This window comes from Myotis nattereri (genome assembly GCF_964212035.1).
Source record: "Myotis nattereri genome assembly, chromosome: 15".
Classification (NCBI taxonomy): Eukaryota; Metazoa; Chordata; class Mammalia; order Chiroptera; family Vespertilionidae; genus Myotis; species Myotis nattereri.
The window spans coordinates 31,179,798-31,249,388 of NC_138090.1; the positions used below are offsets into that span (position 1 = coordinate 31,179,798).

General features: G+C 57.5%; 2 protein-coding genes across 8 annotated transcripts; one reads left to right on the forward strand and one right to left on the reverse strand.

Moving 5' to 3' along the window:
- Positions 1 to 391: 391 nt before the first annotated feature.
- Positions 392 to 12,499, forward strand: LRP3 (LDL receptor related protein 3; the record flags this gene model as incomplete). Of its 4 annotated transcripts, none has more annotated exons than XM_081107651.1 (7): positions 392 to 488; positions 2,220 to 2,267; positions 7,694 to 7,832; positions 9,380 to 9,594; positions 10,077 to 11,193; positions 11,496 to 11,628; positions 11,830 to 12,499. In XM_081107651.1, 7 exons carry the CDS (start codon positions 416 to 418, stop codon positions 12,031 to 12,033), a joined length of 1,929 nt encoding a protein of 642 aa, XP_080963777.1. In that variant the 3' UTR covers positions 12,034 to 12,499. The 4 variants fall into 4 exon arrangements, with proteins under 4 accessions (XP_080963777.1, XP_080963774.1, XP_080963775.1 ...); XM_081107648.1 differs by having other exon boundaries at positions 401 to 488; positions 7,661 to 7,832; positions 11,849 to 12,499; XM_081107649.1 differs by having other exon boundaries at positions 401 to 488; positions 11,849 to 12,499.
- A 981-nt stretch (positions 12,500 to 13,480) lies between these two features.
- Positions 13,481 to 29,355, reverse strand: SLC7A10 (solute carrier family 7 member 10; the record flags this gene model as incomplete). 4 transcript variants are annotated; one of them, XM_081107652.1, is made up of 11 exons in its annotated part: positions 29,118 to 29,347; positions 20,537 to 20,741; positions 17,248 to 17,399; positions 16,919 to 17,044; positions 16,696 to 16,849; positions 15,818 to 15,941; positions 15,632 to 15,735; positions 15,191 to 15,287; positions 14,823 to 14,972; positions 14,092 to 14,210; positions 13,481 to 13,856 (listed from the first exon to the last, which is right to left on the reverse strand). In XM_081107652.1, the coding sequence occupies exons 1-11, from the start codon at positions 29,266 to 29,268 to the stop codon at positions 13,481 to 13,483; spliced, it is 1,758 nt and encodes a 585-aa protein (XP_080963778.1). In that variant the 5' UTR covers positions 29,269 to 29,347. The 4 variants fall into 4 exon arrangements, with proteins under 4 accessions (XP_080963778.1, XP_080963779.1, XP_080963780.1 ...); XM_081107654.1 differs by having other exon boundaries at positions 13,506 to 13,856; positions 14,092 to 14,269; positions 29,118 to 29,348; XM_081107653.1 differs by lacking the exon at positions 15,632 to 15,735 and having other exon boundaries at positions 14,092 to 14,269.
- Positions 29,356 to 69,591: the final 40,236 nt, after the last annotated feature.

Consider the following 69,591-nt stretch of genomic DNA (forward strand, 5'->3'; position numbering starts at 1 on the left):
TGGCTGGCGCGGCGCGGCCTCGGAGCTCCGGGCGGGCGAGGGCCGGGCGGGAGGACCCAGACCTGCGGACCCACCACCGGTGGCACCGGCCGGGCGGGCTGCGCGGCGCGGCGCGGCGCGGGGCATGGGCGCGCCGGCGGCCCCCGGGCACAGGCCGGCCGCGGCTGGGCGCCCGGGGCGTGGGGGCAGCGGCGGGCGGGGGTCCTCCCTGGTGACCGCCGCTGAGCCCTCGCGGGGCCCGTGACGCCGCGGCCGATGTGGCCCCGCGCGCCGCCGGCCTGCACCGCCGCCTCGCCAAGACGCCGCCACCCGCGCCGGACCCGCAGCCGCTGCGGGAGTCGGAGCCCGAGCCCGAGCCGGAGCCCTAGCGGGACCCGGGGGGCAGGAGGCGGGCCTGCCGGCGGCCGGGGCGGGCATGGAGCTGCGGGCGGTCGCGGGGCCGGAGGGGGCGCCGGGCGCCCGGGCGCAGCTGGCGGTCGTCTGCTTGGGTGAGTGGGCCGCGCAGGCCGCGTGGTCCGGGCCCGGGTCTCGCAGACCCCGCCGCGCCCGGACGGGACCCTCCGCCCCGCCCTCTCCCTGCGGCCGGGCTTCCGGAGCCGGCGCCGGGGAGCTCGGGGCCTGCTGGGTCGCGGGCCTGGTGGGCGACCCCGGCCCCTCGCGGCTCCGAGCGGGCGATGCGCGGGGAGGCTGTGCGTGCTGGCGGCGGCGGGCGCCGGGGCCCCCGGAGCTGCGGACAAAGGCGAGGCCGGCTGCCCCTTCGCCCCCCCCCCCACCCCCCCAGGAAGTCTCCTTTTTCTGCCCGCAGTCAGGGTGGGGGCGGTGCTGACCGGAGCCTGGATGGACTCCGGATGCCCGGCGGAGGCCGCTCCGAGAATGCCCCAGGCCCCCTTTTGTGTCTTCTCGGGACCAGGGCCGGCCCCTTCAGTTCAGTGGTGCCTGGGGAGGCCCAGGGGCCCGTCCAGGCCAGGCGCCTGCCAGGAGGGCTCCTGCCCTACCCAGGAGTTTGTCCGCCCACGTTTCCAGGATCCTATGTCAGGGAGAGAAGGAAAGAGTTAATTAGACCCTCAGTGCACATGGCCCCTTATTTACCAGGTTAAAGGGGGGAGGCCCTTCTCAGAGCCCTTCTCTGAGTCCTGGACACCCTGTGGTGTCATTGAGGAAGGCACTGGAACCCCATAGGTTTGCTGAAGCTCCTGAAATGACAGTTAAAAAGAAACCTGAAGGTTTGAAGCTACATGATCCCCTGTCCCTGCAAGAATCAGGGTGCCCTGTGTGTGTGTGTGGGGGGGGGGGGGGCGGGTGAGGGAAGACACCTGCCTCTTGTGTGAGCTTCGAAGTGCTCCCTCCCCAGCCTCTTGGTGGTCTGTGCTCTGGACTCTGAGTGCTGGGTGGGCTCCCCGGCGAGCAGGGCAGGCGGACAGCCCTTTGGCTTCCCACGGCCCTCCCTGCCCAGATGTGGCCCAGAGCCTGGGTGTCCCGAGAGGGGGCAGTTGCCCCTGCTTCCTCGCCAGGTGGGGTTAACCCCTCCAGAGACACCCTCTGCCTTCCTTGGCTCACAATGTTGGGTGGAGGGGGCGCCCTGAACCACCTCGAAGTTGGGTTTGCCCATATCCTCCTCCTGGTTCCCCTGCAGGAAAGCAGTGCAGACAAGCAGAGGACAAACCCCGGGGGGGGGGGGGGGGGGGCGGTACTTGAGGGGGTGGGTTTCAGGAGAGTTCCTTGCCTCCCTTCTCGAGGTTAGTGTGGCACAGTAAAGACGCCCCTGACCTCTGCTAGGCGTGCACCCCTGTAAAATGGGGGATCAGAACGTCTTTCCTACCTCCTGGCTGGCAGTGGCTGAGGTGGCAGGAACCTCTTGAACAGCCAGGCCTCTCTCTGATGGGTGGTCCAGGCCTGAGCTTCTCAAACCCAACAGGAGACAGGAACATACCCAAGTGAGTTAGAGTTCCCAGGCGTGGGGAGTGGCAGGAGTGGTCAGGTGCAGCCCGGCTTGCGCACTGCGCTCTTCTGCTGTGGTGTGCAGTGGGTTCTGAGACCCTCTGGGGTCCCTGCAGGCCCGGCTGGGAGCAGCAGCCTCTGTAGCAGCGCTCGGGGCTTTTGCTCTGTGAGAGGAAGCCAACCAGCCTGGAGTTCTGGCTATGTTGTCTTGTGCCCCTGGACGGCAGGTGCCTAGGTCCCAGGAGCCACCCTCCCCTGGACCCTCTTTATGTTTTTCGCAGTGAACATCGTTCTCACTGGCCGGCTCAGCAGCGCAGTTCCTGCTTTAGGTGAGTAAGACACTTCCCTTCCATTCCCTTCTTCCCTGCCTTCCGGTTTAGTAACCTCTGAGGACAGGCCTTCAAGGTCCGGGTTCTACCTCTGAGGTCAGTCCTAGTGTATCTTTTCTGCATCCCAAAGAGGCTGTTTGACTTTAGGCAAGCTTAAACTTCCCTGAATGTCAGTTTCCACGTCTATAAAATGGGTGCAATAATAAGACTTACTTCAAAGCCTGTTATTAGGGTTGACAGATTGTACTTCCTGTAGGCTGTGGGGTTCCCCAAGGGCCACGAGCTGCCAGAGATGCTGTCTGTTTTTGAATTATACCTGGGATTTAATTTATAAAGGCATGACTGAGTGATGGCATGGAGAGGTCAATGCCGTTGACGGAAGTTGTTACGTATGTGTCTTGAGAGAAAGGGATACTGGCCACACCACGCAGGGCCACAGATTCGATCAGGTTTGATGCAGGGCGGCCAAGGCCAGAGCATCAATTGGAGTTTCTGTGGGAACGTCAAGGCAGGGCAAGGCAAACCGTTTAGAATTGGCTAGGATGGTTTAAGGCAGGGGAAATATTGGCTTGCTGTGTGAATCAGGTAAGAAGGCGGGTGGGGGCTCAGCCTTGGAGCAGCCGGCCTGGGAAAAGGCAGGCTCCAGACAAACCGGCATGCAGGAGAGAGGTGAACACGCTGACCGGTAGTTTGGCCCTGCAATGAATGGATGCCAAATAGACATATAATATCCGAGAAAACACAGTTGGAGCTCTGCCCCTGCCTTTGCCTGTCAGACCGGGTCTGTCCATCCACTGGCCATCTTTGTGCTTGTGCCTTGTGCCTAGTGCAGCAAAGACTGTCAGGAGTGGGAAGGGAGGATGAGCCCATGAGGGCATTTGCTCTTTGCTGAGGGGGTTGCCAGGGTTTGGCAAATGGGTAAGTCTAGAGACTCTCATGGCACTTGGTGCCACCAGGAGACATCTAAGAAGGGCCTCAGGAAGCTGGGAGAATGTGCGGTCCCCAATCTGGGTACTTGCTGATTTGTTTGCTATCTGCTGTGCTGCATGGAGGGGCAGGAGATAGGGGACTTCTAGTTCTGCCCAGGGCTCAACTTTAGCAGAAACTCAGAGGTTGGTTCAAAGAGAGGTGTCTCTGCTAGCCAAGGTCACGGATGGGAGGCCCAGAGTCCACAGAGCGCTCTCATGGGCCCGCCTCTCAGACCCGGCCTGTCAGTCTCCTTCCGATTCTCCTTGCACACTAGCTCTGGCTCCCTGCAGCCCGCCTCCTCTGCTGACTCTGCTGGCCTAGGGCCCTGCCTTGCTCAGCACGGAGTCAGCCCAGCCCTGCCTGGCGTCCTGGCTCCCTCACCATTTCCAGGAGAAGACTGGCTGGCTGTGAGGGAGCGGGACGGCGTGCAGGTCTTACAGATGCGAGCCCCAGGCCAGCCACATGCCTGTGCCCCAGTGTTGATGCTACAGGCATGAGGTTCACCCACAGAGCCAGGGAGGGAAAGACAGCCACCGAGCGCCGCACATTTTGTTCTTAGTTATCAAGCCCTCAGTCCCAGGAGGTCCACATTGTCCAGCTCCAGGGGCCTCTGTCCACATCATGGTGCCTGTGTTCAGTGTCCCCATGTCTTGAGCTGCAGACAGTCTGTGTGGTCACAGGTGGTGGTCTGAGTCCTACCTTTTCTGGAGTCCAGCCCTGACCCCTCTAGCATTGCTAAGAGACAGCTTAGAAGCTGAGGCCCCCTCCCCCTCTGACCCAGGGCTCCATGGTTGCATTTTCAGGATTTTCCCTGTGACTCCTACTGTGAGGATCCTGGATCAGGACTGTCCCCTTGCCCCTTCCCTGTCTTCACTGGGTTCCTGAGGGCCTGGCTGGGCTGTCCTGGGGATCTCAGCCCCGGGACTAATGCCTCCTGCACCTTGGACTCTGGGCTCCGCCATGTGGCTACTATGACCTGGGGTGGCTTGGGTAGGTCTTCAGGCTGTTCTGCACTCACCTGGCAGCTTCTCTGAGCTTCTGGGGTGGGGTCCCAGCTTCCTGTGGTCTGGTGACAGCAGGCAGGTTGTCTGGGGTATTGGTGGCCTTTAGAAACCGGGCCTGCAGCTGTGCTTCCTCAGGCTCAGGCCCTCTCAGGAGTATGTGATGAAGGAAAGGCGCTCGCTGCTCTAAAAAATGCCCCATCATCCCTTGCCCACTTGAGCAGGCCACTTTGCCACAAGGGCCAAGGGAATTTTCTGCCCGAGTGAACACAGGTCCCTTCCAGCTAAAGCTCTGCTAGATCTCTCTGAGTGTCTCCTAAGCACCCCCCAAATCTTCTATTCTGCTCCAGTATCTCCCCAAACACACAGTCCTCCCAGCTCCCCATACTGCTGGCCCATCCCATACCCTGTCACAACCCTCAGCTCCCACGGGGCGTAGCCTCCCACTCACCCGTCCCATGAATGTCTGCCTGCCACATTCTCCAGATTTCCCAACCACCCTCAGAGAAGTGCACCCACTGACCACATTTTAATGATGGACAAGCAGAGGCCCCAAGATTGGGTTCCTGAGCCACGTTCTCCTGCCTGTGCCTGGATCCTGTGTTGGGTGGGCTTCCTGCTACCACAAAGAGGGCCGGGGCTGGTTGTCTGCGCTGGTGGTACCCTCCAAGCCCATCGCCAAGAGGTGTCCAGTCAAGAGGCCCTGACCAGAGCTCCCAGCTTCCTGCACTGACCCCGGCTTCCCTCCTGCTCCACATTCACTCTGCGTGGCTGGGCTGACACAACTGTGTTCTCTGTGGCCCGCTTTGGAGAAGAGCAGACAGTAACTGAATGACATTGCTGCCCCGGATGTGAGAATTTCTGGGGCAGCTCTGGGGGCCCCTCAGGAGCGAGGCTGTTTGGGGGATGCCTTGTCGGAGGCTTTGTTGAGAGGCAGAGCTGGCCTGGCAGCTGTCCAGTCATCTGTTCCTGACGTGGCTGGTGGTCTGAGACAGGCCTCCTGACCCCTGCAAGAGAATACTTCTCCCTCCAGACATAAGTCCCGGAGGGAGAAGTATTCTGGCCAGAGGGACGGCACGCAGGCATGGCTTTCCCGCCGGTGTGGGTGAGAGAGCTGGCCTCTGAGTGTTTTGTCTCTGGGGAGGGCTTCCAGGCCATAGCAGGTATTGACTGGGCCCTGCTCTGCCCAGATCCTGTCCTGGGGCTGAGGATACGGTGGTTCCCAGCTTGCCTGACCTGGGCCCCCTGCCTCAGAGGCCAGTGCTTCAGAGACTCCGTGTGGGGGAAGATGCGCTCTAGCAGCCTAGGCCCCCCTGCCTGTGACCCTCCCACCCAGCCCCTTCCAGAGGAGAAGGTCTCTTCTGGTTGGCATAACCCCTCACCTCTCAGGGTGTCTCCAGGCCAACAGCCAGGGTCCCTGTGAGGTCCACAAAGCTGGTGGCCGCACCTGTCAGAGGGAATGGCCAGGCCATTCTGTTTGTTTAGTCCTTCCTCTGCTGGCCTGTGACCAGCGTGCGTCGCTCCCATTTATGGGTGAGAAATCTGAAGTTCAGGAGGGCTAGCCTCCGAGGGTGAGTGCCAAGTGGAGAGTCTTGGCTAGCGTCTCTCTGACCTGGTACCATCGAGGCTCTGAGGGCGAACTGAGCGAGGTCAGCCTTGTTTTAGGGTCACGTGGTGGTGTTTCTCTTCTAGTCCTTTGACTTTCTTGTGAGCTGTGGAATGGGGGTTTTGGCTCCCTGGCAGTCACAGTATTGGGTCACCGGACCTCCATGGTCATGGCGGCCCCAGTGGAAGGAGTTTCATGCCTCCGAATGCTAAGCAGGTGCTCTGGCTGGCCAGTTCTCGTTGACCCATATTTATTGAGCACTTGCCGGGTGTCAAGCCCTGTGTGGGATCCTGGGGACACAGGGTTGAGCCAGAGCCAGCACAGGGAAATTGCTGCTATGGCAGGTGCTGTGGAGGAGAGAAGCGGGGGGGACTGGAGCCCTAGTGGAGGGTCCCCTGGGGAAGGGGCCACTGGGCTGAAGCCCATAGGAGTGGATGGGCTAATGGGTGGGGAGAGCATCCTGCCAGGGGCCACAGGACAAAGTTTCCCTCCCATGGAAGGTACTACAGGAGGTGTGAGTGGAAAGATGGGTTATAGGGGGAGATGAGGCAGAAGAGGTGAGGGGCTGGTGCCACTGTGATGAATTTTGTCCTTGTCCTATGAGCATGAGGACAAAATTTTGTGCAGCTGTGTTGAGAGCCAGCAGAGACCCCTGCTTCCGGGGAGACAGTGGAAGGTGCCAGGCAGTGGGAGAGTGAGGAGGTGATGGCACTGGACTCAGGTCATCATTTGTCTTCCTGAGCCTCAGGTTTCCTGTCTATATTAGGGCCCGCCTTTGCCACAGGCTTTGGGGAGGATTCAGTGAAGCAGTGTGGTGAAGGGTTGAAGGGGCAGTGCCGGGTGGGGGCAGCCAAGGGCAGGGGCCTTGCTGGTCCTGGGAAGGCTGGGAGTGGAGGGCATGTATAATGAAGAGGGTATAGTGAGCCTGTGGCGAGGAGAGCCACGGGGGAGGGGCATGGTGGCCCCTCACGCACGCTGGCAGGTGTGACCTCTGCACTGTCCCTAGTACAGCGCACGGTGACACTTCATACACGCGTCGGCGTAGGCACGGCCGTACCAGGGGAACAGGGTGGACTCTGGCTGCCGCTTACTGGCTGTGTGGCCGTGGGCGGGCCACTTGTTCTCTCTCAGCCTCAGTGTTTTCATCTGGTTACGAGATCTACCTCCAGTGGCTTCCCTCTTATGCTCCGGATAAAACCCAGATCCTGTGTAATCACACCCAGCCTGTGTTTCCAGCCCCGTCTGGACATTTGCCCCTCCCTTCAGGCCTGTTTTGTTATTTTCGTTCCACGCAGGGGATCTGCATAAAGTCAGCCTGATCCCCTCCGCCCTCCGCAGCCTGTGAGTTCCACAGAGCCTGTCTTACCCAGCATGCCTCGCACTGTGTGTGGCACATAGTAGGTACTCACATCTGTGCTGGGTGAACAGAGCTTCTTTCCTCTCAGACTGAGGGCTGTATTTGTCAAGTCCCAGGGAGGTCAGGCAGGTCTAGGGGTGCAGAATTCTTAACTGAACTGAGGTGCCAAGGCCAAGAGGCTGCACCTCAGCGGTGCCGAGGGGAGTTGTTGTTGGGCACGCTTCCAGCCCTTCCCGGGAGGGGAGATAAGGCCTAGGCTCTGTGCACAGATGGGGTTGGGGGCTACGGCTGCCCTTAGTCCATGTGGGTGCTCCTTGTCCCTCCATATACACCACTTCCATGAAGTCTCAATAGTGGCCTTGCCCTTGGCTATGCCCACCCTTGGCTGGCCTTCATCACACCTTGGAGAGGCCTGTGCTCCAGCTAAGAGTCCCCACCTCCCCCCACTTCCTACCCAAAGGTGAGGCCAGCACTTCGCCTCCTCTCCTGACAGCTGCCTGCAGTGGGAAACTGGAGCAGCACACAGAACGGCGTGGCGTCATCTATAGCCCGGCCTGGCCCCTCAACTACCCGCCGGGCACCAACTGCAGCTGGTACATCCAGGGTGACCGTGGCGACATGATCACCATCAGGTATGGGAGTCCCCGGGGGTGTCCAAGGGAACCTATATGGGTCTGCAAGTGCTAAGTGTGTGTGTGTGTGTGAGAGAGAGAGAGAAAGAAAGAGGGAGGGGGAGAGAGAGAGAGGGAGGGAGGAAGAGAATGTATGTGATGGTGCATGTGACTGAGCGCATATGTGGGCAGGCATGGAGTGCATGTGCGAGCATGTATGTGAGCATGTATGTGAGCATGTGTGAGTGTATATGTATGAGCACATGTGTGAGCAGGTGTGGAGGGCACATGTGAGTGTATGTGTTTGAGCACGTGTGTGCTTGTGTATGTGTATGAGCTCAATCAGCAGGTATAAATGACATGTGTGAGTCTAAGCACATGCATGTACATGAGCACATGTCTGAGCAAGTTAGGAGGACAAATGTGAGCAGGTGAGTGTGCAAGTGTACATGTGAGAGTCAGGTGTGAACATGAGTGCGCTGTAAGCAAATGAGTGCTGTGAGCATGTGAGTGTGCCCAGCTCCCAGGTCTCTGTGGGCCTCTGTGGCTGGCTACATGGAGCTGGGCCTCGTCTTGCCCTGAGCCTCTCTCAGTGGCTGTGGGGGCTGTGAGTCACCTCAGGCCTGCCAGGAATGGGAGCCCTGGGGGCTGGTAGGCATGGTCTAGCTCTCTGAGGTGGCAGAGGTATCTTCTCTGTCCTGCAGGGGCGGCTAGCAGCTGGGCTGGCACGGATCCCAGAGCAGGGTTTCTCCAGGGTCCTCAGGGCAGTCTCAGCAGGAGCCCAGGTGCTCCAGCTGCAGGACATGCAGAGGGAAATGGGTTGAGGTGAACAGATGCTGGAACTCCTGGCCTGGGTGGCCATGGGGATATTTGGCTGGGGAGTCACTCTCCTAAATGCTAGTGCTCAGAAGGCCCCCAGTTACTCCATAGCTCCAAAGCATGGGATGTGCTGGCACAATCAGGGTGTCCTAGTGTCTGTGCCTGCTTTCCCGTGGTCACAGGGCTGTGGCTCTCAGGCACATTCTCTTCAAAGACTTCACCCTCCTCCAAAGACTCCGGACTCTATGATCTGCTCGTCCCACAGCCTGGGCCAGAGGTCCAGGGCTGATATATTTCTTCCCAGGTGACAAGCTGTCACCTAGCCCCAGCCTAGCCCCGCCCTGGGGGCATGCCCCTCCCCCACAGTGCACAGGCCTGTGAGTTTGTGCAGGGTCTGTCCCAGCACCCCCAGTGTGGGTGGGATCTGGGGCCTTGGGTCTCCCCACTTGGGAAGGTATCAGGGGAGGGAATTGCCCAAGATGGGGCCCCTCACTGGGCCTCCACTTTGGCTTTGGGATGGGGATGCTATGTGTGTGCTGACAAGGCCTTCCCAGAGCTGCAGGGTCTGATGTGAAGGATACTATTCAGAGTTTTTTATTCTTCTTGGACCTGCCCTCAGATCCCTGGTGTCTGGGAGTGGAGGAGCAGAGGTGCAGGGTCAGGTTGGCCATCCTTGTTCTAAGCTCAGCCTGATCGTTCTCTGCTGGTCCTTGGCCACATGGGCCCTGCCTGCCTACCCACCCTTGCAGCTTCCGCAACTTTGACGTGGAGGAGTCCCACCAGTGTTCCCTGGACTGGCTCATGCTGGGCCCAGCGGCCCCACCCCGCCAGGAGGCCTTCCGGCTCTGTGGCTCTGCCATCCCGCCTGCCTTCATCTCCGCCCGGGACCATGTCTGGATCTTCTTCCACTCTGATGCCTCCAGTTCCGGCCAGGCCCAGGGCTTCCGTCTCTCATACATCCGAGGTGACACCAGCAACGGCATCACAGGGCACCACAGAGCACTCAGTGCACCACGTGGGCGCCTGGGGCCAGAGCAGCACCCCCCATCTGCCTGCTCCCCGCTGGGTCTCCTCCAGGAACCCCATCAGGCTGAGCACAGTGGTGGGACGGGGACTAGTCATGTTGCTGCCTCAGCGTACCTTGGAGTCCCTCAAGGTCACTGATCCCACTCCAGAATTGGTTAGAGTGGGGGCTCACCCCTTCACCCAGATCACCCTGCACCTCAGGTCAGGGACTTAGTTTACCTGACATTCGAGGGGTCTTTATGCCTCAGGTGGCCATGTGAGGCCAGGGGCTCTCCTCTATGTCTCCTGCCTCTTCCTTGGCCCTGCAGAGGCCCCGCTGGAATGGGGGAGCCACCCTGCCCGTTCCTGGCCCTCAGGCCCCATGCTGGAGGAGGCCCTGCCCTCCCCTGACTATCTTCCTCTGCTCTCTTCATTCCACAGGGAAACTAGGCCAGGCGTCCTGCCAGGCAGACGAGTTCCGCTGTGATAATGGCAAGTGCCTGCCGGGCCCATGGCAGTGCAACACTGTGGATGAGTGTGGCGATGGCTCTGATGAGGGCAACTGCTCAGCGCCTGCCTCCGAGCCACCCGGAAGCCTGTGCCCTGGGGGCACCTTCCCCTGCAGTGGGGCACGCTCCACGCGCTGCCTGCCTGTAGAGCGGCGCTGCGACGGCACGCAGGACTGCGGCGATGGCTCCGATGAGGCTGGCTGCCCTGACCTGGCATGTGGCCGGCGGCTGGGCAGCTTCTATGGCTCCTTTGCTTCCCCAGACCTGTTTGGTGCAGCCCGAGGGCCCTCGGACCTTCACTGCACATGGCTGGTGGACACACAAGACACGCGGCGTGTGCTGCTGCAGCTGGAGCTGCGGCTGGGTTATGACGACTACGTGCAGGTGTACGAGGGCCTGGGTGAGCGTGGGGACCGCCTGCTGCAGACGCTGTCCTACCGCAGCAACCACCGGCCCGTGAGCCTTGAGGCTGCTCAGGGCCGCCTCACTGTGGCTTACCATGCCCGCGCCCGCAGCGCTGGCCACGGCTTCAACGCCACCTACCAGGTGAAGGGCTACTGCCTCCCGTGGGAGCAGCCGTGTGGGAGCAGCATCGAGGGCGACATGGGTGACACAGGGGAACAGGGCTGTTTCTCGGAGCCACAGCGCTGCGATGGCTGGTGGCACTGTGCTAGCGGCCGAGATGAACAGGGCTGCCCCGCCTGCCCTCTGGACCAGTACCCCTGCGAGGGTGGCAGCGGCCTGTGCTACACACCTGCTGACCGCTGCAACAACCAGAAAAGCTGCCCTGATGGCGCTGACGAGAAGAACTGTTTCTCCTGCCAGCCTGGCACCTTCCACTGTGGCACCAACCTGTGCATCTTTGAGACGTGGCGCTGCGATGGCCAGGAGGACTGCCAGGATGGCAGCGATGAGCACGGCTGCCTGGCGGCCGTGCCCCGGAAGGTCATCACCGCCGCCCTCATCGGCAGCCTGGTCTGTGGCCTGCTGCTCGTCATCGCCTTGGGCTGCGCCTTCAAGCTCTACTCACTGCGCACGCAGGAGTACAGGTGGGCGGGCGGTGCCTCACTGCTGCCCGGTGCCTGGGGTCACAGGCCATGAGCCTCAGCTTCTTCATTTCTTTGGAGAGAGGCTCTGAGCTCACTGTTTCTACAGCTGTGGGTAAATTGGGGCTCGGGCCACCCATGTGGGGCTTCTCTTGTGCATCCAGGGTCCAGGCGTCTCAGGATGTCTGGAGGGTGTGGCAGGGCCCACATCCTGCTGTGAGCCCTTGCACAGTGCCCCGTGGGAGGCGGGAAGTGTGGGGTCCTGGCCAGCCCTGCTATGCTGCCCTTCTGCCCCTTGCTTTCAGGGCCTTTGAGACGCAGATGACACGCCTCGAGGCTGAGTTTGTGCGGCGGGAGGCACCCCCGTCCTATGGGCAGCTCATTGCCCAGGGCCTCATTCCACCCGTGGAGGACTTCCCTGTCTACAGTGCATCCCAGGTGAGCTCCAGAGGGCATGAGACCCTACAGTCCTCAGATCCCGGCTGGACCTGCGGGAATGCTGAGACAAAGTGGGGTAGATGGAGGCGGGAAGGGAGGCCGGGGGAGGGTGACATGGGGGCCGCGGCCAGATGGGGAGGACAAATTGGTCTCTTGGGGTCTCGGGTCCCTTGGGGGTCGTGCTGACCTCTGCCCCCTCAGCCGCCGACCCACCCTCCAGGCGTCCGTGCTACAGAACCTGCGCACAGCCATGCGGCGACAGATGCGCAGGCATGCCTCCCGCAGAGGACCCTCCCGCCGCCGGCTCGGTCGCCTGTGGAACCGGCTCTTTCACCGGCCGCGGGCACCGCGAGGACAGATCCCACTGCTGACTGCTGCGCGCACCTCACAGACAGTGTTGGGTGACGGGCTCCTCCAGCCTGCACCAGGGGCCGCCCTGGACCCCCCAGCACCCCTTACGGACACAGGCAGCGCTGGGGCAGCTGGAGATGGGTCCCCCAGTGCCCCCGTCCATACACCAGAGGTGGGACCTTCTGTGCTGCCCCCCTTGAGCCTGCAGGACCCAGAGTACAGGCCAGTGGACAAGGACAGAAAGGCCTGCAGGGACCCTCTGATGGACAGCCCAGCTTCTGTGGACACGCCTCGGGAGCCCTGCTCGGCCCAGGACCCTCACTCCTTAGCCCCCACTGCCGGCAGCACCCTAGGCCCCCACCCACCAGAGCCACTGGGTGTCTGCAGGAGCCCCCCACCCCCCTGCTCCCCAACGTTGGAGGCCAGTGACGATGAGGCCCTGCTGGTCTGTTGACCCACCAGACGCGCTGGTGACTGCCACAGCCCCGCTTTGTAACCAGGGAATATACAGTTGTTTCTACCCTGCCTCTGCGTCCTTCTTTCTTGCAGTGTGGCCCACCCAGAATCCCGCCAGCTTGCCGCATCAGCATCCCTTCTGGTGGGCAAGGCGGGTGGGGCTGTGGGGGTTCAGCAGGGGGAGAGTGGAATGATGAGCCCCTCGGTGTGGTCCCGTGCCCACACAGACACCTGGGGTCTCACTTCTATCTCCCCCCTCCATTCTGGGAACCCATTTCCAGAGAAGCAGGAGGACCAGGGGAGAGCTCTCTGGGGTGTTGTCTGTGGCTTCTCACTTCATCCACCCCAGAGGGCGCCAAGCTGTGCCTGAACTGAACGTAGCTGCTGGGCACATGGAACCCGTCCACGTCCACGGTAGGTCGGCTCTGTTGGCACTGAGCTCTCCATCCTCCCAGCAGGACCTGGAGGAGCTGGGCCAGGAGGCTTCTGCCCCCAAACTCATGCCTGTGGTATAAGCCTGGGCCTGGCCAGGCTGGTGACCCTTGCCCTCTAGCTGGAAGGGTCAATCTCCTGGGCACTGGGACACTGAGAATGTGGGCGGGGGGGAGAGGAAGGCCCTGGGAGATGCTGCTCGATGTTTCTCAGGGGACAGAGGCTGAGGCACAAGCTGACAGTGGCCAAATCCATCCCCTCCTGTCTTAGGGCCTCCGTTTCCTTACCTGTAAACCAGGGTGAGGCATGAGCTCCGGAGTCCTGACACTCACCCGTGGGGATTTATGGGAACAAAGGCCGCTCTGGAGGGAATCCGTGGACTCTCCCAGGGGGAGGGAGAGGCTGAGCCGTAGCCAGGTCTTGCTGGGCCTGGGGAGGGCACACCCGCTGCTTCCCAATCCTCGATGTCCCTTTGGGGCAGAGGTGGCGCTGGACCTGACTGCCAGTCCCAGAGAGGAAGTGCCCGGCTCAAGTGGCAGAGCCCTCAGTGCAGCAGGGGCCTCCTCCAGAGCCTGCGGCACCTTCCCCACCTGCTCCACAGGTGCCCGCAGAGTTATGCGCACTTGGGACTCACCTGAGACAAGTGCACCACCAGCCCTGTTTTATTCATAGATCTGTTCAGGAAAAGCCTGCAGGGCCGTGCTGGCTGGGGACCTAGTCCACATCTTAGGGCTTCCTTATTACAGGCCGCTAAGAGTGGGAACTCTTTTTTTCCAGGAAAAACAACTTTTTTTCCGAAACACCTCCTCAATAAACAACATGTAAACAGAAATAGCTGCTTCAGGCTCCATAAGTGTCTCATTGTGTCTTCAAGGGCTTGTCCACGGAGGGCAGTGGGGAGGGCTGGCAGGGGCCGTTCTCCTCCTCCTCGGGGGTGCCCTGGGGGTAGACCACGAAACACAGCTCCTGCCCCCAGCGTGTCATTGACTCTGAGGACAGACAGACAGACAGATGGACCTTGGGATCTGCCCCGTGGGACGGGGGTTCTCAGGGAGCTGCTCCATTTGTGGTGGGTCCCGGACACTTGGCCCTCATCGTGGGGAGACAGTTGGGGTGGTTGGCCCTGTGTTGCCAGCACAGCTGCTGGTAGACCCTGCTCAAGGGCGAACCCCCTAAAGGGTCCCATCTGTAGGCCCAGCACTTGGAGGAGGCTGCCCAGCTCACCCGTGAGTCTGTGCACACACTTTGGTTTGCTTCTCCAGAACACTCCCAGGAAGAAGATGGGCACCCCGGTGAGGATGATGATGACGCCGATCCCACACACCATGGGCTCTGAGATGAAGCTGAAGATCAGCAGGAACGCCCAGAAGACCAAGTACGCAGCAGGGACAAGGAGGTTCACCTGTGGTGAGCGAGCGGAGCACCCATGGTGCGGGCCCCTCCCCTTGCCCCACCACCCTGGGGGCCCTGGTGCTTTCCACCCTTTCCTGAGAGCTGACCGCTGAGGGGCTGGTCCCCTTCTGGCAGCAGCCCAGCATGCTGAGAGCCCATTCACGGATGGCCAGTTGGCCAGATTGTTAAGGATTTGTCAGGGTCAGCAGGTCCAAGCTCTACAGTGACTGTATGTGGACTTGAGGCTTGCACTTGGTTGCAGGTCAAATCTTTTTTGGCCTCTTACATTTCAGGCACTGAACCCTTCTCCAGCTCAAGGATTTATTTGCAAACAGGGGGACTTTTCTTTTAGCTCAGTTTAGGGTCTTTTGTTTTGCTGTGGGCTCATGAACTCTTGTGCAACCATGTGCGAGTATTCAAGTCACCCACCTCATGGGGTTGTTCTGAGGACTAAATAGGCCAGGGCACACAAAACCCCGAGCAGGGCCTAGCACAGGGCAAAAGCTGGAAGCCCCATTGCCGTCATCACCCGCCACGGATGCCCAAGTGGGTGAAGCTCTCACCTTGATGGGCCTGTGGAGCGCCGGCCGTCTCCAGCGCAGCACGAGCAGGCCCAGGATGGTGACGCCGTAGCAGAGGTAGTTGATGAAGGACACGTAGTTGATGAGCGTGTACGTGTCTCCCACAAGCAAGATAACCGCCGTGGCCCCGTACTGGGAGAGGACCGAGCTGAGGGCTGGCCTCCCACCTGCCTCCTGTCAGCCCTGCAGGCTGGCCTGGGGCTGCGGGCTCAGGTCAGGAGGTCGGTGAGCCCTGGCCCTCCCCACTCCCTCCGTGGGCTGCCCACCAGGGCCAGAGCTCATCCCTGCTACTGCCCACATTGCTGGTGGCTTGGGCTTCCTGCCCTACCAGCCTGGGTCAACCAACTTACGCAGACGAGGAGGGCGGGTATAGGGGTGCAGCGTCTGACGTGGATCATGGCCAGTAGGCTGGGCAGGTGCCCTTCTCGGGCTCCAGAGAAGCACAGCCTGGGGGATAGCGATGGGTGGGGGCTGTGAGCCGGCCTTGGGCCTTCCCTCCGGCCAGATCCTGGATCTCCGCTCTAGACCTGATATCCCTCTTGTTGTCACCTCTGACCCCTTGCTCTAGGCCCCAACAGCCCACCGGGCAGTTCTTCCCCGCCTCTTGCCTGCCTTCCTCTTGCTTTTTGTTCCTGAGTTGGGATCAGACATTTGTTCATGGGGAGTTCATTGTCCCAGCTTCAGGAGGGCCCCACCTGGCAGGGTTTCTTGTCTTTTGGCCCCCAGCACTGCTTGCATGCCAGGGCACCTACCTTGCCTCACCGGGGCCACCCTTTCCCCAGTCCAGTCACCTGGAGGAGGTGAACAGGTAGCCATTGATCCCTCCGAAAGTGGAAAGTGCCACGGAGACGGGCATGACCCAAGAAAAATAGCCCAGCAGCTTCTCCCCGAAGGTCTGAGTGAGCACAGGAGAGAGGCAGTGCATGAGGCTGGGTGGGGGCAGGGCAGGGCTGGGGACCGAGTGGGGCCCCACTCACCACAGCCACTGCGTTAGAGGCCAGCAGCTCCTGGGGGGACATGGCGGTGAAGTAGGCGATGTTGGTGAAGGTGTACACAAAGGTGACCAGCGGGATGGAGATGAAGATGGCTCGAGGTAGGTTCCTGGGGCAGTGGTGAGGGTACATCAGTGCCTGCCCTCTAGGGGCTGGGGTGGGTTCCAGGGGTGAGGAGGGGGACCAGGCGATCCAGCAACAGGAGCAGCTTTGTGTCCATCACCTGCGTCTACTGGGGGCCTTGAGGGCAGGGAAGGGGGCAGCACTGCTATCTGTCTCACATCCCCTCAACTCCCTAAACCCAGCTTGGGCACAGGCTGGTGGGAGGAAGGCAGATGGGGGAGGGACCACAGCATATCCTAGGACCTAAGGGTAATGTCCGCACATAAAGAGAAAATTGCATACAGCCAAAATCAGCCTTGAAAATCCCAGCAATGCCCTGAGAGCTCAGTCCACGGGCCCGGGTGCCCCTGGGACTCCCTATCAGCCCAGCCCCTGCTGGGACTGCTCACTATGGGGTCCCTGGCTGAGCATCAGATGGAGCCACTGGCTTCATCTGCAGGGACCATGTTGTGTGCACATGTATAATTTTTGGCCAAATGCAAATAGCTGGATCCATTTAGAGCGGAACGATGATTTTCAGTGTTTCTGAGGCCCAGCAAAGGGCTGTGACTTGCCCACAGCCATTACAGGGCCAGGCTGGAACACAAGCGCCCCGGCTATCTAGAGCCATTCCTGTGGGGCAGTGGCATGGGCAGGCAGATAACCAGACCACATCACAGGTGGCAGCAGGTCTGTCAGGGAGGCTGCCTCTCCCGTCGCCGGGCCGCACCCCTTCCCAAGGCCCAGCCGGGTGCACTCACTTTCGAGGGTCAACTAGCTCCTCGGTGACATAATTGAGGAAGTTCCAGCCGCTGAAGGCAAAGGAGCCCTGCAGGAAGGCCAGGGCCAGGTGACCCACGGAGGGCGTCATCCAGAAGTCGAAGGCATTGCTGGGCCTCAGCTCCTCGAAGTGTCCTGGGGGTCCAGAGGTCAAGGGTCAGTTTCCTCTCTCCAGCCCTGGGCACAGGCCCACCCTGGCCCTACCTTGGAAGATCTGGACAAAGCCCATGCCAATGATGAGCGACAGGGCCAGCAGCTTCCCGCCAGTGAAGATGTCCTGGATGCGCGTGGCCCAGCGCACGCTGGAGCTGTTCACCCACGTCAGGAGCACTGGGGAGGAAAGGCAAGGGGGCGGGTGGGCGCCTGAGGCCGAGACCCTTGTTGTGGGCCACAGCCAAGTCCAGCCTGAGCTGCAGAGGGTGGCATACCCTGCAGCAACCAAAGTACCTCTCCCTCTCCAGGGGTCTGGCAGCTGGAGGAGTCCTCCCCTCCTCCCCAGCAGAGGCCCCACCCCCCTCATGGTGGGCACTCACTCAGGCAGGCCATGGAGAGCACACGGGAGGCTGCGGCGGGGGGGATGCAGTTGGGGAACACGGGCTGCAATATGTAGTTGGAGAAGGTCATGGAGATGACGGCCAGGCTGGTGGGGTACATGATAAGGACTGCGCTCCAGAGCAGCAGGAAGCTGAAATGAGTGAGGACCCAAGTGGCATAGGCATCCCATCACCTTCCCAGTAGAGCAGACCGAGGTGTGGAGCAGGGCTGCACCCTGGGTCCTGGAACCCAAGGGCAGGTGCCAGTGCAGGAGGCTGGCTTCAGTCCAAGGAGGCAGCTTTCAATAGAGACTGCATTTAGCACAGTTAAAAAGCTACACGCTGCCCTTGGGCAGGTGTCAAGAACCGACTGGGGAACCAACCACCTTTCTTTTTATTTACTTTTTAATATATTTTTATTAATTTTAGAGAGGAAGGGGAGAGAGAGCGAGAGCGAGAGAGAGAGCGAGAGAGAGAGAGAGAGAGAGAGACATCAATGATGAGAGAGAACCATTGACCAACTGCCTTCTGCATGCCCCCCACTGGAGATTGAGCCTGCAAACCAGGCATGTGTCCTGACTTGGAATGGAACTGTGATCTCCTGGTTCATAGATTGACACTTAACCACTGAGTCATGCTAGCTGGGGCCAACCACCTCTCTAATGGCCACACAGCCCCTGGCCGCAGGCTGCTTCCTGCTCTGCGGATGGGGTTGGGGCAGATCAGCAGTCTCGGTTCCAGCAGCAGCTCTCAGCAGAGCCCCATGGCTGCAGATGACTTGAGCAGTGGTGCCCTGAGGGACCAGCCTTTGCAGAACCCTGGCTGGGGTGGGGAGTAATTTATGTCCCCTCTTCTCCAATTTCGCTCTGTAGGGTGCCCATGTAGGAGTGGGGGCCCTGCTCAAGGCTGTGAGGCCCTACTTGTTCCGGGAGCTCTGCCTGCGCCCAGGGAGGACCTGTCAGTGGGGGTGGTCCTAGCCCCTTGTCCAGCTCTCAAGAGTGGGAATTACCTCATCCAGGGACACCATTGATCTCTCCAGGCACCAAGTTTGGTGTCTTCCTCTTGGTGCTCACCCTTGCTCTGTAGCCCTGCTTCCTACCCCTTGCTTTGCACCCTGCCCCAACACCTTGGCTTCTGGGCAACCTAACTCCACGACCCGCGCCCCCCCTTGCTGGGTGCTCCCCTCTGAAAACCCTTGATGCTGGATGCCCCCAAGCTGAGTCAGGAGGTAGGGTCTTGGGCCCTCCCCACCCCCCACCTTCCCTATATGCTTGCTAGTTGCGCAGCACAATTGTTCAGCTTTCCCAGGCCCCAGGCCCCTGCGAGGACCCTGTCCCCAGAGGAGAGCAGCCAGTGGTGTGCGTGCCCCGCCAGGGCCACATCAACAGCTGCCCCATTAAAGTCCTCTGGTCCAAACTTTTTATACTTAGCCCAGATTTTTTCCCTGAGCTCAACCCAACCCCCTGCCAAGACCTGACTGTGCATTTCCCCAGATATGCCACAGACCCCACCAATGTAACAAGCTCCACCCAAAACCTCCCCCTCCCCCTCCCATTGCCATCTATGGAGGCTTGCCAGTGGGAAAGCAAGGGTCACTCCCGCGGCACCCACCTCTCCCTCAGGCCACGCTGGCTACCACGTCCTCTGGAACCAGGCTCCTAAATGCTTATGGAATCTCTTTGTACCTTTATTGAGGCCTCAGCATGGCTCAGCTGGACAACTGCAATAGCTTTGATCTCCTGGCTGCCCCCCCTCCCCCCCTCCCCACCAAGCCCTATTGCCTACCATGGATCTGACAAGCTGGCCAGGCCACCACCCTCTGCACATGCTCCAACTGCTCCACAGAGAAAACGCCACTCTTCCTCCAAGCTTTGGTGTCAACGTAGTTTTTCCTGGGAGCCTTCTCTAGGTGGTTGGCACCCCATCCTCTTGGCTGCTGGGCCACTGCCTCTCCCACACACCCTCAAAGCTGGGACCCTTTAGGTTTTAAGCACCTCAGAGGGGTGGTTTCCCTGCTGCTCCGTGAGGACAGGGGCACATCTTTTTATTCACACGGTGGGTGCTCAGTGAATGTTCACTGGTGAACAAAGGAGTGTTGGGAGCTACTTAAAGAGGAGCTTCTGCAGGGCACTGACAGGAGCACCATGCCCCTCCTCACACACATGTGGCTCACTAAACTCAAGGCCATCTTTGCCCGGTGCTAGCATTACCTAGAGCAGTGATGGTGAACCTATGACACGCGAACTCATTTTTTTTGGTTGATTTTTCTTTGTTAAATGGCATATAAAAGCCTATCTAATAATAGACAAAAATGGCAATTGACCGTACCTTCGCTACGCCTCCCATTGGCTAATCAGTGCGATATGCAAATTAACCGCCAACAAAGAGGGCAGCTAATTTGCATATTGCAGGCAGGGCGAGTCACCACCATCCCGCCTGCCCCGCCGCCATCTGGGCCTGCTATCTGTGACCTGGGGCAGCGGGCGTCCCGTGTGTGACCCGACCCGGGGCGGCCGGGCGGGGCAGCAGCGATCGGGTGGCTCGCCTGGGTGTCCTGTGTGTGACCTGATCCAGGTGGCGGGGCAGGACAGCGTGGCTCCTCTGTCACCCCAGCTTCCTCATCACAGCTCCCTTGGGGGCCTAAGCCTTTAGTTGGACATCTCTGGCTGCCAGAAGGATGTCTGACTGCAAGCTTAGGCCTGATCCCCCAGGGAGTGGGCCTAAGTCGACTGGTGGACATTCCCCAAGGGGTCCTGGACTGCAAATGGGTGCAGGCTGGGCTGAGGGACCCCCCAACCCCAAGTGCACAAATTTTTGTGCACCGGGCCTCTAGTATAAAATAAATATCAAAAATATAAATCTTTGTTTTACTATGGTTGCAAATATCAAAAAATTTCTATATGTGACACAGCACCCGAGTTAAGTTAGGGTTTTTCAAAATGCTGACATGCCGAGCTCAAAAGGTTCGCCATCACTGACCAAGAGGTTTCAGATAGTAAGGGCCTCCCCATCCACAAGCACTGGGTGGGGAGTGGGGCTTAGATACAGCTTTATTTAAAAGGAAACAGAGAGTTCAAGGGGCCAGCTGCAGTGTCCAGCTTGAGTGGGGTGGGCACTGCTCTCACCCACCCTGGCCTTGGAAGGTGCCCCACCCCCTTCCCTCCGCCCATCCCCGTGAACTTCCTGTGATGTGAGAAGCAGAAGAGGAAACCCAGGTCCAGGCTCGGCTGGCCATCCATTCTGGAGAGGCTCCCCACCCACCACCGAGCCGCTGGCGCCCCACACTTACCCAGCCAGGCCCCCGAAGATCTCCGTGACATAGGCATAGTCCCCGCCAGACTTAGGGATGGCGACTCCCAGCTCCGCATAGCAGAGGGAGCCCAGGGCGGTGATGCCCCCGCCCAGGACCCAGATGAAGAGGGCCAGACCCACAGAGCCAGAGTGCTCCAGGACTCCCTTGGGGGAGATGAAGATGCCGGAGCCTATGATGTTCCCTGTGGGGGAGATGGAGAGCATCAGCCTTCCCTGTGGGGCTCTGGGTGCTCCAGTGAGGACGAGAACCCAGGCTGCTCCCTGGAGTAGGGGAGAGGAGGGCTTGGAGGCATGGATGTCCTGGGCCCCTCAAACCCTGCAACTCCACTCTGGGCTGATCATCTCCCCTCCCTAGTCCCTGGCATGGGAGTGGCACCTTGTCCACAGGCTCCCCTGCCAGAGATGGGTCTTGTTCCTCTTCCCCCCCCTCCCCCCGCCCCACACTTATTCCCATGAGGTGGGGCAAGCAAGGAGGCTTGGCCACCTGAGTGATGGCAGAGTGGCGGCCACCCCTGTGCATCCCCACAGGGCCCAGGTCAGCCCTTTGCCCCCGGCTGAGGCCTCCAGTTTTTTCAAGCCTCCAGTCACCTGTCCTATGTCCAATATGCTGGTCAAAGCTGGCCTCTTAAAGCCAGTCCTCGACCATGACATTTTCCTGCCACTTTCCTATTGGCTGAAGTCCCAACCATGAAGTGACTCAGGAAGCGGCTCCTCCTCTATGAAGCCCTCCTTGACATGCTGGTTTGGGCTCCTCTTTCCACGTTACAGCCCCGTGGTTTGCCAGACGGTGCCCCATTCTTTATTTCTTTACCTCCCATCTCCCCTTTCCCTGCCAGGTTGCTTCTCTGCTTGCTTCCTGGGTTCCTGGAGGCACCCAGCCAGGGCCCAAGCTACAGGCACAGACTCTGACGAGAGCTGTTTCCTGGCACTGTGGAAACGTTTCAGATCTTGGGCAAAGGCCAGTAGGGTCCGTTTTCCGGGCTGGGGGTTGGTCCGCAGCCATCATGCAAGGAATGGAGAGGGCACTAGAGTGGGGCTCTTGGCCCGGCCTGGGGTCTGGACACGGACTGCCTCTCTCCTTGGGCCAGCCTACTGGTTGCAAACAGGTCACTGCTCTCAAATCAGGACCCTAATGGGAAATGCTGGTTGGGGCCCAGGAGACCAGCCCTCTCCCGGCTCAGGTCGCCTCTCGAGTCTGTCTGTACAGCAGGACTATTATGAGGGTTCAGCGAGATACCTAAGGGAGGCCTTCAGCTGTATCCACATGTACTTTCCACCTTCATGTGCATGATTCTGTGTACTGTCTGCAACCTCACCTCTCACTCACCCCGGTTCCTCAGCACAGAGTAGGTGCTCAACACACATCTGTTGCGGAAACTACTGGGCGAACAAATGCCCTAGTGGCCCAATGGCGTCCATGTCCTGAGGCAAATGACTGGTTTCCTCATCTCTGACGTGGGGGCAGCAGTCTCTGCTCAGCCCGCTCTGCTCAGCCCGCCCGGAGAGGCACCATGAAGGGGAGCAGAGGGTGGCTGGCTTCCAAGGTTCAGTGCAAGTAAACCTGCCGGGGTCATCGGAGGTCTGCCCTGCCCCTGGGGCTGTGCATTAGGGGAGGGGGACAGTGCTCCTTCGACCCACAGTGTCTGGGATGGAACAGTGGGAAGTACTCAGTGGCCAACTCAGGGTCTGCAAGGCAGTTCCCAGGATAAGCAAGACTCTGAGCACCCACTTAGGCCTGAGCTCCCTGCCAATTAGAGCAAAGAGGGGACCGTGTTCTGGGTGACCTGGGTCTCATCATCTGTGCAAACGAGTCAAGTCACGTCACTGGCGATTTGCACTAGGGCCTGCCCCAGAGGACGTAATCCCAGACTCCACAGGCCACATGAATAAAAAAGCAACACTGGGACGCAGGCCCCGCCCCTCATCAGGATCGCCCCCATCTGCCAGGGCCCTGCGTGGAGTGCACCTCCACCAGCCCAGAGCCTGCCGCGCCACCTGCCACGCCCACAGGCGGGTGTGGAAGAGGACACAGCGGTGGCCGCCAATCTGCATGCATTCCTTGTCCACCGTGCTGCCCTCCACCCCCACCCCCACCCCCAGCCGACACAGATTTCCAGTCTGACGGCCACGACGCCCCACTTGGTTTTCCAGTCACATCCCAGGAGCCCTAAATACATCCAGATAAGGACGAAGGAATTCCCGTCCTCCAGCCGCTCAGCCTGCTTCCAGCGGGAGAGGAACCTCCCTCGCCTACTGCGGGGGCCCAGGTCCTGGGTGGGCTGGTGGGTTTCTGAAATGCTCTGAGTTCGCTGTACCTGGCAGGAGAGTCCGTGTTCTCAGGACTTGGTGGAGTGGTAGTTGCCAGTGAGGTCGGAAGCCAGCGGGGGCTGGGTGGCCTTGTCAGGAGCTAGATGCATTTGGTCTGGGACATCCAGAGCCCGAACCACGCACCCCGTGGGGACCCCATCACTCTACACAATTCAGCTTGGCAGGGCCTCAAGGGCACAGCACTCAGGGAAGCCAGCCTGGTACCTTGTGCTGGAGGCTGGGATCTGAAAGGGACCTATCACTAGCCTGTGCCCAGAGGCTGGGGACTCGAGTGCTGGGGCCTGGGGACCGGCTCAGGGTGAGGGATCACTATTGTTTTGGACACATGGCTCAGGCTACAGTGAAGGACTACTCTCCATGTGGCTCAAAGGGACAGGTGTGCCAGCTAATGTCTCAGGTGCTTGGGGCCCTCTCTTGGGCCTGGACAGCTGCAGGTTTGTGCTAGAAAGTGGCAGGAAACCCTGTGGTTCCAAGGCTTCCGTGTTCCCATCCATCCCATGGGACAGCTGTTCTGTGATCCCTGCAGGTCCTGGCGGGGAGGGGTCAGAGCTCCCGGGCTGGTGGACACGGATGTGAGGAGGCTCCCTCTTCCCTCCTCCCGCCCCTCTTCCCTTCCCTGCTGGGTGGTTTTTATCACATTAAGATGTTTGGCCTGAAGGGGCTTACCCGGATCCTGGGAGGAATGAAGAAAGGGCCATTATTCTCCTGGCTGTTGCGGTGCACACTGACCTATTTCTGGGACCGGCAGACCATGAAGGTCATAGGGGTGGACTGTGGAGGTGGTGGTGGCGGAAAGAGCCAGCTGCCCTTGGTGTGTGTGTGTGTGGGGGGGGGGGGGGCGGGAATGCACAGTCTGACTTGGGGAGGAGGCAGGGAGGTCCTGTCAGGTTGCCGGCACCACCCTTCAGCCCTAGAAATTCTTTCAGGAGTTGGCTGTGTAGCCTCAGGCCGGCCCTGCCCTTCTGGGTCTCAGTTTCCACTTCTGCCAGGTAGTGCCACTGGGCTAAGGGGCCACAGAGGGCTGTCTAACCCTGACTTTGGCAGAGACACTGCTGGGCAGGGTGCGTGTATCTTGTACATCTGCATGGTGCCCAAGGAAACACTGTTCAGGGGACCTTGCTCCCCACTGTGAAGGTCTCTCCCCGGCTCACTGGCCTCCCAGAAGCAACACCACCCCCAGGAAGCCCTTTCTGACTGCCCACCTTGGCCCAATAACTTGGACCCTGCCCCATTGCCATGGTATCTGGATGACGGCCAGGAAGTGATTTTTTCATTTGTCACCCTGAGATGAAAGGCCTGAGCCCCCTCAGAAGAACAAGGAGCTCACAGTCACCTCCTACCTGCCTTGCCTATCCCCGACTCTTAGCCAGCATGGCCACATTGCCCTGCTCGTCCTGATCAGGGGCTGGCCATGGGCCAGGCCTCCTTCCTTTGTTCTGGGCAATGAATCCCAGCACCTCCCATTTGGGCTTGATCAATGAGACTTCTGCCTTCCAAATTCTCTGGAAGATACAAAAGCTCCAAAGAGCTTCAGATTCCCACTGGTAGATCCTAAGGCCATGGGCAATGGCACTTACTAGTTGAGACCCCCAGATCTGGGTTCGAATACCAGTTCCCTTGTGATGGGGGCTGTGGATAAGGTACTTCATCTCGCAGCCTTGTCTGTAAAAGGCGGAGATGAGGCAGTGATGTAGGCATGCCCCTGCCCAGCCTGGCACATCGGAGGCCCCAGGAAGTACTGGGGACCTTAGCTAGTTTTGTCATCCCCTTTAAAGACACCTCAGGCCACCCTATCTGGCCTTTGGAGACATGACCCCCATGGGACCTCAATACCCTGGGGTCAGAAGTCATGGCCCTAATTTGGGGGCCCTGCTGTTGGCCTGTGCTTTTAAGCACATGAATGTCCTTATAGTGAGTATGTCAGGCACCCCTCCAGGGGGACAAAAGTGCCTGCTGAGGTCTCGGCAGAACTCTAGGGAGGTGAGTGGGGACATTTCCAGGACATGCCTGGAATTGCCAATTGGCCAGCATGCATGTCCGGCCTAACCCATTTTCCTTTTGAGAGAGGGCTGAGCCGAAGTGTGGAGCTCTCTCTGCCCAGCCTGGCCCTGTCTAGAGGGCCTCATCCGTGCCTGTCTCCAGACTGAGTCTCGCCAGATGCCTGGGTGAGCTCCATGCTGCTGCATCCAGCAGTCAAGCCCAGGACTCATTGCACTTGCCTTATCATCAGCCTCATCGTTGCCCACAGGGCAGCCTCCTGGCCCTCTTCTCTCCTCACTGGCTGCTCCTTCTCCAACTCCTCTGCTGGTCCCTTCTCATTTCTCCTAAATCCTAGACAGCAAGTGCCTGGGGCTTAGTGTTGGGGCCTCTTCCTTTTTCTTTCAACACTCACTCCCTTGGAGACCTCATCCAGGACCCCAGTGTTTGCTGGAAACTCCCAAATTTATATCCCTAGCACAACTTCCCGGCTAAACTAAACCAGTATAACCAATTGATTACTCAGCAAGTAGACACCACTCCTCTCACACGTTCAAAGCGGGGTTCCTTACTGTCAGCCCCATTTCCCCCAAACCTGCTCCTCTCACAGCCTTCCCCCGATCAATAAATGGCAGACTGTGCTCCCACCTGCTCAGACCCAACCTTGGTGCCACTCTTGCCTCCTCTCTTTTCTCCACATCCTGTGTCCTCACACATCCTTCATCATCACAAATCCTTTTGCTTTACCTTCCAAACACACCAGCACTGAACCTCCTCTTAGCACCTCCCCTGCTGGCATCCCGCTCTGAGCCACTGTCATCTCTTATCCAGGTGACTCGCGTGCCCTCCTGACCAGGCTTCCTGCTCTGTCCTTGCTGCTGGTAGATCCTAAGGCCCCTAGGCCATGCCATCTCCCAAATCCTGAGTCCACCACCTGCAATTGTGTCATGCAACTTCCAGCCTCAGTTTCTGCTCCATGGGGAGCCCCATCGCATCCCCGCCCCGCCCTGCCCCGCCCCTCCCACCTCATGCCATCCCTTCTGTTCCATGCCATCACAAAAAGAAAAGAAGCCAGAAAACTTGGATCCCACCCCACTCCTGACTCTATACTCCTGCTATCTACAATCCTCTCTCCTGCCTTAATTTTCGCACCTTAGCACACTTATCATCACTCTGTCGGCTGAGCAGTCAGCTTATCTTGTTTGCCCTTTGACTTTCATGCTGGCATGTCAGCTCCCGAAAGACAAGGATATTGTCTGTGCTGCTCCCTGTTGTGTCTCCAGCACCCAATTGTTAAATGGACAAATAAATGAGTGTGCCCGGTGCTGGCAGGTCCCGCCCTTGTAGTTAGAGCTGCCTCGGCCCCCAACGGCTTCTCAGAGCACACAAGGGCACCCTGGGCTGGCTGCAGCCTCAGGCCCTCAGCTTCCTCTTCTGTACACTGGGGCTGTGGTGAGGCACAGACAAGCTCCTGTGTGGTTTAATGCCTCCTGGGGTCTTGGTGCGAAGGGGCCGGGGTTCTGGAGAAGGCCATCCTCTCAGCAGCCCCACCACCTCAGTCCTGAGGAGCCACAGAGAGGGGCCTGGGTGGGCAGGATTAGCTCCTAAAGAGATGGATTCATGAAGCAGGTCCCCTGAACCTACTTAAACCTGATCTACAAATGCCTACATGGGCTGGATAATGAGTCAAAGGGAGAGAGTGGAGGACAGGATAGGCTGGTCAGCAGACCAGGGGTGACTCCCACGCTGCTGGACCTGGGCACATCCCTTCCTTGGGTGTGGATTGAGAGGGAACTGGCTGAAGTCCCTGAGTCAGGACAAGACACCCTGTACATGCAATCCTGGGTGGGGGTGTGGAAGTTGGGGGAGATTTCTGTCTATCTGTTTGTTCATCCATCCACGGTGGAGTGTAGAGCGCAGTAAACCCTGGGTGGATGAGCTCCCAGTTTAGTCTTTACCTTTCCCAATAAGGAACATGAATCTGGCCCCAATTTTGCCCAGCACCAGAGCAACATGTAGATGGGCAATGGATTGGGAAATGAACCCAAATCTGCTCCCAATTCCCGAGTCCACCACCTGCAGTTGTGTCATGCAACTTCCAGCCTCAGTTTCTACATTTGTACAAATTTTCATCTTGTAAGGCAGGCATGAGACTCAAATGAGATGAAAGGACATGTTTTATATAGTGATAAGAGGTGGTTTTCTGAATAGATATTGGATAAGGCAATGTCTCGCACAGCCCCACCCCAGCTGGCTCTTTTTCCTCCAGGCTGGCCTGTTCCCCTCCAGTTGTGTTCACAGAGGCCAGCAGGTGCTGTCCAAAACACATTTTAGGTGGAGTCTTACTCCAGCCCGAAGCCCTTCTATTTCCCGAAAGCACGGCTCCTCAGCCTGGGGCGGGGCAGGGGGTACAAGGGAAGGGAGAATAGGATCTTCTGGGAAGTCTCTCTGGGAGCTTTGGAGATAAGTTCAGTAGCTGGTAACAAAGATTATTGAGTAAGGTAAAAAGCTCTCAAGACCTTTAAAGCTAAATTATGATACTTTACAGACATTTTTGATTTTGAGCAGGTTCCCCAGGACAGAAGGTGGGATGTTGGCCCCCAGAGAACAGTGAATGGGAGGTGGTGGGGGCCTTCAGGGCATCAGGGGGGGAGGGCAGAGTAGACCCTGACTCAGTTCATACCTTCCTCCTCCCTCCTCTCCTGTCACCTTCTGTTCAGGTTAATGATCCCCTGGCCTGTCTCCTGCCCATGCCAGCCCCTTGTCTGCTATTAGCCTTCAAAGCTCCCCAAGCAGGGTTGCTGGAGTGCCCTGGCCTGGGGTCAGGTCATCTGTGTTCTGTTCTTGAGTCTGACACCCTTGGGCGAGTCACCCCTGGAGAGGCAGAGTAGGAATACAGCTCAAGGACATTGGACTTGCTGAGGTGGCCCAGGAAGAGCACTGTAGCTGGCTCCAGACATGCCTCTTGACCCCAGCCTCTGGGCCCATCCATGTTGTGTGGGCTTCCCTTCCTGGGGGCACAGCTCCTGGAAAGAGTGAGGACTGGGACAAAGCTCTAACCAGTACCCTGGCCAAATCTCTGGAACAAGCCCTTCCTGCCAGCTGACAGTCAAGCAGGGGCACCCTAGGCCAAGAAGGTCTCAGGGCCAGGTCAGGACCTGCTCCTGGGAGATGCCATTCTAGAGGCAATGGGGAGGCAGAGAGCCACCTGCACAGGGGCTGTGTTCGGAGGCAACTCTTGCTGTGGGGACAGGGGCTAGCCAAGAGCCAGCCCCCAGCTGGGTCCAGGAGCTCCCAGATTGGGGCAGAGGAGGAGGTGAAGATCCCGTCTGCCCTCCTGAGCCCTTAACTCTCTCCATCCCCAGGGTTCTGGAAATGGGTGGGCAATGGATGCACCAGCAGCTCCCACTGGTTGGGGAGGTGGTAGGTTGAGAGCAGTCAAGACCCCTGTCATTCACCCCTCCAGCCACGACTCCTGGGACACAGGCAGGTCTCTGAGGCACCTGGTGTGACACAGGCACAGGTCTGGTCAGCCAGTTCCCAAGAAGTCAGTGTTCATGACTTGGGACCGAAAGAGGAAGATCCTCCCACTGTTCTCACTGCCCTGAGCCCTCTGTCTACCTAGGAGTCCCCGTCTGGGGGCCGGACACACGGACCCATTCTCACGTGAGGAACCCGGGGCCCGAGAGCCAGAGGACACGGATGCCTGTTGGGATCCCAGCTCAGCGAGCAGTTGGCTTTTCTGTAGGCTCGGCCTGTCCCACCTCAGCACTGGCCTCCTCCCCATTAAGCTGCAAGAAATATGCTCTGAACCTATTTCCCCACAGGCCCTCCTGCTTTTGAGACTAAATCACTCCCACAGCATGGCCCTCGGACCGTGCACATAATAGGGACTTAGCTGGAGCCACAGCCCAGAACTTGAGGCCTTAGCCGGTGGGCCTGTCCAGCCCCCACCCTGGCAAGGCTCCTGCACTTCAGGCAAGACCATGATGCTGCCCACTTCACAGATGAGAAAACGGAGGGTAACTGCCAGGCCAAAGCCCACAGCCGAGTAAAGGCAGGATGAGGACCCGCACCTCCCGCACCCACAACAATTCAAGGCGCCTGGGGAGGTGGGAGCACGAAGCCTGAGGCCCCGTGTGAAGGGCGACACTGCCGGTGCCCTCACCTACGGTCCCACCGTCGCAGGCCGGTAGGTGCGCCCCCAGCCTGCAGCCCCGCATCCTAGGCACCCGCCCGCCCGGGCCGCTCACCGATGATGATGGTGCAGGCGCTCACCAGCCCGATCTCCTTCTTGAGCGTCACTGGCTCCGAGGCGCCGGGACCCGGGCCTGGGCCGGGGGAAGGCGAGGGCGCAGGGCCGGGCTTCCCACGCCCGCTTGGCTGCTGCGTGTGGCCGGCCATTTCGCTGTCCAGCCGCGTCCCCTCTCCTTGCGCTGTCCCGTCTATCCGATCGGCTGCCAGTCCGTCGGTCCGTCCGACTGTCGGTGAGCGGACAGCGCTCACAGGCGGGCGCATGCGCTGGCGCGGGGCCCGGGCTGTGGGCCCCGGGGCTGGGGCCAGGGAGCGGGGAAGGAGGGCCGGCGGGCAGCCCCTTCCCCCACCTCCCTTAAAGGAAACTGCCCGGCCCCAGCTCAGTACTGGCCTGGGAGGGAAAGAGAGGGCTTGGGGGAGACCAGGAACGGCTTCCTGGATGGGCAAAGGAAGGGGCCTTCCGCTGCCCGGGTTACCTCCACTCCTGGGGTGTGTGTGTGTGGCGGAGGGGGGGCAGCAGAGCTCAAAGGCAGCGGGTCCCTGCCCTCACCGGGACCTGGGAAGCTGGCAAAGAACTGCCTTTGTGTGGGACCCACTGTGTGCCCGCGCCTCCGCGCTCCTTGAATTCCGGCCCTACTGAGCGCGTGGGGGGAGGGGGGTGGGAGCTGAGGCCCAGAGGTTCCTACGGGCAAGTGTCAGGCCAGAAACACCAGCCCTTTCCGATGCTTCCTTGGCTTCCAGACGGCCGGTGATGGCGGGCGGAGGCACAGCCCTTAGGGGGGTTGGAGGCTGGGCCCCGGCCGCCCTCTGAGGGGCCAGGAGACCCTAGGCACCACCACCCCAGCCTGGAGAGGCAGGGCCCGCGAAGCCCCCTTATCCAGAGGACCCATCGCGGGCGGGAGCCCTGGGGAGGTGCCCGGCCCCGCTCTCCCCACCGCGCCGCACGGGGCTGCGCCGGGCAGGTCCCAGGTGCAGACGCGGAGCCACAGGTAGAGTCTGGGATCAGCGGCTGGAACTCCGGTCTCTGGCGAAGGGCCGCGCGGTCCAGCCTGGTTCACGGAGAGGAGCCGCCTGCACTGCCGGAGGCAGAGAAAGGACTGGGCCCCGAGGTCTCGGGAGGAAGTCGGGCTTGCGGGAGCTGAGGGAGGCTGCCTCTTCCTGGAAGCCCTCGGGGACTGTCCCCCCTCCCTCCCGCGGAGCAGACACAAGGCGGGAGGTCGCGTCGGGGGCCACCGGAGCTGCGGGCGGGGCGAGCCTGGCACGGTGCAGCCGGCGGCGGAACAGCCTTTGTCTTTTCCTGGCGGCCGCCAGCACGCGCTGTCCCCTGCATGTGGATGAGGACGCGCCAAGCGCCCCATCCTCCCCCTCCCCAAGGCCTCGCGGCTTGCGGGGCGGGGGGCGCGGCCTGGGGTCCGACAGCCGTAGGCCGGACAGGGGGTGGCGCTGGGCCTGGAGTTGGAGCTGGCATCTGGAGCATCGAGGTGTGAGCCTGGTGGTGCAGGATGAGAAGGGACTTTGTAGCTGGGGACGGGGACCTGGGGGTAGGGAGCCGGGTCGACCCTGGGTGGACGTCCTGGGGGGAGAGGGAGGGGAGTAGGCATTCTTGGCGCCCTGCGCCTCCCGCCCCAGTGAGCCTCATTCAGCGGCTGGTTCCCTTAAAGGAGCCTCTCGCCAGGGCGGTGGGGTGGGTGAGGGGAGGCAGCGGAGTTCTGGATCCCGGAGTAGTTGGTCCTGATCACCGGGTAGCCTCCACCTGCGGGCTCGACTCCCCATACCCAGTCACTGTCAACGCCAGGGTGCAGCCAGGGCTAGAGCACCCTGGGGATGGCTGAGCGCACTGGCAGGGGCCGGTGGTTCTGGGAGGCGAACCTCCTGGCACCTGGACGGGGGTGTTTGAGAAGGGCTGACGCCAGCGCGCTGCACAGGAAGGAATCTGCATGGTGCTGTTCCCGCCCACAGCTCAGGAGGTCATTTTGGTGAAACTGAACTAGAGCCTGCCAACCCCAATGGGAAGAAAAGGTTGGTAAAATTGCTTTACCATCCAAAGTTAATCAGTACAACTCCCCACATTAACAGAGAAAAACGAAGAAAAGCACAGCCACTTCTCAATAGATTCAGAAAAGTCATCTATGATTTAAACAAACAAACACTTAACAAAATAGTAACAGAAGAGAACTTTCTCAGTCCGATAGAGATATCTACCCAAACCCAAATCCCATCAAGAAACAAAGAACAAAATCCTACAATTAAAACCATGCTAACGGTGAAATGTTGGATGCTTTTCCATTGAGACTGGCGATGAGAAAGAATGTTAGAATTCTTCAATTATATGCACCTGCGCTGGAGGTCCTAGTGGGTACAATAAGGCAAGAAAAGGAAGTAAAAGGCGCACTTTCTAGTAAACCAAATCCACAACACTGACTGCGTCGAGTGCAGGCGAGGATGTATAGCAATAGGAACTCTCACTCATTGCTGGTGGGAATGCAAAATGGTACAGCTACCTTGGAAGACAGCTTGGCAGTTTCTTACAAAACTAAAATAACTCTTACCGTACAATCCAGCAGTGGTGCTCCTTGGTAATTTTCCAAAGAAGTTGAAAACATATCCACCTAAAGATCTGTACCTGGATGTCTACAGCAGCTTTATTCATAATTGCCAAAACTGGGAAGTAATCAAGATGTCCTTCAGTAGGTGAAGGGATACATTAAACTGTGGTATATCCACTCAACAGAATAATATTTATTAGCACCACGCTCTAACCAACTGAGCTAACCTCAACAGAATAATATTTAATGCTAGAAAGAAATGAGCTATCAAACCATGAAATGACAGGGAGGAAAGTTAAATGCATGTTCCTAAGTGAGAAAAGCCGGTCTGAAAAGCAGTAAAAAGCTATGCAGATAGGAAAGGAAGACATGTAATTGTCATTTACATATGACAGAATTGAGCAGAAATCTAAAAAATTTATAAGTAAACTTAAGGTTAATTTAAGGTTAGTTAATTTATCACTGGATATAAGTTCAATATAAAAAACTAATTGTATTTCTTTATGCCAGCAATAATTAGAAAATAAAATTTATAACAGCATAAAAATCAATACCTAAGAATAAATCTAGTGAGTTATGTGTACAATTTACACACGGAAACCATAAAACATGACACTATGTAAGATGTAAGTTGAGGGATAGTCTCTCTTCATGGATTTGAACTTAAGATGTTGATTTTTCTCTAAGCTGAACTATAGAATTGATCTATAGATCCAATGCACTCAAAGTCCCAAAGGGTTTTGTTGAGGTTTGCTTGGATTTTATTTTATTTTTTTATGAAACTTGACAAACTGAGTCTGAAATATAGAGGAAGAAGAACAAAGATGGAGGACTTATCCCACAGCTAGGGAAACAGTTTGGTTTCAGTGCAAGGATAAACAAATCAACCAGAAGAATAAAACAAAAGATGCAAAAACAGACTCATCCATCTATGGACACCTGGTTTATCATCACAAAGTTGACATCTCAGGGCAGTGGAGGAAGGGCAGACTTTTCAATAAATGGTGCTGGATTGCCCTGGCCAGTGTTACTCAATGGTTACAGCGTCTGCCTACACACTGTAGGGTTGCAGGTTTGATTCCTGGTCAAGGAATATTTCTGAGTTGTGGTTTACTCCCCACCACTGGTTAGAGCGCCTGCCAGAGGCAACCAGTTGATGTGTCTCTCTCACACGGATGTTGCTCTCTCTTTCCCCCTTCCCTCCAGCTCTTCTACTCTCTCTGAAAAAGCAATGGTAAAAATAGCCTCATGTGAGGATTAACAACAACAACAAAAATGGCACTGGAACAATTGAGTATCCATATTGAAGAGAAAAACCAACTCTTCATTTCTACCTTCCACCATACCCCACCCAGTGGTTCTCAACCTTCTGGCCCTTTAAATACAGTTCCTCATGTTGTGACCCAACCATAAAATTATTTTCGTTGCTACTTCATAACTGTAATGTTGCTACTGTTATGAATCGTCATGTAAATATCTGATAGGCAGGATGGTCTTAGGCGACCCCTGTGAAAGGGTCGCTTGACTGTCAAAGGGGTCGCGACCCACAGGTTGAGAACCGCTGCCCTACACCAATTCCATGGACATGAGTGTAAAAGGAAAATGTATGTTGAAAGGTAAAACCACAAAGCTGCTAGAAGAAGACGTGGAGAGGATAGATTTATTTTCTTAAACAGGACACAAAAAGCACTATTAGTAAGAAAGTGATAAAAAAACACTATTAGTAAAAAAGTGATAAATTGGACTACATAAAATTAGAAACATCTGTTAATCAAAAGCCATGATTAAGAGAGGAAAAAGTAAGCCGCATATGAGAAAAGTTATTTCAATACATCTATGTGACAAAGGATTTGTATCTAAAAAATAGAAAAATGACTGCAAATCAATAGGAAAAAGACTTTAAACAGGTTCTTCACAAAAGAGGCTGTCCAATGGCTGGTGAGCTCCTGAACAGGTGTTCAACCTCATCAGTCATCAGGGAAATGCAAATTAAAATCAGAACGAGATACTACTTCACATCCACCAGAACGCTTCAAGTTAAACACCAGTGGTCCTAGCTGGTTTGGCTCAGGGACTGAGCGTCAGCCTGTGGATTGAAGGGTCCCGGGTTCGATTCCGCTCAAGGGCACATGCCTGGTTTGCAGGTTCAGTCCTCAGTAGGGGGGTGTGCAAAAGGCAGCCTATCAATGGTTCTCTCTCATCGTTGATGTTTCTCTCTGTTCCTCTCCCTTTCTCTCTGAAATCAATTAAAATATATTTAAAAAGTTAAACACAAGTAGTTTGTGTTATTTTTCATATGTAGGTTGCTAGTACACTCATTTGAACTAGAATAGGACATTAAACATGTCCTGGGCATGGTCCTTGGGTAGGACAGGATCTGTGCGGGGGTGGGGGGGGGGGAGGGACGGACTCTGGGCCTGTTTTCTCTACCAGCTCCTCAAGGGCCTTGAACCCCTTCAGTGCTCCACCAGTTCTGGTCTCAGCCCCTCTTCTCCTTCTTACCCACAGTTCCAGCCCAGCTCTCCACTCAGGCAGCCTCAGCGGCTCCTTGCTTTCTACCATTCTGATCCCAAACCACCGCCTGTCAAAGTCTCAGGCATCTCTTTGTCGATGGCTCTTGGGGACCCCTCTCTGCTTCTGTATTATGGGGTTCCCAGCCCTGGACATTGTTGTTGCCCTTTCTTGACTTCTTTTCTCTCTCCCTCTGCACCCTGGCTAGACAGCCCTTACTCATGTCCACTCCTAACACTCCTTGGGCAGGAGTACAAACCAAGGTTCCACGTACTCTATGCCTAAATATTTAGAAGTTACAAATTAAACTCTGCCATGGCCAAGCCCTCATGCATACCCTGGCCCTGGCCCACACTCACAGGGCAGTCCTGATGGCCACTATCAACGGAGGCAGGTGTTGACCAAGAGTAAATGAGTCAGAAAACTTTGGCTGGAAATAAATTCTTCAGGGGGTAATCAGAGCATTACCCACAAGAAATCTGTGCACTGGTGGGGTCCCTAGCAGCTGCTGCTGCTGGCCCAGGGCCTCCCTCCCTTCCCCTGGCTGGCCCCGCCCCCTGGTCGAACTCCCAGAATCTTGAACTCCCGGATGAGGGGACAATTTGCATACTACGCTTTTATTATATAGGATAGTTTATCTCCAGCCATCATTGGAGAGTTCAAAAGTTTAAGTTTCCAGACTAGTAAAAGCAAGAGTAGATTAACTCCTCTGCCTCAGCCTACTTGATTTTAGTAATTTAGCAACCTGACTACAGTGACTCCATTTTACTTCTCCACTCTTTTCCTCATAGGGTAGAGGGGAAGCTGGGACAGTGTCAAAGACTCTTGGGTCTGAGCACACACTTGGGATGGGGGTTGGCCTGGTAACCCTTTCTCTACATCTCACTTTTCCAACCTGGGATTTCCAGGCCATTCTAACCCCCTCTCCAAATGTCATTATGGGATCAGAGAGTAGAGGAAGCACAGTTATGGAGATACTGGGCTGCCTGGACACCCTATTGGTGATTGGAGGCAGCCAACTGTAAACAAAAGCAATAAAGCATCCTCTCTCTCTCTCTCTCTCTCTCTCTCTCTCTCTCTCTCTCCTCTTAGCCCACTTGTTTCTCTCCCACATTTCACCTGTGTTCAGTCAGTTATTAAGCTTCAAAATGTTCTGAGACTAAAATGAAAAAAAAAAAGAAACTCTCTGTATTTGGTGCTGGTGACATTCTGGCTCTTCCTGGTGTGGGGTCCATGGCAGGGACCACCTCGCCAGGCCTAAGGGCTCAGTCTGCACACTCAGGGCTTCTAGAATGATCAGATGATGTTGCCACACAGTGCCATCCACTCCCTCCCGTGCTGGGGACCCATATCCCATTCTCCCCTCCCACCTTTGGCCTTTACCACTTCATACCACACACTCCACCCAATACTCTCCACTGCCCACCTTTTTCCTCCAGGCTGACGACCTTTCTTTGTCACCCCAGGATTGCTCCAAAGGGCAAATCTAACCTCCCAGCCCCATCCCAAAACGGCCCTTGCTCGTTACAACTGGGGGTGAGGATCACCCCTCACAGTGATGTTTCAGCAGGGGATCATTTCACTTATGGTCCAAACTGGGACACCTTAGAAAGTGAAAGGGGTGCTATTAATAACTACACACAAAGCAGGGTGGGCACAAAGCAGGATGCTTGAGGGATGTGTGGCCACTGTTCCCAGCTCTGCATGCTCAGATGTTGGTCCCTACCTTGCCTTGACCATGCCGTCTCCCTGGCCTGCACCCCCCCACACCTTTATGCTCACTGCCCCTGGTGAATAAACCTGGTTATCACCTCCCCCAGGAAGCCATCCTGGTCCCCACACTGGATGATGTGCCCTTGTTGCTACCTCTCCTTGCTGTTATCTTCCCTCTGGGCTGGCGCTCCTCAAAGGTAGAGACATGGCCTTCCTCCCAGAAGGCCCTCAGTGAAGAGGCCCAGGTGTCTGACTTGGGAATCAAGAGATGCAGGTTCAGTCTGGCTGGTGTTGCTCAGTGGTTGAGCATTGACCCATGAACCAATCGAATCTGAGTTACTGGCTCAATTCCTAGTAGGGGGTGTGCAGGAGGCAGCCGAGCGATGAAGTTTCTATCTTCCTATCCCTCTCCCTTCCTATCTCTCTCTAAAAAAAAAAAAAAAAATCAATAAACTTATGAACAAAAACAGATCCAGAGACAGAGAAGCATCAAACTGACTGTCAAACCTTAGAGGGAAGGTGGTGGTGGTGGTCGGCGGGGGGGGCGGTTAGGGTTTTGGGCCCCACTGGTCAGAAGAGGGGGGCGGGGGAGATGGTCTAGAACTCTCATGTCTTCCTGTGCCACCCATCTCCCCCCCTCAGGCTTCTATAGGCATAATCCTGTTGGTAATGGTGGGGCTGTGGGTAGCAGGAACCACATGAGAAACTGGGCTTTGGGCCTCTGCTCTGAAACTGGGCTCTTTTCTTCTTCCTGGCTTTCTGAGCCCCAAATTCTGCCGGGCAGCCGCCTGGACCCTTGAGCCCTGGCCTTCTCTTAAGGACACCTGCCATTCCATAAGGCACCACCAGAGGGCAGCCTCCTGGTCCCTGGGATGGACCCTGGTAGCCTACCTCTGAGCTGCCAAGGAATCCAGGCCTCTGCTGGATCTTGTTCTGGGGGCCGGGGAGGGGAAGGCAGGCTTCCTGGGACCAGGACTCAGCCTGTTCTGGGACCACGGCATCAGTTGGGAGCCAGGGAAGTCCTTCTTAAGGGCTGCCAGGCATTCTCTGGCTGCTGCCTGAGGGGCAGGCTTGCCTCCTGGCCCCAGGGGTGCAGGGGAGGCCCCCGGAGCCTGGGGGGCTGGCCGGTGTCAGGACACTCATAATGAAACCAGAGAGATGTTGTGGTGAAATTCATTCCGAGCGGCACACCTGCCTCGGTGCAGGGCTGGGAGGGGCTGGGAGGCGGCAGAGCCTTCTGCGGTGGCGGTGGTGTGGGGAGGGCCCAGGGCTTTATCTGATGGGACCCAGACTTTCTCACAGCTGAGTGGAGCCGCCCTGGCAGGCCAACCGTGACCTGTGGGCAGGGGCTCTGCAGGCCCCGCGGCCCAGCTTTCCCACCTGTCCAACAGGCAGGGAGGCAGCGAGCCTGGGAAAGGTGTGGGTGGCAGAGTGGGCGCCCCTGGAGGGAAGCGGGCAGCGTGGGGCTGGCCACAGAGGCAGGCCCCTCTGAGGCCCTAAACCCCAACAAACATCAAAGCCACTGGCAAAAAAATTGGGGCAACTCAGTGTGTACTTCTAACAACCAATGCTGCTAATGTGCACACAAGACTGCACACCACCAGAAGCCGTGTGGACCTGAGAACACGGGTCCAGGACACTGCAGAGGGTCTTTCCTGGGTGTGGACTATCCTGGGTCCCCTCCCCATCCACAGCTAGAGCTCCCTCCAGTGGGGGCACCCTATGCTGACTGATGCCAGAGCCAGCGAGGACAGGGGGAGCCACGCTGGAGGCACGGAGGCCACTTCTCCAGGGACCTTGTCCAGAGGGGCCTGCAGGGGCCTGGTGCCCTCAGAGGGGTCTGAGGAGGATTGCTCTCAGTGTCAGCAGGGTCTCCCTGCCGTCGGCCTCTGGTTGGGCTGGACTGGAATCTCCACTGAAGGAAGGTTGGCATCGCCCTGCTGCCCTGTCCTGATATGAGTCAGCAGTGGGGCTGGGAGCCTCGGGCCCACCCAGCACCATGGCCAAGGGCCTTTAGGACCAACATCCGCTGCAACGCTTCCTCTTGGCCCATCTGACTGAAGGGAGAAGTGTCCAGTCAGGATTCAACACACCTCAATCAGATCGAGGCTGTGCACGGGGGCGGGTCCCAGTCAGGCTGCCGGGACTGGGTCCTGCCGGGAGGTGAGGTGCTGGCCTGGCCAGGCCATGGGGTAGGATCGGGGCATGTCTGAGGGAGATGGAGCAGGGCTGGGACTCTGTTATCTCCCCATTTGAAAGAGGAAAGAGCTGAGGCACAGAGAGGGAATAATCAGCCCCAGGTCACAGAGCTGGTATGTGGGACAGCCCCGCAACCCCTGGAAGGCAGGAGCCTCCTGGTCCTGGGGCTTCCCACGCCCATCCTTCCCTGGGGCCCCTCCTGGCATTCACCTGGCCTGTCATTTTCATGGGCAGAGGCCCTGGTCTGCTGATGCCCCACGTGGCCAGCTTTGTGAGGTCAGGTGGGGCCAGGTGGCTTCTTCCTCAAACTGCCTGTGGTTGGAGGGAGGCCTCTGAATAGGTCAGAGGATGTCTGAGCCCTGCTGTTCAGAGCTCCCTCAGCTCAGGGAACGGCCCACAGACCCTGCCCTCCAGGCCACGCTGGGCTTGGCTCTGCCTCCCCCTGCCCCAGCAACACCTCTGGGGCTCCCTCTGAGGCCCCCTTTCTGTACTTGGTGATTTATGGGTCTATAGTCTCCGCTCTGCTGTCCACTCCAAGATCCAGAATCCCTTAAGCCGAGGGTCCCAGAGGCAGCATCGTGCCCAGGCCTCCCCTGACTTCCCTTAGCCAGGGGATACCCTCATTCCGCGGCTCAGATGAGAAACCTGGGGGTTCGTCCTCATCTCCTCGCAATCCCCCACCTTCCGTGAGCACCTAAATCTTATCAATGCAATCAAACTCATTGCCCCTTCTATTAGTATAAAGAATCTCATACCACCTTCTCACCATTTCAAAATAAAATTCATAGGTAATTTAATCTACCGTCATAATTTAAAAATAAAGTCCTAACTTAAAAAAGGGGAGAAATAAAAGGAAGAGAACTCATAACTCCATAATGTGTATTTGATGAATCGTGGAGGGTGTGACCTCCTGAGGACTCAGATGCTGGTTCTGTAGAATTGGAGGCTGTGGCTGCAGATGCAGCCCATGCTTGGATGGCCTTCCAGGCTCAGGTGCCCGCTGCAGCCACTGTGCCATCTTAGGGACATGACTTGCCCAAATGGCAAATGATTCTTGGTCAATTTCCAAACGAAGCAAGGTTCCACTCAGCCCTGGGTTTTCATGCTTCTCACATTCCTAAAATTCTGTATTTGGAAACCATGTACAATGCAAGTAGGTTCCAGGCTCTGATCATAACCAACAGGGCTGCCCCGCCAGGATCCTCTGCCTCGGCACTCTTGATGTCTGTGTGTCCAGTGGGATGTCTAGCAGCCCCCCTGGCCTCTACCTGCCAGATGCCAGGAGCACCCCCAGCCCAGGTCGTGATGATCAGAAATGTCTCTAGACATTGCCAGAGGTCCCCCCAGGACAAATTCGCCCCCGGTTGGGAGCCACCAACCTGTCGTGTCTGGTGGACTATTAAGACACTGTGTGGGACATAGGACAACTTGCTGCAGGGAAGAACCCCCCTCCCCGTCACACCCCAGGCCCCTACCAACAATGCCTACAGCACCTCCATTCCTACAACACCCGGCATTTCCCTTCGATCCCTAAAATACCACCTGCAGAAAGCACAGCTACTGCTGAGGCCTCTCACCTACCTGGTTCTCTAATCCTGGGGTGGCAGCCAGGCCGGGAAGCCCTCCCCTCCCCCACATACACTATAGGAACCTTCATCTTGATTTCTCCCGTGGGCCCAGTCCCTGCCTCCTCCCTGGCCCTTGCAGGGACATCTGGCCCTTCCCTGCCATGGCCCCACTGCGCCAATGCTCTAGCCTTGCCTGCCTCGTCCCCCCCCCCCCGCCCCCCCCCGCCGCCTCTCCCTAATCCCTGCCTCTCCCTTCCAGCAGCATAGAGTCTTGTCCTCCCTCAGGGCCCTTTCCTCTGTGTCACTCTGGGATTCCATCTCGTCCTAGTCTGGAGGAGCGTTCTCAGCCTGGTGTCTTTCTCCAGGGAGCCTTCCCGACTGCCCTCTCCCCTGATTGGGCTGCCCCAGCCCCATGGCAGTATCCACCCATCCCCCTTCCCATCTGCCGCCCGACCCAGCCCAAGTGTCGTCAGAGTCTGGGCTCCAAGGAGGTGGCCTGGCTGAGACCATGACTCAGTTCAATTCTATTTATTCCACGGAGGTCCCTGTGTACCTCACAACCGAAGGGGGTGCATACTCAGGGGCCCGTGTGGGAGAGCAGTGGGCTACAGCCCCAGAGGGGAGCGACTCGGAGGAACCAGCATCTTGGCTCCCGCTCAGGGCTTCTGCCCCTTCTCCTAAGGAATCTGAGAAGCATGGGGACTTGAGTGGGCACTGGAATTTCTCCATCCAAGAGTGCCCACCCGGGAAGGTCTGCACCCATCCAAAGTGGGGCTGGGGCTTAGGGAGAGCCTGGGGAGGCAGAGGGGCTCCTTAATTCCTACCTGGGGGACCCTTAGAGGGCCCAGCCCCTGGCATCTACCCCTGTGGAGCCTGGACTTCCAGGTCCTAAGGCGTCCCTGAGTCATGGAGCACCAGGCATGGCAGCAGCTGGAAGCACCTGGAGCTGGTCTTCACCTCTCTCTTCATCTACCCCGAAGCCTGCCCGTCCCTGACCAAGGTTCGTGCCAGGCAAGCAGGCAAGGGCTGTGGGCTGCAGCGCCCCTCCCTGGCCACTCCTCAGCCCTTGGCGGAGAGCCCTTCCTGTCTGGTGGTGCCCTGGTTTCTGAGGCACCTCCTTTGTGCAGTGCAGGGGCTGGAGGCCGGGTGGTGGGGCAGGTCCGAGAGGGCGCACTGCGGGAGGAAGCCATCTGCAAGCCAGGAACCTTCATAACCAGGGGTGGCGCACAGTGGTGAGGGCACCTGGGTCCTGGGAGGACATAGGAGGTGAAGACCCTGAGACTCTGGAAAGTGAGGCGTCGGCAACTCCTGCCTCTGTCGGCTGAGCCAGGCCTGAGTGCCCATCTCGGAGATGGGGAAAGGGATCTTTGCCCACCTCTCCTGGTGACGATGCGGGAGAAGGCCAGCGGTACTAGTGTACCTGAAATCGGTCCCTCAGGCCCACTGGGGCTGGGGTCCCAGGCCCTGGGCACCACCCTGCACTTCTGGTCATGCGTGCCCCATGCCTCAGTTGGTAGGGTCCGGGCATCCTGCCTACCAGGCCTTTCCCCCAGTTCCTCGGGCTCCTCTCAGTGAGGCAAGCCGCCTGGCCCTGGCTCAGCTGAGGTTGCTCTTGGCAATGTGCACATGTCTGCTCCTGGGCCGGGCTGGCCTGGCTCCCGGGTCCCTTCCCTGCCGGGTGTCCTCACGGGTCCTCACCCTCACTGGCGTGGGCCTTGCCCACGGGCTGATCCTTCACAGGCTGCTGGTCAGGATGGCAACCCCTGGTTCTTGCTGCTTTTCGACTTTGGCCTCGTGCCTCTCTCTGCCTGGGGTTCGTTTCCAGCAGCTGTGAGGCCGGGCGGTGGAGAGCTGAGGTGCCATTACACAATCTTCTCCAGGCTCTGCCCCCAGCGGGCACGAGCTGATGGGTGCACCTGGGGACGGGGGCGGCTGGAGGGCAGGAGCAGCCCTGGTGGGGCCCCAAAGACCCACAGCCTAGAGGGCCCAAGGATATCCCCTTGGCTACATGGGCCGTGCCACTGTGTGGGGGAAGGATGAGAGAGGGTGTGAGAGTGAGCATGTGGGTGTAAGCCCCAGGTCCTCGTGGGAAGTGGGGAGTATGTGAGTGGGTAGAGGCCTCAGACCGAGACACCCTTCGGCCCCCAGAGAATTTGGGGAATGGGGAAAACAGTGCACCAAGAATGTTGGCCACTAGGTGTCACCAGGAACTCACAAGACAGAAGAAGGGCCCAGGTGCGGGGCCAGAGCCCCTGGTCCCCCCAGGGGTGCTCATTCCCTTAGGCAGGGCGTGCTCCCTGCTCTGTCACGGTGCCTGAGTGTCCACTAGATGTGTCGAGCCAGTGGGATGGCAGTGCCCTCTCCAGGAGGTGCTATCCTCCTGTCCCCACCCCCCACCCCCCACACAGACCAGGCTGAGGACAGAGCCAGTGAATGGTGGGGACACCTCCCTCTCAGCCACCCTGCCCCTCCCTGGACCAGGCACCCTGTACAGGTCTCCTTCCTGCCAGCACGTCCAGGTGAGCTCTTTGCCCTGTGTGCCCTGGGCCTGCCTGCCTGCTTGCATTTAACCACCCTGGTCCCCACCCAGGTCCAGTGTGGCAATTAGATTCCTAAAGCCCCACTCGGGCCCCCGTGGGCCTTCTTCATCCTTTCCTTGGCCCTTCTCAGGCCCGTCCCCATCCCCTGCCATGCACTCATTCATGCAATGCTCAGCGATGACCTACTGTGTGCTGGAGGCAGGGAATCCAGCAGCAAACAGGATGCCTGGGCTCCACTACCGAGTATTAGATGAATAAATGAACAAGAAAATTTGTGATGGAGACATGTCACACAGGAACTAGTCATGGAGGGACTGGGAGGGCCATCAGGATGTCTGCTTTTGGGGGTCCTCAAGGGAGGGCCTTTGTGAGCAGGTGAAAAGGAGGATCAGTCATGTGAACCCCAGAGAAAAGAGCACGTAGGGCAGCTAGAACAGTATGTGCAAAGGCCCTGGGGCAAGAACAAGCCTGTGTGGCTGGTGAGGATTAGATGGCACAGCTTATGGGGGAATCCAATAGGACAAGCCCTCACCTCCCCGAGGGCTGAGTAGCAGGTAAAACCCAACAGGGATTTTCCTCAAGGGTGGAGGGCTCCTCAAGACAGGGCAGGAGGAAGACGGGGAGCTGGGAACATCTCTTTGGGGAAACTAGTGGGCTCCTGGAGAGGGTCTCCTCGGCTGGGAGCAGAGGGAAGGGTGACCGAGGTTCCACACTGAGGGGCTCTGCCTCAAAACCTGGCAGTGCCTTCACACCCTACAGAGAATCCAAAGGCCGAGCTGGGGCAATGACCTCACATACAGCCCCTAACCATGCTCACCTGCCAGGCGCTCTCTTCGTACCCACTTGGCTCCAGCCACACGGCTTCTTAAGTCCGTACACTCCTGCCTTATGGCTCTGTACTTGCTGTTCCCTCCACCTGGAATGCTCTTCCCAGACATCCTCAGGTCACCTTCTCAGGAGGCTTTCTTTGACCATTCCATTGCAAAACGCACCCCCTACTTCAGTACTTTCCCTTCCCTCTGTCCTGCTTTTCTCCCTGATCACCATTTGAAATTTTATATATTTTACTTGTTTAGTTTTATTGCTGTCTCCCCCACCAGCCACATTAGATCATAAGCTGAATCATCTGTTTGGTTCACTGATGCTGGATGAATGAGCGAATGAATGTATGGGGACAAGTGGGACACGGTCGTCCTCATCCCTCCTGACCTTGAATGGTCACTGCAGGACCATCTTGGGCCTCAGCATACATTCCTCTGGAGCCCGCCAGAGGTCCATGTGGAGTTGGGGAGCTGGGAACTGAAGAGACGGCTCTCTGCTGTCTGCCCCAGAGGTCCCGAGGCTCTCCTTGGTCTGCTTTGGGTCCTGCCACACCCCGGGAGGGAATTACAGGGAGGTGGTCCCCATGGGGAGCTTTCTAGGGCCAATCTAAGCTGGAAGCATTGGGCCAGGCTGGGGCCAGGGTGGCAGAGCCATGGACAACAGCACATCTGGCCCTGCCTTATGCACACCACATTGAACGGCCTTAGGTGAACACTGCAAGGTGTGGTATGGGGGCACGGTGGGGTGCCCCGCACGTTCCACGGGACATTGGGGGCATGTGGGAGGATGTGTGTATCCACATGGCAGGTAGAGTGAAGCCATACTGCCCTGCCCCCCTGTGGGGGAAGCCAGTGGGCTCTTGGGTGGCGATACCCTGTTATCAGGGTCTCCCCATGTCAAGGCTGGAGTGGTAAGGCAGCACCTCCCTGGAGAGCCTCTCATATACATACCTTTTACTGGAGCATGAAGTCCACGCCTGCCAAGGGTGGGCCCCTGGGCACCTTATCTTTCCTCATTGCTTCTTCTGCTTTCCAAGAGGTATTTATATCAGAATCCCACTTACAGTAACATTGACACCTGGCAGGGGATGACAGGGATTAAAGCCCAATGAATTGCTTTAAAAGATTTGACTAAGATCACTCATAAACAGACTCCTAGAACTAAAGGGTCAAAATCTAGCCCAGAGATTTAAAAATTTTTTTGGAGAAATGTCTTCAAAAGCCCAATACTTAAAAGCAATGCTCTTTTGAGGAGGAAGGTGGGGAGCTGGGAGCATCACTCTTAGGAAACTTTGAAGGGAACTAAGGAACCCTAGGGGTTCCTTGGAGCATGGTTGCAAACCATAGATATCAACCTCCTGCTCACTGAAGGGAGGAACCTCAGTGTGGTGAAGGGGCCCCCCCTTCCTGACAATGACTCTCAGAGCCAGTCTGCAGTACCTGATGTTCCCAGCAGGGGACACTGGTGGGAGGAGGCCCGGCCAGGCCCTGGTGGCATCAAAGAGCACTCTGGACCCCAGTGGGCCACGTGCCTCTGCCTCAGTGCCAGTGACCTCGAGCCTAGGTCTGCTCTGAGCCAAGGGCCACCACATGCCCTCCCAGTGGACAGAGCTGCCCTCTGGTGACACGGCCAGCTTGGCCAGGGCTGAGCAGAAGCCCTTCGGTCTAGGACAGCTGCCAGGGCCGGGCCATAGGGACTGGTAAGGGTTTCTGGCTAAGCCCAGATCAAGCCATTCCAAGGGACAGCTGGAGTGTCTCTCCAGTCAGCACCTGGAAAGGGGCCAGCCTCGCCTGGAGCCTGGGCCAAGTAAGTACATGTAAGGATGCGTGCTCGCGCACACACATGCACAAGCACACGCACACACGTGCACGCACGCACACACATGTACACTGCACCCACGTGTCCACATAATCACACCGTTCACACATGCACTCAGTGTGCACAAACAAATGCACCAATAAGCGCATGGATGTACACACATGCAAATACACATGCACACGTGCACAGGCACACTCCCCAGGCAGCCTCCAGTACGGATGGAGAACCACCTGTGGTGAAGTCTTTTTGGGGGGAGTTCAGTTGAGTTCTCCACCCCCCAGGTCATGGCAGCTCTCCTCTTCTGCTCTAGGCTTGACCCCGCCTGGCTGGTTGGTGTCTGTGTGGGAGGAGGAAGGGGCAGCAGGAGTGTCTGGCCACCGCTGGGAGTGCCTGGGCAGGGCTGGGGATGCGAGTGTCGTGAACTCACTACAGCTTTCTGGGGGGGGAGGGAGCTGGCTTTGTGCCTGCGTCCCAGAGAAGTGAGCCGGACACAGTGTCCTGAGGTGGGGACAGCCTGTCTCCGTGGTGCTCTGGTCACTGTTGTGTTGGGATGACCCAGGCTCATTCCCTGGAGCAGGTGAGGCTGGGGCGGCCTTTGCGTCCACTGCAGCTGTCTACCCCCTCCCCAAGGACGCCAGCCCAGCCACCGCCTGCTGTCCTCTCCAAGGGGAGGCTGGGCTTATTGACTCTTCAGTTCCCAACTCCCCAATCCTGTCATCTCAACCTGTGAGTGCTTGGGAGCTGGAGCGCATGGTCTCCCTGTCCCTGTTGTCCCTGTTGGCCATGCAGGCCGAGGTACACTGGACCATCAGCCTAGGCCCTAGGCAGTGATGGCGAACCTTTTGAGCTTGGCGTGTCAGCATTTTGAAAAACCCTAACTTAACTCTGGTGCCGTGTCACATATAGAATTTTTTTGATATTTGCAGCCATAGTAAAACAAAGATGTATATTTTTGATATTTATTTTATATATTTAAATGCCATTTAACAAAGAAAAATCAACCAAAAAAAATGAGTTCGCTTGCCACCTCTGACACGCGTGCCATAGGTTCGCCATCCCTGGCCTAGAGTGAGAACTGAAATCACTTGTATGACAGTCACTCCCCTGCCTGCTGAGGGCCCTGGGCCATGAGAGGGGCCCTCAGCCCCTCATCTGAGGGAGCCGTCTCTGGAGTAGGCCCTGCTGAACCCCGCGTGCTGACCAGCCCACAGCCCTTGGCAGGGACAGAGTTCTCCCACCTCCCCCACCAGATCAATACCTCCAAGGCTGCTGTCAGCAAATCTTTGACTTCTGACTCAGCCACACACAGTGACCCCTGAACTCACGGGTCTCTCCACCAATCCTTGTCTTGGTCTCTGGGGTGGATGAGGGGTGCTCCTCTGGCTCCAGCCCAGGCTGTGAGGGGAAGGGAGTGTGACACCATCAGGCCCCGTGGTCCGGCCTCCTCCCTTCACTCCACACTCAGGGCCACAGCCAGCGGCCGCTCAGGGGCGGGCGGGTGGCCAGCTCTGTGAGGAGCCCCGCCGGGCAGGGGAAGAGGCTGGGGCCTGGAGCTGAGCAGCCCAGGACGGAGCGAAGGCTTTGGAGGCTCCATCCTGGGGCTCAGGGGCCCTGGGAGGCAGAGCCACTGGGAACGGGCCCTGTGCTTCCTGGCTCCTGTCTGAGGCCCACAAAGGCATCACCTCCCACTCCCCTGCAAATGGCTCTGCTCTGGGGTCTGAGGCGCAAACTCCTGTCCTCAGCACTGTCCTGGCTGAGAAGGCCCCGGGACAGGAGGTGCACAGCGGGGGATGGCATGCCTCCCACATGGCCACACAGCCAGGGCACCGGCCTCGGGGGGATGGAGGCTTCGATCTTACTGGCCCCTGCCTACAGCCACCCCCTGACCAATCTGTGTCCCAGCAGCCACCTCCCTGACCAATCTGGTCCCAGCAGCCTAGACTTGAGAATGAGAAAGGGGCTGTCAGAGACCCCCAGCATGCTGCCTGGGCCGCCCACCTTTCGGCTCAGCCGGGAGAGTCACCACTCGGGCCACGCTGCCCTGCCCGTCCAGCCTGCCCCAGCTCGGGCCTGGCACCCACCGGAGGTCTAGCCCGTTGTCCCCCTGAAGTCCTCTGTGGACTCTGAGAGCCTTGTCTCTGGAACTTATGGGTCTTTCCACCATAAGTTGGGAGGCAATTTAGGGAGTCCTGGGCTCCCAGGTGATCCCACTGTCCTGAGACTCTGCCCCCAGAGGCTCTGGCCAGGACACCGGGACCTGCTGGTCACTCGATGTGACCCTTGCCTTCCTTTGTTCCTGGAGTATCCGCGCACTGGCTTCTGCTTCTGCGTCATGGGCAACCTGAAGGCCGTGGGGCCCAGCAGCCTCTGTCCTGCTCCGCCTGCGTCTGCAGCAGGGGGAGGGGCAGTGGCCCAGAAACTGCAGCAATGAGAAGGGAGGGCGGGGCAGGAGGAAAGAAAGGGGGAGAGGAACAGGGAAGCGGGATGGACCGGGGCTGCCCTCTAAGATGGGAGACGCAGATGAGGAGCGCTTAGAGGTCGGCAGAATACACTGCAGATGAGGAAAGCGAGGCTCAGAGGAGCAGCCAGGAAGTGGGCTCAGGGGCCTGACTCCAAGGTTGAGGAGTCCTCATTTTACCCCTAATTCCATCACCTCTCCTGAGGCCTCCTGCAGGTACCAGCCCCAGGGGAGTCTGACCCACTGCAGGGACCCCTCAAGCCTGGGGCATTCTCAGGAGCCAGGAGGCCAAGCCAGGCCTGGGGGGAAGACCAGGAGCCCAGGCCAGCCGGTGGGTATGTGGACAGCAAGCCCTCAGCAGTGGGCAGGCAGAGGGGTGTCCAGGAGGCTCCACCATGGCATTTGGAGGCCCCTTCCCACACCTGGCACCAGCCATGCACTGGGCTCCCCTGTGCCCTCCACACAGCCCTCTGGGCTTTCCAGGAGCCTCCGTTTTTCTCTGTTTGGGACCTGGGCCAGTTAGTTGAGCACAATCAGCCTCCCCGCAGCCCTGCCATCCTGTAGAGGAGGTAGTGGTCCAAACAGCAGTAGCCATATGTCGGGGCAGCCCCTCTTTGCCTGTCTTGGGCTAAGTCTGTGGCTACCTGACTCAGGGCCCAGGAGCTGAGCCTCAGGGAGGCGAATGCCTCCACAGTTACCCCAGGAGCTGGAGCTGGACTTGAACCCTAGGCTGGGAGTCAGGCCGCTGAGTGGGAAGTTCTGTTGTAGAGCAGAGTGGGTGTGGGTTGTGTGTGGGTCTGGGCCATGCTTTCTCTCCACCTGGTGACCAGGGCCTGCCTGGCCGGCAGAGAGGCAAGTGTGGCCTGGACTTGCTGGGCCCCTCGCGCTTTGGACAACATCTGGAGAGAAGGAGACAGATGGGTTGCAGAGAGTGCCACAGCCCTGCTTCCTGAGGTGTGCCTGCTCTGCTCTGCCCCGTGTCCTCCCCCACAGCTGGGGAGTTGGCTCCTCCTGTTCCAATGATCACTCCTGGGGTCCCCTGGCGCTCCCTGCAGAGTTCCAGTCTCCCCACAGGACACCTCAGCACCTGGCCCAGATGTCAGACCCTCTGACACGTGCACACAGACACGCACACCACATACAAACACCACACACAGGAGCACACGACACACAGATCCACATGCCACACACAGACACACACTGACAGCACACACAGGAGCACACGGCACACAGATACACATACCTCACATGGATAGCACACACACAGAACACATCACACTCAGACACACATGCCACACAAACACACCACACACAGACACACACAAACATAACACACAGGAGCACACAGCACACAGATACACATACCACACACAGACACACACTGACAGCACACACACAGAACACATCACACTCAGACACACATGCCACACAAACACACCACACACAGACTCATACAAACATAACACACAGGAGCACACAGCACACAGATACACATACCACACACAGACAGCACACACACAAAACACATCACACTCAGACACACATGCCACACAAACACACCACACACAGACACACACAAACATAACACACAGGAGCACACAGCACACAGATACACATACCACACACAGACACACACTGACAGCACACACAGAGAACACATCACACTCAGACACACATGCCACACAAACACACCACACACAGACTCATACAAACATAACACACAGGAGCACACAGCACACAGATACACATACCACACACAGACAGCACACACACAAAACACATCACACTCAGACACACATGCCACACAAACACACCACACACAGACACATACAAACATAACACACAGGAGCACACAGCACACAGATACACAGACAGCACACACACAGAACACATCACACTCAGACACACATGCCACACAAACACACCACACACAGACACATACAGGCACCATACACAGGAGCACATGGCACACAGACACACATGTTACACACAGACACACACAGATAGCACACACAAAAAACACATCACACTCAGACACACATGCCATACCCATACAACCCATAGATACCACACACAGAAGTACACAGGACACAGATATACATGCCACACACAGACACACACAGACTGCACACACAAAAAACACATCACACTCAGACACGCATGCCATACACACATCACACACATGCACACACACCACACACAGACACACATAAACACCATGCACAAAAAACACATCATACACAGATGCATGTACACACCTGAATACACACACTGCATTGACACAGACACACACACACCACACATAGACACCCCTCCACATACTATCATAGCCTACAAACACCACACATGCACACACCACACACATAGACTCACATAAAACACTGCTACAGTCCACAGACCCACACACCATACACTGACACGGCCCACAGTCACCCTACACCGCACACCGACACAGCCCGCAGACACACAGACATGCTCTGACCCTGACCACATTGGCCACCCTCATCCAGTCCCACCACGCACAGAGACTCACAGAGCCAGCCCAGCCACCATTAGGGGCTGGGGACACACAACCCACCTCCCATCCCAGAGGTTCCTCAGCCTCCACTTGGCAGAGCCTGGAGCTCAGGGAGGGCAGGGTGTCCTGGGCTCAATGCCTGATGGGAGAAATCCAGAGGGGAAATGGGAGCTTCCAGGGGGTGTCCTGCGGGGCCAGGGTCAGGGCTCGGGGCCGGGGGCAGCTAGATACAGAGGCCTGGGGCTGGGGGAAGTGTCCGCACTCCCTGCATCCTTCAGGGCATGGCTGTCACCACTGTGGGACTCCCTTGAGGGGCTTCTTGCCTCCCCCAGAGCCAGGTACCTCTCTCCACCCCCTGGGGTAAGGGTGGGCACAGAAGATGTCCTGGTCATTGATCCCTCACAGACAACTTCTTGGCTGACCTGGGGTGGCTTGCAGGGCCCTCATCTTTGGAACACAGGAGTTCAGAGGGAGGGGTCCCCACATCTTGTGCCCAGAGCTACTGGCCTGGTCCATAGGGGTCCCCCTGGTCTGGGCCAAGCCCCCCATCTTCTCCAGGACATGGAGAAGGCCTTTCCCAGGCCCTGAACTGGTCCAGACAGAGGGCCTGTCTTGGAGGGCAGGGTCCCTGAGACCTCGGACCCACATGGCTGCCTGCATCCCACCATCGGAACCAGAGTCTCCCGCGAATGCCTCAGAGGCCACCTGTGAATGAGTGGAAGGGGTCGGGGCACTGAAGACAAGTGGGGCCCTGATGTGGGTTTCCCAAGAAGAGATGGTTTTCACTAGTCCTCAGGGGCTCTTCCCAGAGGTCAGGCACAGTAGGCAGTGGGATTTCAAAGTGTCAAGGCTCCAGTCCCTTCTCTGGCGAGGACCCACAATGGCAGTGATAGATGGTGAAGGTAAAGCAGATGCTGAGCTCCAGCTCCTGTGGGGTTCCCTGGGGCGGCCTCCCTGCAGTCCTGGGCAGAGCAGGGCAGTCACTGGCATCACTGCCGAGTGAGGGTCCACTGTGCCAGTCACTGCCCACTAGGCTGCATCCCACCATCCGTCAGAGGTGGCAGCCACTAGGTCTTTGGAGTAAGAAGCTGGACACACAAAGATAGCAAAAGATTTCAGAATTCTTGAGAAGATCCCCAGGCCCTATATGGGGTGAGGAGTCCCCTTTCTTAGGAGGCCCCATGCCTGGGTGTGGTTGGACCCCAGCCCTCCTCCTAGTCCACTGTAGGCCATGGTCCCCAGCCTCAGGCTCTGGTCCTTCTGGAAGATGGCAAGCCTGCCCCTTTGAGCAGGAATGATGTTCATAGCCAGAAAGGGGTGAAGATAGAAAGTTGTCTCCAGTGCCAGGTGAGTGCCCACCTGTCATTCTTCCTGGGTGTGGGGGCGGCTACTCCTGGGAAGGTCTTCGTCACTCACCAAAGGCCGCTGGGATCCCTGTGCCCCGCCTCTGGGAAATCCTCCAACTGGACCCCCCTACCCCACCCCCGAGGCTGACTCAAAGGCCCACACTGCTGGGCACCCATCTGGAACCAGACTGTGCTGAGGTGTCTGGTTGTTCTTCCAAAGAATCTTCCCAGGACCCCCACCAGGCAGGCCCATGCTACCTGTGAGGAAGTGAAGGCCCAGAGATCTGCTCAGGGTCCTACAGCCAATACTGACAGTGCCAGGACTTGAACTTGGGACTTTATGAGCCCAGGGTCCAGTTGTAAGGAGAATAAGGCCAAGTCCTCCAAGGCCTGGCCCAGAGAGCAGCTGAGAGAATGGGACCGAGAGAGCCCTGCGGAGTGGGGAGTAGTCAGCATAGACAGGCTGGGATCAGGGGCTGGTATCATTTACTCCTGGTGTCCTCTGGCTTCCCCAAGTCACTCACCTTCCGAACATCGATTGAGTATCTACTATTGCTCTGCACTGTGCCAGGCACTGGGAACCCAGTGGTGAGCGAATATTCTGTGAGGAGACAATGATCAACCAGCAAACAAAAAAGGAAATGGGGTAGTTTCAGCTTTTGATAAAGAACCTGAAGGACACAAATCAGAATGGTGATAGTGGTGAGAATACCTGTGGCGGGGGGGCTTTAGTTAAGGGGCTCAGGGAAGGGCTCCCCGAGGGGCAATATTTGAGCCAAGACTGGAACAAGCCAACACAATGAATATGGAGGAAGGGGGGAGTATCCCAGGCAGAGGAAACAGCAAGTGCAAAGGCCCTGAGGCAGGGACAGGTTTCTAGTGTTTGAGGAACAGACAGGAGCCAAGGAGTGGTTCTAAGAGGTAGGAACCATGTGATGACCTGAGTCTGGTCTCCAGATCTGAATGGGTAGGTGTCTGTCCTTAGCTCTGTGTTGGCAGCTCCAGCTTCAGTCAGGGAAGCTGTGCTGAACCTTGCAGTGCATGAAGAATTTCTGCTTTCAAAGATCCATACGTGGAGACCTAAGACTTTCCCCACATCTTCCAGAGGACAGGCTGTGGATAACAGGAAGTGATGGCAGCTTGATTCCACCATAATAGATGGTTGACCTATAACCATTTGTGCTCCAGGCAGACCCCAGGACCCCTTGTCTCAGACACTGAGATTGGAGCATCTTAGAGTGGTCCCGGGGCAGTGGTGCATTCTGGTTCTCCAGTTCCATTGCAGCCTTGCCCTGACCGAGGGTAACGGGTGCAGCTGAGCCGAGGAACAACCTCTGACAAGTGAGCAGCGCACACGTCCCGGCCACCCACGCGGAAAGGAAACCATGGAAGGCTTGTGTGGGAAGCACAGGTGAATTTCCACGGATCCAGGGTGAATGTCTCATCGGGAAAGACAACGAAAGTCCAGATAACAACCATCTAAGAGCTCACAGAGGAGTTCCAGGGAAAAGAAGTAAAATCCGGTGAGAGGTCAGGGGAAAAACACTAAAGAGGTAGAATCTGAGTGGAATATGAAGAACAGATCAGGTGGCAGAGTAGGGAAGTGATGACAGATGTGGTCCAGAAGCTGGTGTCGCTGCAGCGTTAAAGGAGTCACTTGTGGCTTTTGACCCCACCCTCATGACCTTGTCAGAACCACAGGGCTGAATTGCTAGGCTCTCTTGCCACGTCATTTTGTTATTCTCTGGGACATTTCTTAGTTTCTGACCTTGGCTTTCACAACTTTCCTGTCTAAAGCATCCATCCAAAGTGAACCCATCATCCAAAAGGCCAGGCTGGCCCACCTCCCCACTCGGCCTCACCACTCATGATTGTTTGAAAGATTGTTAGTCCTTCTGACCTAATGAATGCTACCTCCTCACCACAAATCCTGCCTCGAGTCCCTATCTTTGCACCCAATTCTTTTAAAAATTCTTTTTGCATTCTGCACACCTGCATAGAGGTAAAAGAAAATAACTGAGACTTAAATATGAAAGAATTCTTTACAATGAAATCCACCACTTTATGCATTTATCTTACTCAAATGTCAGTGAAAAATCAACTGTTATGAAATACAACAAATTACATTAAAACCCCCAACAAGATCCCCTAAAAAACATACAAGTGTGAAAAATGCTGTACTCTTGATGCCTTCACACCATTCTCTTCTGTGTGCTTACGTGCAACACTTCATCTCCTTGGATATGTGTATCCCCACACTTACTCTTCGGTTGTCCATTCACATAGTCTTTTGTCTGCTCCAAGGATATATTCATGTAGCCATCCAGGTAAGCCAGGACCCTTCCATAATCCAGTCAGAATTTAATTTACTATCCCTGGTCGTCTGATAATTTGCTTTAAGAAGTCTCTGGGTATTGCTTCCGCAAACTGATTTTAACAATCCTGATCAGAAATTTGGGAGGTAGAACACCCAGGTTCTAATCCCAGCTCTGCTACTTAATTAGCTCTGTACCTTGGATAACACATCATTTTGCCTCTCAAGGCCCCAGGTTCCTCATTCTGGGACCTAGAATTCCCCTGTTAGATGCCCCATAAGCTGGGCATCCATGCATCCCAATTCTTTATTTCACTCTAGTTTAGTGGAGTGTAGGAATCTTATTAGGAAGTTATTTTCCTGAGCACCTAGAATATGTAGTTCTCTAGTCTTCTGACATCCATTGCTGCTGCTGAGAAGTCTGTTGACAGTCTAATTGTCATTCCTTTGTGGTAATTTCTCATTTCTTCTTGATACCTTTAAGATTGTCTTTTTGTCTTCAATGGTTTGTAGTTTTACTATGGTGTGAATTTGTTTTTATTTATCTTTCTTGGACCTCAGTGTGCATCTTCAATGTAAGGACTCATGCCTTAGTTCTGGAAGTTTCTTAACTATTATGTTTCAAATTTACCTTCTGGAATTCCCATTATATGCATGTTGGATCATCTTGGAACTTTTCATTCTATCCTCTAAGAGTCCCAGCCTCTCATATTTTCCTTGTTTCTGCATCTCTGTGCTGGGTTTCATGAAATGTCCTCACTTGTATTTCCCAGTTTTGTATTCCCCCTTCCACTACAACTAATTTGCTATACAATCCATTCGATGAACTTTTATTTTATAGGGCAATGACTTTTTGATCTCCTTTGAAATCTTTATTTTCAAGTACTATTTTTTTTATTATGTCTTCTACCCTCTCTTCCATCGCCTTCTTAATTTTAAGTATGTTTACTATAGTCTTTTTCAAATTACTCTAATAAATCTAGATCTAAGATCTCCTGCTGGTGTGGTTTGCTTTTTGGGGGTCGTTAATACTTTCTTTTTACTGTGAGCTCATCTGTATCAGGGATTGTTTTCTCTGTGGTAATTGCCCTGGACTGTGGAAGTGTCCACACAAAGTGAGTAGAGGTAACTTTCTTTCATAGTACTATAACCGTTATGTTATAGATTTGGGGATCTAGAGTCCCTGAATTGCATAAATTTGAATCCCACATCTATTCATGGCTCTAGAATTTTGGTTTCTCAAAGGTGACCTGTTATTTCCACCACAGGAGGATGGAAGCTTCACTGTACTTCCTTGGGTCAGCTTTGCAAGCCGCCTTTGTATGGGGCGTCCTCTACAGCCCTGGGCTTTATGTACCAAGGTCAGTCCAAGTTACCATCTCTGAGTCCGGGACACATATGCTGTCCCTGTGTTTTGCTCTAATTCTGTAGCCTTTCTCCGTACCTCTTGCTTCTGACCCTAACTGAGTGCCTCCCTGGCCCCAGGTGACCCGATTCACAGCATATCTCCTTGACTTTCCCTGAAATGAAACCTCCCATATCCCTTCAAGTCCTAGGGGCTCCCCTTTCCTGCCCCAGGTTCTGTGACACAGTTATGCCCCAAACCCCAGAGGGGGCCTACAGCACAGGCCCCTCAGACAGACAAGCGCACCCTCTAGCTTCCAAGGATCCCAGATTCTGACCAGTTACAGTCTCTTCATTCCGTGACCTTCTAGCACAAAACCATGAAACAGGTGGGTTGAGCCCTGGCACTTCTATCCATGGGAACCAAGGCCCTCTGATGAACCTAGACCAATGGCCCTTGACCTGGAACAATTTTGGCTGCGTCTGGAGACATTTTTGGTTGTTGTGGTGGGTGGTGGTGAAATAACACTGGCATTTAGTGGATGGAGGCCAGGGACACTGTTAAATATCCTACAATGCACAGAACAGTCCCCAACCACACAGATTCAATGATCTGGCCCAAAATGTCAACGGTGCCACTGTTGAGGAATCCTGATGACTGCTCTTCTCTTTTTCAAAGTGGGTCCTGGCCTCCAGGGGCCGAGTCTCATTTCTATGATGGGTTGGAGGGACAGAGGACCCCAAGGACCTGCCACAGGCTGAGAATGCATCTGGAGGAAGGGTGACTCTCACAGGACCCAAAGACCACCAGACGCCTCCACGGCTCCCAGCTTCCACCCAGAGCCGGGCCGAGCCCATGAGCCTGGATGTATCACATATCTGCCCTACCTGCCTATGGGGCCCCCTGCGCAGCCCCCTCCCCTGTGCAGGCCGCACGTGCCAGCAACACAAGCCTGTGTGATGTGGGGAGCAGGCGTGCGGTCGTTGGAGCAAGCCAGGCCCTCCTGGTGGTGGTGAGGACATATCTCTGGTGCCATCTTTCCTGTTCTGATAAATAACTGATCTGTGGTTGAGGCCAGAAGGTCACCTCTGCCCAGGGAAGCTCAGGAGCAGGCCACTTGTGACCGGTGGGAAGAGCCTGGGGTGGGGGCAGCGGGAAGTCTGCCTTCCCTGGCCACCCGGCTGCTGGCGGCAGATTTCAGAAAAGGGAAGTGCTGGGCTGGGGCAGCATTTCCTGTGGTCGAGGCAGTCAGGGCATCAGGACCCGCATGGCAAATCAGAGGGCGGTTGCTCTAAACCAGGAGGGGGCGAGGTGAGCCTCCCTGGGCAGAAGGCCTGGCTGGGGGGACCCTGGCCAGCACAGTCTGCTCTGTCCTTCATGGGTCAGGTCGGGGACAGAGGGACTTCTTAAAATGCCCACGGGACCGTGAGTCTCCTATTTGGGAGCCTCCAGAGCTCCCTCTGCCCTCAGCGTGAAATCCACCAGGGCCTGGTGATTCGCTCCTTGCCTCTCCAGGTGCTGCCTGTCCTGCACTGCTCAGGCAGTTCCCTCTGCGAGACACCCTCCTACCCCCCTCCTGCAGGCACTGGGAGGAGGCCTGCCGCCCCTGCCCCCTGGGAAACCCTGAGCCCCTGGCCTGGGTGCTCTGGGGAGACCCTTTCCTCCCTGAAGGAAGACCTGAGCCCAGTAGCCTGGGTGAGCCTGCCCAGCTCCCGATGCCCCTCAAATGGGCAGCTTCCTGCGCCCTTCTGTCTCGTTAGGGATGATACTGGACAGGGGCTTAGGAGCTAGGGAGTGGCCAGGCCTCCATAACTCCTGGGGCCAAGCTTCCCTATTCTGAACAGAACATCACGGAGCATGAGCCAGACTCTAACCCCAGAGGAGAGCCCAGCCTGGGAGGGAGGAGCAGAGGGAGCACTGTGACTCCCCACTCCCCGGTCCCTGGCGCCTCCCTCTGTGTTGAGTCCTGCCTATTCCACCTTGACTGTCTAGCCTCACTCCAGCCCCACCAGACCCCATTAGGACACAGAGAAACCCTGGGTGATGACTCTGTCCCTTTTGCCGTTGCTGAGCCCCCCTTCTGGTGAGCCCTGTGGACAGGGAGCATGGATTGATGGCCCCCAGCTGTGCAGCCCACAGACCCCGCATGCTCCTCCTGGGCTCTGAGGGTCAGGGCTCCCTGGGTGGGTGTGTGGTGGTGCCTGGAGCTGCTGCTTCTGTCTCTCTGGTCCCAGCTGGGCCTGTGCCTGGCAGAGTTTGAATCAACAAGACCAGTGCCCCGCCCCGCCCCCTGTGTTCAGGCCACATGGGCAGTGCCCAGGGAAGGCCAGGCCACCCCTCCTCCCACCCCCACACGCTCACTCTCCGCCTGTGTCCTCCCTTTTACTCTCCCCTCTCTCTTGACCTTAGGTCACCTCTTCTCTCTCTCTGTCCCCCACTCAGTCTCTTCTACTTCTTCTCCCTCCAGCCCCCAGCCCATCCCTCCGTCTGTATTTATACATCTGTCAATCTGTCTCTGCTGCTCTCCGCATTTTTCTCTCTCCTTATCATTCCCACCACCCCACCCTGACCCTGGCTCCTCTGTCTGTCTCTGTCTCCCTGTCTACTCCATATTCTCTCTCTCTCTCTCTCTCTCTCTCTCTCTCTCTCTCTCTCTCTCTCTCCTCCTCCTCCTCCTCCCTCCCACTCCCTCCATGTACACCCTGGCCCTGATTGTCTTTTGTCCCTGCTGTTCAGAGCCCCTCTGTCCCTTGGCTGCACCTTGTTAGGACCTGCCGGGCATTTCTTAGTTGCCCACGGGCCCTCATCTTGTTATCAGTTGGAAATGAATCAGATTAGGAAACGGAGGAGTGGGGGTGTTATCGCCTGGTGCACACGGGGCTCTCAGCTAATCTCTGGTGGCCCTGGGTTCGAGAGGAAATGTAGTTGCGACATTGAGCCCTTCTTACCGTCACTGTCATGTCCGCGGCCAGACGGTGGGGGACATAGGCGTGAGGTAGAACAAGGGAAGGGGAGAGGACAGGAGGCCAAGCCGCAGCCGCTCCACCCACATGTGCACACTCACACTTGTGCACACACATGCACATGCACACACAGGGAGCTTCTGGACCCTTGCACGCCTTCCCCATCACCAAGCCTTGCATCTCATCCTTCCATTGCTGTCACACGCCCACCCACATGCCCTGACCATATCACTCTCAACTGGATGGCTTCTCAGGCTTTGTCCCGGGCGCCCTGCAACCCATTCTGCTTTCAGCAGATAGAGCGGCCCTGCTCAACGGCCACGTGACTGGCCACTTTCCCAGCCAAGGGCTCCCATAGCTTTCAGGGCCAGCTGTCCAGTCCCCACCATCATGACTGTGGCCTTCAGGCCCAGCTCCTGCCCCACATCTGCCCTCACCTCCCACTGCCCTTCAGCTTCCTTTGCTCCTGCCACCCTGGCCTCCTTACTCCTCCTTGGTGCCCCAATTTTGCACATGCTGTTCCCTCTGCCTGGAAAACTTTCCTCCACCAACCACCTGGCTGACTCCCACACGTGCCAGCTCACTTGGCTCTCCTGTCATTTCCTCAGAGCATCGAGGTCCCCTTCAGGTCCCTGGTCTCCGAGGCTCTGGCCCCCTGTGCTGTGCCCTCATACATGGGTTCCCTTGTCCCCACTGGGACTACACTTTTCTGGATGTGATATCTTACTGCCCACCTCCCACCAGACTGTGGGCACGAGGAGATGGGGACCGATAGGCCTCCACCAGGCCCAGCTTCTCAGTACCCGGCCTGGGACCTGGCCACACTAGACAGCGCTTGAATGAACAGGTATGAACACCCAGAGACACTGACACCGGAGTACACACCGAGGAACACACAAACACAACCACAACACTGCATGGAAACCCCCACGTAGACAGACACAGACAGACTCACAGATGTGGCTCTGAAAAAAACCTAGGTGTAAGAGGGCCTCAGAAATACCGAGACACACCCATGTGCCCACTGTTTCCTATGGGCTCACTGAATCTCAGTAGCTGATGGGTGCCCCCGTGACATGGCTCCCGTGCACCGCAACCTGGCCCCTCAGGTGGGGTCCCTGTCTGTGCGGCCTCCTGCATCCTGTTTTCCTGGCCTTGGCTTCAGGAGCCTCTTCCCAGCCCACAGGCTCCCCGGGCAGGAGTCTTCAGGCCCTGGATACGGTCGCGGAAGATAGCAGTTACAACAGGTAACTTCAGACCAGTGCGTAGAGTCACGGCCGGCATGACCAGCCCCTCTGGTTAACACAGGCGTTGTAAAGAAACGTTGCAGTTTCGGGAAAGGATTGGATGAGCACACACAAAGCTAAAGCTTGGCATTTTCCTCAGCAACATTTTACTTTTGGAGTCACTGCTAAAGGTAACCCAGGTCAGGGTTTCTGTCTCAGGCTCAAGGAGGTTCCAGCTGGAAACAGGCAGCCCTGGTGGCGGACAGGACGGAGGTGAGGAGCTGGCCGAGCAGACAGACAGCGGATCACGGAGAGGGCAGGCCCTCAGGCAGAGCGGGTGGTTGGGCAGAAGGCAGAAGGGCAGCAAACAGGGCCTGGACACAGCGGCCCAGAGGGGTCTTATCTGGCTTCATCTAGGGGCAGGGGTGGGTGGGGCATCTGGCCAGAGGAAGCCAGAAGAGGTGGGTGCACACAGGCCTGCAGGCCCGGCAGCAGGAAATGGGGCTCTGAGGCTCCCAGGCAGCTCGTCAGCCAAAGCCGAGAAAAGCAGTGGAGTCTCCTCAGGGTTCTGCTCGTGTCTGCGGGTCCCTGTACCAGTCCTTGCCTGGTGAGAGCCTGCCTTTCTGCTGTCACCAGCCCCTGAACCAGGGAGAGCTAGAGCCATGCATGCTAAGCACCAGGCAGGGGAGATGACCTGAGGGGATGCCTCTGTAACCTTGCTTTCAAATCGAAGGGCGTTTCCCTGGTTACCAGCAGTCTGACCTTCCATCAGCCAGACAGTCTTCCCCAAGAAGGGTGTTCTCGAATTCTCTTTCCGAGATAGCGCTAGCAGCTTCTAGGTCCCTCTGTCCTGATTTTAGTTTCCTTTTATCAGGCCCAGGCCTCGCCCTTTCCCACCGCACTTTGCAACCGCTTTGGCGGGACCGTGTGCTCAGGGCAAATGCTGGAGGGTTTCCGCAGCGCCCAGGTCTCCACGCACTATTTTCTTGTCCCCCAGGGGCTGGTGGCTGGCCTGGCGTCTCTCGGATGGAAATGCTGAAGACTCCTTGGCTGATCTGAGAAACGTGAGAACAGGGCTGGGAAAATCGGCCGTTTTTGTGGTTTGGGGGTTTGAAGCAAGTTTCACAACTAAGCTCCCAAGAACATGGTCCAGTCAGATGCGCTCCCCGCCCGGGGGCCCAGTTCCCTGCTGGCAGCGGTGCTGACCCACTGCCTGCTGGGCACTGGGTGGGGCGCGAGGCCGAGGCAGGGGGCTTCAATGCCTGCCTCCTGTGGTCCCCACTTTCCTTCTTTAGCGGATGAATGCTGAGAAGATGGAACCTTTTGGGGGATTCTTGTGGTTTCTACCTCATCCTTCAGTGTGGGGCGAGGCGTCTGCTTGACACCCACACTCCCATCCTGCAAATCTTTCTCAGATGCCCCTGGGGCAGCTGTACCCTTAAGCCTTCATTTGTGGGCTCATAAAGTCCAAGATATTTTGTTGCCATAACCTGGGGCTGAGGCTGACTGACGGGAGGTATATTAGAGGGATCTGTTCTGGGGGTTTAGGGAGAGAGGGAGGAGCCAGGAAGGCACACCCAGTCTACTCTGAGTCCCCAGAACTTCCACTGCCTTGTCTGCAGACAGCACTCAGCTGGGGTGGGGAAGGGGTCTCCAAGTGGCCTGGTTCCCCAGCCTGTCCTTCCACCCTGGGAAGTCCCAAGCTGCCTCAGGCCAACCAGGGGCAGAACTGAAATTGGTGACATCTGCCTCTCTGGCCCCTTGGCTCCCCCACCCCACCCACTCTCCCCGGACTCTTCCTGCAGGAGCCTCCAAACCCTGCGGAACAGCAGACATCGCTGTCCCTGAGTGAGCCTTGCTTTCCTGTGTTTGCCAGCCCCCCCCCCCCCCCACCATCCGGGCCCTTTGTGAGCCAGATCCTCTCCATTTCTGGTGGTTGGTGGGTGATTATGCACCTACTGTCCTTCTGTTCAGGCCACAGAGGCCTGGGCCCCTGCACGTTTCTCAGACATTTCACCTCCCCGTGGAGGAGAAACTGCCGTAAAGCACCAGGCAGGGTCATTCCTGCCCAAGGACATGATATGAAGCAGTGGTGGGCTTTCAGGACAAGTGAGGTGGGGCTGAGGACCTTCCACATCCTGCAGGGCAGCTGGGAAAACAGCGGCGGCTGGAAGTCACCAGACTCTCAGCCCGGAGATGGCCAGTCAGGTACTTGGCCAGGGGCGTGGTCAGGTGGCCAGCAGACGTGGTGGGTCTCGGAGAGGCAGGGCAGCCCTGCGGAGAGTCCTGAGTAGCAACACTCAGGGGCCAGACACAGGATTTGAGCAGAGCCACGGAGCCCTCTCAAGTCAGAACCAGATAAACCTGGACAACCGAACACATCCAGGCAGACAGTTAGCCAGGATCTGAGAAGCCCTCAGGGTCCACCCTTTGGGTCCGCATAGCTGGGCCAATGAGGCTGACAGTGCCCAGACAGGGCTGCCGGGGCTGGGCTGGCCCAGGAAGGCTGGGTGTTCTGGGTGCATGTGCTGGGTGCTTGTGTCCCCCTTCCCGTTCCCTATCCATATGCCCCCTCCCAGCTTCCTGTTTCTGTTTTGGGGCCACAGGAACTTCCTCTTCTCATCACAGTTCAAAATGGCTTGCTGGTCTCAGCGGGAAGCCCGGTGTGGGGGCTGGTCATCCCAGCCCAAGGGACATCCACAGAGGGAAGGGCAGGGCGACTCTGTGGCCTGGGAGGGGCCGGCCCACTGAAGGGCACGTGGTCCTTCCCACAATGCTCCTGCTGCAGCTCCTGACAAGGCTTCCCAGCTCCTCTCATGGAGCCTCTGGTGTGAGCACCACTCCAGGCCAAGGTGCTGGGTCTTGCTGCAGGGACCGTGAGCCGTCACTCTGTCCTCTTCCTGCCTCAGACAGAGGACCCCGAGGAGCTCTTGCCCTCCCTTTCTTCCTTGGCCCATGGTGCACTCACACACAGACACACACACACATACAGTGGCACACACGGCACATACTCACACACTAGCACACACACACAGGGGCACACTCACACAGCACACACACCGGCAGTGGGGCCCTGGCCTGACCTGAGGAGTCCCCTTGTGTGCACATACCTCGGTGAGTGTGTGGGGGGGATCATGCGGGATGCACACATGTGTGTGTGAGTGTGCGGGTCTCTCTGGGCAAGCATGGGTCTGTGTGTGTTTGGGGGAACCATCTCTCTCCTTCTAAGCACACTCTGCACCTCAGCAGAACGTCTCCCCCAAATGAAGCTGAGCTGTGTCCTGTAAGTCCCTGAGTTCACTCTCTGGGGTACAGCTTGGGGAGTGGGCTTCCCTCAGCCCAGTGACTCCCAGGGGGGCATGGTCATGCCCAGGCCCAGGGCATGCCATGGAGTGGGCTGCCAGGGAGGGTGCACAGGGCAGCCTCAACTGCCACCTTGGGACCACCTTGATCCATTGAAATGCAAGGTCCATAAAAGGGGCACCCTGGGCCTGGGGTGGGACAAGGAGGTGAAGCAAACGTGGGCAAAGGTGTTGAGAGGCTGACTCATGCCCATCTCCCACCTGGCCCCAGAAGGAGTTTCCTCCCAGGGCCTGAAGGGTCAAGGTCAGGACCCCCCCCAAAGCTTCTGTCTAGCATTTCTGAAGCACTTGCTCTGAGCCAGGCGTCTACTTTAATGCTGGAGGACCACCACGGTCACTTACAGATGAGCAGCCTGAGGCCATCTGGCCAGGAGGCTGTGACACCGGGACCCAAAGCCGGGTGGCCACATGCAGGGACTCACACCAAACTCTGGGCCTGGCCGCCTCCCTCCCTAGGGATGGCCCCACAGGAGGACAGCACGGGGAACCCAAGCTCAGGGTCATCCGGTCCCACTGCTCAGCACCTGACCTGTGCTCCCCATTAGCACTTAGAAGAGATGGCAGAAGAAACCCTCAGACTGTTTACCGGAGGTCTCCGGGCTATAATTAAGTCTGCGCAAATCAGGCCTCTATCGGTCTGTATCTCCAACAGCCTCCAAAGGGGAAACGCCCCAGAGCATCTAATGAAGGAAAGTTGGACAGGTTTTAAGACTTTTTAAAACCCTGAATAATAGGCTTTTGTTGCCAGCTGCCCTCCTGTGGCAGCCTGCCTGGTCCCTGGACCAGGGGCAGGAATAGGTGGCCCCAGACCCGGTAGCCCCCACCTTGCTGGGCTGAGCCCCCAGGTCCGCACCCACCAGCTGGCTTGTCCAATTCCAATGGCATCACTGCCTGTGAGCAGGGCCCCAGGAATGGGGTCCTAAGGATGCCCTCTTCCTGTCCTCAATGCTCCCCCTCACCCACATCTGCTCTTGGGGAGCCAAACCCAGGTGGAGTCTGGGTGGGGCTGGCAATGAGAGGCCATCTCTGATTGCCCAAAGGCCCCCATTTTCTGGTTTCATGCCCCCACCCCTTAGGTCTAGACCTGCTACCCTCTCTCAGCCTCAGCCTTTGCTATAAAGGTGTTCCTTCCACCTACAATGCTGGTCCCTGCTCCCGTCCCCCTAGCAAATTTCTACTTATATTTTAAGATTTAGCCTGGGTATCACTCCCGCTGGGAGGCTGCTATGCACTCCAGGCCACGTTCCCTGTCCTCCTCCGTATCCCCCCAGCTAAATGGTCTTCCTGCCCCCGGGTGTGTGTCCCTTCAGGGCAGGTGTTGGACGTCAGAACAGACCAGCCTGTGCCTGGCACAGACTAGGTAAGTGCTCAGTTCCTACTTATTGAAGTAAAGGAAGAAGGGCCGACTGCGAAGCCTGGAATCCTCCCTGCATTCTCTGGGGAGGGGGGGGGGTGCTGTTCACCACATCATGCACGGGAAACCAAGCCCTGGCAGCTGAGACGGCTTGCCCACAGCCAGTTGGATGGTGGTGGAGAGTCCAGGGCAGTGACCAGCAAACATTTCTGTAAAGCGCCAAATGGGAAATACGTTAGGCTCTGTGGGCCATTCAGTCACTGTTGCAACTATTCCAACTGCCATTCGGGACAAAAGCAGCCATAGACAATGCATAAACTGGCGTGGTTGTGTACCAATAAAACTTTACTTGCAGATTTCATATCATTTTCATGTGTCACTAAATAGGGTTCTTCAGATTTTTTTCTAACCATTAAAAAAAACCATAAAAATCATTCCTAGCTCACAGGCTGTACAAAGCCCGTGACAAGCCCGATTCAGTGTGGGGCCCTGGGGTGGCCAATCCCTGGTCCAGGGTGAGAACCAAGTATGCTTTCCCTACCCTAGCCAGGCCTCCCTCGGGGGCCCAGCTCAAACACGGCGTGTGCTCAACAAATGGATGGAGCAAACGAATGTGCGAGCTAACTAACTTGTTATCCAATCAACTAACCAGTTAACTAAGCCCTTTTCTCCTGCGTTCAGAGTTATCCCCTTGCCTCTCTGGACTTCTTTAGACTGACTGACCCCTTGTCCACTGACCTATCTCACTGACCTCTTGCCCACCCCCATTGTTCTGACCTCTGGCCAGGCCTGTGGTCAAATAGGCACTCATTATTGCCAGGCTAAGGGTGTGGCCTGGTAGCAGAGCTGTGTGTGGTGGGGAGAGGGCTTGGGACCCAGAAGGGTGTCTGGCTGCACCCTAGAGTTGGGGGAGAATCGTCCGGGAAGAGGACATGTTCCAGGCAGTAGAATGTCCTAGACAAAGGTGTACAGGCAGGAGCTGGCAGAGTGCAGGACCACAGTAAATCCAGGAGAGTAGGTACACGAGTTTCTCTCTGTGTAGGATTGGGGAGTAGCCAGGGCAGAGCCTAATCCCATCAGGAGCAAAAGGTATGGGTTCAAATCTGGCCCTAGCCCCTGCCCACTCAGCTGGGTCTGCCCGTGTGATGTGAGCGAGCCAGGAGCCCCCCAGGAGACCCCAACGTGCCCTTGTAGGCCTGCCCCACACCTGACACATGGCCATTCCTATTTCAGATTTATGTGTTTGGATTCAGCAATGCCCTGACTCGGTCATTCTTTCACTCAAGAAATATTGGTGAACCACCACCTACCTGCCAGACAGGCCCCCTTCAGGTGGCGAATGATAAAGAAATGGTCCTCAGTGTATGGAACTGACAATCCAGCATGGAAGGCAGATGATGGAGCAAACACAAGGCCAAGAGCGGGGCCATTTCTAAGCACAAGGAACTGGGAGTGCAGTCCCGCAGGGCAATGTCACAGGGCAGTGACTGGAAGCTGCTTCAGGGGGGCCTCCTTGGGGAGGGGGCAGCAGAGCCCAAACCTGAATGAGGAAAGGAACTGGAGGGAGCCGCAGTGCATAGTCCTGCAGCAGGACAGCCCCGAGGGAGGGGCAGAGTGATGAGCAGGGAGGCAGAGAGGGAGGCAGGCCATGCGGGCCCTTGCAGGATGCTGTGGGGCAGGCAACAGGTACAAGGCCTGGAATGGGATCCCTTGCTGCTGCCGCCATTGTGTGAGGAGCTGAGGGTGTGAACTACAGGACAATATGCCTGTCCCCAAAGTGCTGGGAGGGGACAGGCATATTGTCTGTGGACAGGAATCTGGGTCCTGCCAGGGAGTCAAGGGCTGGGTCTCTTGCTGGAGCAGGCGCAGAAGGCTGGGCAAGATGTGGGCCGTAGGCAGGCCCCAAGACTGCTGCTTTTGGCCTGACTCTGGCGTTGGCTTGGTGTGCGGCTGCAGGGGAGCCCTGTGTGGGCATGTCCTCTGGCAGCCCGCCTGCCTCCCCAGACACAGGTAGGCTGGCTTGCCCGCCTCAGCTGTCAGGGCTGTGGAGGTGAGGTGGGTTGACGGGGGGGCACTGGCCGTAGCGCCAGCGCAGGGAACACAGAGCCCCTCCACCGTTGCCAGGCCTTTCTTCGCTCACCCAACCACTCCGTATGCAGTCCCACTGTGTGCCAGCCCCAGCCACATCCCAGGGTCTGTCTACTAGGTGTCTGCATCTGGGACCAATCCTGGAATGGGTGCCCCTCTCACAGCAGGGCCACGGGCACCTCCAGCCCCAGAGCAGTCCTGGCTGAGGGATGTCAGATGCTTCCTCTCCTCCTCCCAGTCCTCATTTCCCTGTGGTGCCAGAACATTGTGTTGGGTTCAAGTACTCAGTCCTGGCCTCAAACTTCCTGGGGGTGCCAGGAATAGGCTCCTGGGTGCCATCTGGCTGATGTCTCCAAGGGAGGGCACCAAACAATGTGAAGGCCACCAGGCAAGCAGAGCAGGAGCTGTGGCTGGGGGCTGTGTCGTGTGCGTGTGTGGGGGAGTGGCTCATGCAGGCTGCACTGTGTGTTGGCTCCCAGGGCAGGAAGGCCTGGGTGTGCAGGTGGGCTAGGAGTATATACGTGTGTACATGTGTGTGCACACATGTGTGTGCACTGTGACAATGCATGTGTGCTTACATGTCTGTGTGCATGGCAGCTGTGTGACTCTGGGTGTGTGTGCAGGGCATCTGTGTGTGAACATGTGACTATGAGTGTGTGACAAGTGTCTGTGTGAGTGCACCTGTGTGCATATCTGTGCATGTGTGGCCCGTGCTCCTGGGGATGGTGTTGCCCAAGCTGACTCCATGGTCTGTTCTCCTGCTGCCCCGCCCTTCTTCTCAGTGAGTGTTGACCCAGGGAGGGACGGGCAGCCTTTGTTCAGGATTTCCTGGTTGGGCAGAAGTGGTGCCTTGAGAAGTGGACACTGAAGGGTCTGGGCTGTGCAGCACTCCATGGTGCCCAAGGCCAGGAGGCAGGGCTTCCAGAGGCAGCTACAGAAAGGCTGTGCCCTGAGAGGACACATAGACATGCCTACAACCTTTCCCACGTGCTCCCCACCAGGGCCACACAGGTCAGGGCTCCGAGCCCGGATGCCCCTTCACAGCCACGGACGGGCGGGAGACCGGCACCGCGTGAGAGAAGGGGGGCTTTCAATGCCCCCGGCACTGGCTGTCCCCAGGTTCCCCATCAGGCTGGGCCAGGATATCTGGTCCCCCACCCGAAGCTTTATCTCTTCACTGGCCCGGCCCCTAAAGCCTGAGCTGAATGGAACAGTGGGTGACAAGTCCCAGGAGAGCTCCGTGGTGAGGGGGCCTGTCTGGAGTGCTGCGCCCCTCAGGGGGTCCAGGAGTTGGCCCCACCTGAGGCTCCTGAGCCCTGGGAGGCCTGTGTCTGGCTTGGGTTACGCTCAGGGCAAGGCCACCCCAGGACCAAGAGGCCCTGGGAGGCTGGGCTGAATGTGCAGAGGTGGGCAGCCAGCCTTGCCACCGCGGGCTGCGCCTTTCTCCAGCCTGGCTGGTGAGGGCCTAATCTGAGGACAAAGTGAGGATTTGCAGCCCAAAGGCTGCTAATGCGGCTGCAGCTCCTCTGTCAGCACCGGCTCCCTGGAGAGGCAGGAAGCTCCCCCAGGGCACGGAGCGGCCTGTCCTGGCTGGTTCAGTGAAGTGGTGGGGCACAGCCAATGACGAGGAACCCAGCTGTTCCTGAGCAGGTTCAGCGTGAGCAATGGCCCTCATGGGGGTCTCCGGAGAACTCCAGTCCAGACCCTTCGAGCTCCATCCTGAGGTGCCTGCCCCTATCCCTGCATCTTGCCACCAGATCTGTCTCCTGCCAGAAACACAGGCTTCGCCCCTTGCACTCATTATGACCTTTCCTTCTGAACAACGGCTCCTCTGCCCTGTCTCCATCCTGCCTCGTGTGATGCCCCAAAGCCAGGCTGTGAGAGACGAACAAGAGCCCGGGGAACCACTTTTGCCCACTTTGGTGCCCCCAGGCTCTGGCACCTGAGTTGGGGAGGAAGGTGTCAGAGTCCCTGGGAGTGCAGAGAGCCAGTGCCTTTTGAAGCTGAGGGGAGGGGAGCACTCCAGGCCCCCCTGCGCAGGGTGCCGGTAGGGGGTGGTGCAGGGCTCTGTCCTCCAGCCCACATCACACAGGGCAGCCACGAGCTAGGTTAGGCGGCCGTTAATAATTAACCCGGGGACGGGGCCTTGACCTCGTGGGCCTCTGAGTAAACAGGACTTTCTGGCCAAGCGTCCTCAGCCTGCTGGGGCCCGCTGGGCCCTTTATGGCCTCTCCACCCCTTGACCTCTCCTGGCTGTGGCGCAGGTCCCCCTCCCCTTCCCTAGCTGCTGAGCTGGAGCTGGGGCCAGTGGTCTGGGCGCCTGGGCCTCTCTGACTCCCACCCTGGATCAGCCCACTACCTACTCCCGTCCTGGCATCTGTTCTTACCCCTCCCCTCTCCCCACTCCCTGACCTTAGAGGTGGGCATGGCTTCTTGGACTGGGGTTTGGTGACAGTATCTCAGGCCTGGCCTCAGAGCGTCGCTGGGCTTGTTGACCTGGGAGTCCCCAGCAAGGCCTCAAGCCTCAATGCTAAACTTCTGTGGCGAGAGCCAGGGCTCAATGTGATTCTGTGGACTCTGCCCTTTGGGACCTGAATCCCAGGTCTGACCGATGGGTCAGACTGCTGGGGGCAGGCAATGTGCAGCTTGGACTGCACCAAGTGCCCCTGTAAGATGTCTGGATCGGCTGTCAGAAGTCCCATGTTCTAGCTCTAGCTCTATCCTAACAGGCTGTGTGACTCTGGGCCTCAGTTTCCCCATCTGTACAATTAGAAACGGCGTTGAAGTCCCTGGCCTTGCCAGCGCCAGGATTCCAGACCCCATCCCAGCTTGGAGTGAGACCAAGGATGAGAACTGCACACATCCCACCCGCCCCCGTAATCACTGAAGGACAGTCATCTGGGTGGGCTCCCGTGTTCCTGGCTGCCCAGCATCCACCTTCCTTCCTGCAGGGCAGGCCTGATGTTCCTTGGGGAGCCAGCCCTTGCCCTTCTCAGGCCACATGGTTTGGGCAGGGCCGCCCCAGCCCAGGGCTCCAGGGCGGGTCATGTGCCCTGGGCCTGGTGTCAACTCTGAGACGTTTGCTGCAAACACTGGGAAAATTTGTTTTTTTTCCCTAGGTGGCAAAGCAGGGGAATGGAAGCCTAGTGGCTATGCTGCTGGGAGCCTGGGGAAGGTGGTAGAGCCCAAAGGGAAGCAGAGCTCAGAGTTGGACGTGGATTTTCACAGCTGAGGTCCAGCCACGCCTGAAGCTGGCTCTGCCCTGGGCTCTTCCATCACAAGAGTTGATAAGTTCCTTTTCTGCCTAAACCAGTGTGAACTGGGCTTCTTCCTTGACTCACGGTCTCACGCCTGACCATGCTGAGAAGGTGCCACAGTGCACAACAGTCACAGGTGTACACACTGCTAAGCACCTGCACAGAAAATGTGAAAGAAGAACAGGGCCAGTAAAGCCTGGCTTTAGTGAGGGGCCCAGGGAAGGCTGGGACAGCCAGGTAGTGACAGGCAGAGAACTTGGTGCCTGACCCCTTGGGAGCCACTGAGGGTTCTGGATGAGGGGCTGATGGGCAAGTGGGTGAGACTGACGGGCTGGAGCTCACTGACAGGAGCACGCACACGCGCACACACACACACACACACACACACACACACTCCGAGCTTTGCATGCATCGAACATTCTCTGGCCCAGTCTGTGAGCCCTTTGAGTCCTTGTCCACTCAGAGGCCTGGAGCTGGCTCTGCCCAGAAGTGGGTCAGAGGCCTCTGGTCAGTCCGCCCCCCTCC